The 71,282-nt window shown below is 33.1% G+C and overlaps 10 protein-coding genes and 1 pseudogene across 13 annotated transcripts in view; 5 read left to right on the top strand and 6 right to left on the bottom strand.

Moving 5' to 3' along the window:
• Positions 1-1,079, bottom strand: part of LOC133286391 (two-pore potassium channel 1-like) — a 2,869-nt gene extending 1,790 nt beyond the window's left edge. The window contains exon 1 of the mRNA XM_061483799.1: positions 1-1,079. This exon is cut by the window's left edge and continues 1,216 nt beyond it. The gene's annotated coding sequence lies outside the window, so the exon portion shown is untranslated.
• Positions 1,080-1,210: 131 nt separating this feature from the next.
• LOC133286392 (uncharacterized) lies at positions 1,211-1,988 on the bottom strand. Its single transcript, XM_061483800.1, has one exon. The coding sequence runs from the start codon at positions 1,915-1,917 to the stop codon at positions 1,342-1,344; it is 576 nt and encodes a 191-aa protein (XP_061339784.1). The 5' UTR covers positions 1,918-1,988; the 3' UTR covers positions 1,211-1,341.
• A 5,762-nt stretch (positions 1,989-7,750) lies between these two features.
• LOC133286410 (TPD1 protein homolog 1-like) lies at positions 7,751-8,737 on the top strand. Its single transcript, XM_061483825.1, has 3 exons — positions 7,751-7,823; positions 8,114-8,227; positions 8,403-8,737. The coding sequence occupies exons 1-3, from the start codon at positions 7,751-7,753 to the stop codon at positions 8,735-8,737; spliced, it is 522 nt and encodes a 173-aa protein (XP_061339809.1).
• A 3,466-nt stretch (positions 8,738-12,203) lies between these two features.
• On the top strand, positions 12,204-13,955 carry LOC133286409 (cytochrome P450 71D8-like). Its single transcript, XM_061483824.1, has 2 exons — positions 12,204-13,146; positions 13,323-13,955. The coding sequence occupies exons 1-2, from the start codon at positions 12,247-12,249 to the stop codon at positions 13,953-13,955; spliced, it is 1,533 nt and encodes a 510-aa protein (XP_061339808.1). The 5' UTR covers positions 12,204-12,246.
• Positions 13,956-18,950: 4,995 nt separating this feature from the next.
• On the top strand, positions 18,951-20,662 carry LOC133286408 (cytochrome P450 71D8-like). The gene is made up of 2 exons (XM_061483823.1): positions 18,951-19,853; positions 20,030-20,662. The coding sequence occupies exons 1-2, from the start codon at positions 18,951-18,953 to the stop codon at positions 20,660-20,662; spliced, it is 1,536 nt and encodes a 511-aa protein (XP_061339807.1).
• Positions 20,663-21,741: 1,079 nt separating this feature from the next.
• On the bottom strand, positions 21,742-27,857 carry LOC133286424 (protein NAR1). Of its 2 annotated transcripts, none has more exons than XM_061483841.1 (11): positions 27,564-27,857; positions 27,347-27,417; positions 26,211-26,364; positions 25,882-26,068; positions 24,197-24,323; positions 23,875-24,040; positions 23,728-23,777; positions 23,474-23,645; positions 22,936-23,062; positions 22,710-22,805; positions 21,742-22,292 (listed from the first exon to the last, which is right to left on the bottom strand). In XM_061483841.1, the coding sequence occupies exons 1-11, from the start codon at positions 27,675-27,677 to the stop codon at positions 22,150-22,152; spliced, it is 1,407 nt and encodes a 468-aa protein (XP_061339825.1). In that variant the 5' UTR covers positions 27,678-27,857; the 3' UTR covers positions 21,742-22,149. The 2 variants fall into 2 exon arrangements, with proteins under 2 accessions (XP_061339825.1, XP_061339824.1); XM_061483840.1 differs by having other exon boundaries at positions 21,742-22,302; positions 22,714-22,805.
• Positions 27,858-29,826: 1,969 nt separating this feature from the next.
• On the bottom strand, positions 29,827-31,358 carry LOC133286450 (CASP-like protein 2B1). The gene is made up of 3 exons (XM_061483871.1): positions 31,135-31,358; positions 30,911-31,043; positions 29,827-30,075 (listed from the first exon to the last, which is right to left on the bottom strand). The coding sequence occupies exons 1-3, from the start codon at positions 31,356-31,358 to the stop codon at positions 29,827-29,829; spliced, it is 606 nt and encodes a 201-aa protein (XP_061339855.1).
• Positions 31,359-33,110: 1,752 nt separating this feature from the next.
• Positions 33,111-33,928, bottom strand: LOC133286384 (PLASMODESMATA CALLOSE-BINDING PROTEIN 5-like). The gene is made up of 3 exons (XM_061483789.1): positions 33,862-33,928; positions 33,386-33,634; positions 33,111-33,145 (listed from the first exon to the last, which is right to left on the bottom strand). Exons 1-3 carry the CDS (start codon positions 33,926-33,928, stop codon positions 33,111-33,113), a joined length of 351 nt encoding a protein of 116 aa, XP_061339773.1.
• A 3,557-nt stretch (positions 33,929-37,485) lies between these two features.
• Positions 37,486-37,896, bottom strand: LOC133286407 (uncharacterized). Its single transcript, XM_061483821.1, has one exon. It carries the CDS (start codon positions 37,894-37,896, stop codon positions 37,486-37,488), a length of 411 nt encoding a protein of 136 aa, XP_061339805.1.
• A 1,079-nt stretch (positions 37,897-38,975) lies between these two features.
• LOC133286406 (pentatricopeptide repeat-containing protein At5g48910-like) lies at positions 38,976-45,840 on the top strand (annotated as a pseudogene).
• Positions 45,841-62,818: 16,978 nt separating this feature from the next.
• On the top strand, positions 62,819-66,616 carry LOC133286418 (scarecrow-like protein 13). Of its 3 annotated transcripts, none has more exons than XM_061483833.1 (2): positions 62,819-62,935; positions 64,389-66,616. In XM_061483833.1, the coding sequence occupies exon 2, from the start codon at positions 64,566-64,568 to the stop codon at positions 66,210-66,212; it is 1,647 nt and encodes a 548-aa protein (XP_061339817.1). In that variant the 5' UTR covers positions 62,819-62,935; positions 64,389-64,565; the 3' UTR covers positions 66,213-66,616. The 3 variants fall into 3 exon arrangements, with proteins under 3 accessions (XP_061339817.1, XP_061339816.1, XP_061339818.1); XM_061483832.1 differs by having other exon boundaries at positions 62,831-63,052; XM_061483834.1 differs by lacking the exon at positions 62,819-62,935 and adding an exon at positions 63,386-63,410.
• The last annotated feature ends 4,666 nt before the right edge of the window (positions 66,617-71,282 follow it).

Raw genomic sequence — 71,282 nt, 5'->3', positions numbered from 1 at the left:
CCATAGAACATAAGGAAATACTATGAAATGCTCAATTCTCTTGTGCTATAATTAGTAGATCAAATTCGCCTTTAGTTCATCATAGAAGCTAATGTATTGACAGACTAATCTAAAGAAAATTAAGGGCTGGAATGTTGTTCCTCTGCCTATAAACTATAGGCTATACTATATAAATCAATCTAAAGTCTGAAGAGAGGCTAACCAATACATTAATTTCGACTGAATGAGAAAACACAAAGGTAATTGTTCTTAAGACGTACTATACCTGGTAATGTTTCTTGGCCAGTATAAACTGTGGGGACAGTATCATTTCAGTTTTAAAATACACACAAAGAAATACTGTAACAACCAATTGGTACAAAACAAGAACAAAATAGATTTTTAGCTACCTGAGAAGGTTGTTTCTAGAAGGTCAACTTGTTCAGATAGGAAATTGATGATCACAATTCTTCAAATTCCGTTAAATTAACCAGAAAGAACAATTCTCTTTTTCTGTTTGAGGAAGTTCAGAGGATTCATGAAAAACAGCCAATAATGTCTCGGATGCTTCCAAATGGACATTTTAACACCTTAAAACGCCTAGTTTCTGTTTTAACCTTCCGATCCATTCACATGCCAAGTGCCACTATCTAGGCAGCGTTCAATAGTTTTTCATTTTTTTGGAACACTTATTCAATACTCTCATTTCACAATTGTGACAACAAATAATAGTATTGTAGCCCCCGAAAATTTATTTAAAATAAAATATTGATAGAACTTTCATTAATTTTATTTAAATTAAAAAATTGGAAAAAAAAATATGTTTGCAAATCATTATTATTATTTTTGTTAGAATTGAGATTAGGTTAACTGCATCCCTTATTAATCGGTGTAGTTAAGTTGACAACACACAAGTGTGACTAAACCCCGACTTGGAATTAGTCAAGTAGTCAGTTCAAAGAATTAAATACCCAAGGAAGGAACCGATTAGTCTCAAATAGATAATTAGATTCGGTATATAAATAAAAAATAAAAAAAATCAGGGGTTACTCTATTCATATTGGCTTCAAGCAATGAACAAATTATCTAAAACCCCTAATTTGTTGGGCTTCAGAGACTAACTGATAGGGCCAGTCAGGACACAATCCATGGCAATTTAGGAAATAGATTCTCACATATGATGTTTGAACATAATATAAATAATCTCAATCATTCATAAATCAACCGGAAATTAAAATAATAATTTCTACTTTCTCCATCATTAAAATTGTGGCTCACTATTGAACAATAACAAAAGGTGAAAAATACTAAAAATGTATAGAAAAACGATGAAGTGGGCTTTAGATATGGTTGGAGGTATATCTAGTATCCATAATCGTAAGCAAACTCAGAAACACCAACCATGGCAGAAAGCACTTGAGAAACAATGTAGATGCTGCCCCCTAAAATAGCAATTATGAGAAATGCAGAAATGGGATTCTTGAGCAGCTCAAATATAGGCTGGACGATGGTATAAATGGCACCTGTGCTGACAGTGAGAGCGTACAGTGCATATCTCCTAACATTGTCCCAAAACTCTTCCACAAGTGGACCTTCAGGACCCAAAGCAAAGGCCTTTTGGTCACTCAGAATCAGCAAAACTCCCACTGAAACAGCAGCTCCCATTATCACAATCCTCGAATACCCTTTTTGATCAGGAACTACATGTTTCACCAATGATCTCGGTGCATCATGTTCCACACCTGTTGTGTGTTTGAGGGTGATTGAACGAGTTGGAGTAGTATGTTGTCTCACATTTGAAGGTGAGTGTTTCAATGTTTTCCCACATGATATAACAAGTTTGATGGGTTTGAGAAATAATGGAGGATGTGAAGTGGAACAAGAGGGGTTGGATGGGCTTGGAATGTGGAGCTTTGATCCCAGGCTAAGATTTTTCATCTTCTTCCCCTTCTCACAGTCACAGCAATACCAATTGTGGATGGAAATGAAGGTATTTACAAACAATAACCTTATCTTCGTGTGTAATGTTTGATACCTTATCTTGTGTTGTGGGGTTATCTGCCAATGCCATGAAGCACACAGCCCACAGTGGGACCCTCCGCAAGACTCCCGGCTCCCACTTTAAATTTAGGTGGTGTTTGGTACGAGTATTTGGTATAGAATGATGGAAAAGTAGACTCAGTAATATTTATTTATCATGTTTGGTACGGGTATTGTGAACAAAATGCCAGCAAATTTTTCTACCCGATATTTTCCTTTTGAACTACATTAGAGCAAAAAAAATTTCCCACTTAACCTTTGGTATTTATTTTTTCCTTGATCTTGGATTTTCAAAAAGTAACATTTGATTCACTTTTTCCTTAAAAAAAACAACATTTTGATGATGACTCCCTTGGCATATTCAAAAAATTAAGGGTATTTTGATAATTTCTTTCATATTTTCATCAATATTATACCTTCAACTAAATATAGCATCAGTAAAATTAACCCAACTTTTCCAGCAAAATTTTGGCCAACCAAACACTTTTGTGTAACTTATCAACGATAAAAAAATTATTACCAAATTCCTACCAATCTTAAAAAAAAATTCTCTCGTGCCAGCAAATTAGTTTTATACCTTTAAACAGCAAATTAGTTTCTCTATTTATTTATTTAATTAATTTTTTGTAATAGTAATCTTTATATTTTTATTTATTGGTATGCTTTTTATAGATAAAGTATTGGTTATTATATTTTTTATTTAAATTTTAGTTTTATACCTTTTATATTAATGTATTGATTCTTATTTTTCAAAAACAAAAAAAAACTAGTTTTTAAAGTATTTTTTTTATTCAGAAAAATATTAGTCTTCCAGATATTAAAATCCTTTAAATTTGATTGAATACCAAATGACTTTTTTATAATCCTTTAAAATCTTAATTGCATATTAAAGTATTTTTTCCAAAAATAATCCCTTAAAATCTTTTAAATCTTATTCCAATACCTACGGTTATCAACTATATAAATCCATAAGAAAAACAATGGATAACAACATTGAATTTTAGGGTTAGAGTTTAATCAAAATTGAAATAAATGATAAAACACCCAAAATTATTTCAGTTGTAACAATACAATGTAGGGAATCATAATAAATTATTTTCTGCCGTGGCTTTACGTGTAACCCAATAGATATATATGAGTTCGATTTTTCTGCCTCCGCTTTACGTGCAGCAGTGACAGATTTTCCATATATATAGGTTAAAGCATTTAATGTAGGAAATCATAACCACTAATTGTCATTGCTGTACGTACAATAAATTTAAATATGATTTTATCTCTCTCTATATATATATAGGGTTATGTTTATCTCATTTTACATGAGATAAACAACTCTCTTACACACACAAAAAGGGATTGGGTTCTACCACTCTTTTTTCTTATGAGGTAGTTTTTTTCCTACAACATAAGAAAAATATATCTCATATATATAGGGCTTATCATTTCTCAAGTTGCCGGAGATAACTTTAACCCCGGCTACTAAATCATAACCATACAAAGATGGATCAATGGTGATAAGGAATAGAGAAAAAGAGAATCATAACCATTCAAAGGTGAATCAATTAATATAAGAAAATAAATAAACAAAACGACGTTATTTTTGGGTGGCCGGAGATAAACTTATCTCAAATTACCGGAGAAATATTTTTTCCATATATATATAGGGCTTATCGTTTCTCAAACTGGTTGAGATAATTTTATCTCCGGTTACTAAATCATAACCGTACAAAGATGGATCAATGGTAATAAAGAAAGAGAACAAAAAAAGAGAATCATAATCATTCAAAGGTGAATCAATTAATATAAAGAAATAAATAAATAAAACGACATAGTTTTGGAAAGGTCAGAGATAAACTTATCTCAAGATGTCGGAGAAATATTTTTCCGATATATATATAATCACGCGCATTAAAAGCAGGAATTGAATGTAATTTAAAAACCATTAAGGAAATCATATATATTCTGGTCAATTAGAAATCATATATATTCTGGTCAATTAGTGGTTTTTAAATTACATTCAATTCCTGCATTTAATGCGTGAGAGTATATATATATATATATATATATATATATATATCAGAATAATATTTCTGTAATTACTGCAGATAAGTTATCTATATTTATTCTCAAACGACGTCATTTTAGGATTAAAAAATTAAATAATTATAATTATAAAGACTATAATAACCTTGAAATAAATTAAAATTACAAAAACATCATGATTTTTGTCCCAAAATGACGTCGTATTAGGCTTACTGCATATAACTTATCTGCAATAGCTACAGAAAAAGGAAACCCTATATATATAAGTTCATTTTTCTGCAAAAAAATGTAGATAAATTATTTACATTGAACCCAAAAAGATGTTAAAATCAAAATATTTTTGTAATTATAATTTATTTCAGGGTTATAATAATATTTTTCATTATAATTTTTTAATCCTTCAACCGTAAACGACAATATTTTGGGTGTGAATGTAGATAATTTATCTACATTCACTGTAAAAATATTAAAGCTTATATATAAAGTCTATAAGTCTTACACTCAATCTTAACCATTGATCCACTTGTATCCAATGACTCATATTATTAGAAAATTAGAGCTATTAGATATAAGTGGGATCAATGGTCAAGATTGAGAATGTAATTTACACTGGTGTAAAATGATCCAGACTTATATATATATATATATATATATATATATATATATATATATATATATGAGTTTAACGGATGTGAAAACATTAAATATGGAGAATCATAACTATACAAAAGTGAAAATAAATATAAAATATTAAATATGGAGAATCATAATCATACAAAGGTAAAAATAAATATAATATTTTTGTTTTCTATAATTAATTTTGATCTCGAAATTCCTTTATTCCACTTAAAACGAAGTAGTTTTTAGATAATTGCATCAATGCTTATAGCAGTCATATTACAAATTATTTTGTCATATATATAGGGATAGGATCCTTTGACACTGTCAAATTTTAAAATTTGACAGCAAATCTCAACCTTTGATCTTCGCCAAACAACTGTTATCATTTATTGAAAATTAATATTAATTAATAAGTTTGATTCTCAATAAATGATAACCTTTGATTGACGAAAATCAAATGTTGGATTTGGTGTTAAATTTTAAAATTTGACACTGATGACAAGGATCCTGCCCATATATATATGTATATATATATATATGTATATATATATATGTGTGTGTGTGTATATGAGGCAGGATCCTTTGACACCAGTGTCAAACACCTCATCTGAGAGCCGTTAGATAAAAAAAGATCAACGACTCTGATTTGTAAGCATGTGATACCATTGATCTTTTTTGATATAATGACTCTCAGATAAGGTGCCAAATTTTAAATTTGACACCGGTGTCAAAGGATCCTACCTCTATATATATATAGGAAAAAATATTTGTCATTTTAAATGACATAACACTCTGTCCTTTTAAGAGAGAGACAAACACAGAAAAAAATTTATTTAAATTTTAAATTAAAAAAACCACTTAATTTCTCTCTCCTATGATTTCCTTTTTTCTGTGTCTATCTCTCTCATAAAATGACATAACTTATATCATTTAAAATGACAAACACCAAACCTATATATATATATATATATATAGGAAGGTTATACTTACAACATTTTTTTCTACAACATCTTACAACCATATCTTAACACCGTTGATTTCCGTCAATCAACGGTTATGATTTTCGCAAATTAAACTCATTAATTAATTATTAATTCACATTAAATGATAACCGTTGATTGACGGAAGTCAACGGTGTTAAGATATGATTGTAAGATGTTGTAAAAAAAAAATTATAAGTATAACATTTCTCATATATATATATATATATATATATATATATATATATATATATATAGGGAAAAATGTTTCTGCAGATAAGTTATCTGCATTTATTCTCAAAACGACGTCGTTTTGATATTGAAATCTTAAAAAATTATAAATATAAAGACTATTATAACCCTGAAATAAATTAAAATTACAAATACACCGTGATTTCTGCCCTAAAACGACGTCGTATTGGGCTTACTGCAGATAACTTATCTGCAGTAGCTACAGAAAAAGCGAACCCATATATATATATATATATATATATATATATATATATATATATATATATTCTTCACGTACAAATATACTTGATATGAGTAAATCAAGAAAGATAAATGTAATGCAGCAATGAAATAAGAGATATATCGACACGGAAACTATGGGTGAGAGAAAAATAAAAATAAACAAAGAATTATATTCTTTCGACCAATACCCAAGAATTCGTATTCCTAGAAATCAACGTTTAAGTAATTCTTAGGCCTCATTCAGAGAATTAGATTCAAAAGGTTTTTTAAGGTCGATTCACAATGAAGACAAAATAGAAAAAATAAAGAGATGAAACAATAATTCAAAAACCATACTTCTATAAACATAAAGATTGTATTTTATATGAAAGTTCTGATATTAAATGTTAAAATATAAGATTTTCATCTATATAAAAATATAATATCAAAAATTTCATAAATTCATACAAAATAATAAATATAATAATTTACAGATTTGAAGCACAAATATATTGATGTGAAAATGTTAAAAAAATATATTTTAATCTACTTCAAACCTTGTGCTAGAAATTTTAGGGCGTTATATATATTTTTTAATGTAACATAATATCTAAGATGATTGTTGAAACCCGATAGGCGATAACAAAATAATTATGTACGAAAGCAGGAAATAGTTATTTATTTCAATAAACGACTAATAAATTTTCATCAAATTCAACGGACAGTTTTTGGTATTTCGATGAGTGAACTTTTAGTCCATAAATAAACAATATAGACCAAATACCAAGTGAATTATTTAGACTCATCCATAGAACAAAAATAACTAACATAGTTCATGCACATGCAATTCTTTACAAGTAGGAATATCCCCATCCCCCGTTTCTCCTATTTATTTCTTTGACCATCGAGTTCGTTTGCCTCTCCGTTTAATTAGACTTAGGCACAGTTAAACGAATAGACAGCTACAAATTTAACTAATGAAACAGGGGAATACAATATTGATAGTGTTTTATGACTCTTATGAGCATTTATCATAGGCACATATTCTAGAAGAAGAAAAGGCAATAGAAAAAGAAAATTAAAAAAAATAGAGAAAGGATTTTTTAAATAATATTAATCATAGTAAGACAACAATGAACCTAACATTGGGGCCCAGAAAAGTTAAAAATGTCCAAAATTTCATTATAAACTTTATAAATAAGAGATAAAACAAGTATGACATTTCCTCTATGACTTGTATATATTGTCACTGAGTATATACATCATCCCTTTAATTAAGCTATTATTCCGTGTACTTTGATCTAATACTTCAAAGGTATCTCTTCGTAAATACTCGAAAGAACCTATCAGATAGTAATGAGCAATTAAAATTTCCATTTCTCCATGAATCTGCTTCAATTGTCCACCATTTTCAAAATCATCATAATTACCGGCATTAGCAATTGCTAACAATTATTTGTCAATAAATTTTACAAGACTTAAATGTTCTCATATGCATATATTAAAATAAACATGAGAGGATGCTATGCATATATTATTCTGTCTTCTTTATTACGACTATTTAAACCCTCATCTCACTAAACTTTCCATATTCAGTTTTCTTCTCTGGTCTTACTCTTCTCTCCCTCTATATTAACATGCATTCCATTTATGCTCTACCTTGCTTCTCTGCAACTCAAATGACATTGCTTAATTTCTTCGGCTTTGCAGGTTACTTGATAGCAGATTGAAAGCATTTCAGTATGAGGGTTGCGTTGAAAAGCATGATCTCGGTGGCCTGGCTCCTGGCCTTTGTCTTAACTACTGTGCTCTTAGGTAACACCTTTGTGACACATTTTACACTAGCCTCTGTACAATTGTGATTTGAAACGTTGCACACATGCACATGCATACTAACCGGGTAATAGACTCGTAAAATAAAATAAGATCTAGATCTATCCTTTGAGGTTTCACATAATAAGATTACGTACGTTTATAGTTTATAGTTTATTGCAATGCAGTGAGCGATTTACCAATTCACAAGGAAGGTGAAAGAGGCGCTGATATTGAAGAGATGGTTTTTTCCACCGAAAACAGGACAGAGATAACCTCTCGGAAACTACTGCAGTTTGCTGGTATGATCAGAACCGTTACATATTTTCAGTGATGTATATATTATGAGTAGAAAAGTTTCCCATTATAAAAATATTGTCTTGTCTTTGAACTTTTTGACTCATATGTAACAATATTGCCACTTTAATAAAATTAAAATTGTTGTCCTAACTATAGTGTATGTAATGTATGTTGTAGATTATGGGAACATTAGCCGTATAGGCAGAGCTTGTTCAAAGAATTATATAAGGATATATCAAAGCCCAATGCCTCCTCTTCCTAGTGGAATTCCTGCGTACAATGTTGAAATCACGAACATGTGCCCAAGTGATTGCAGCATAGCAAATATTCATCTTCACTGTGGATGGTTCAGTTCAGCACGTTTGATAAACCCGAGAGTGTTTAAGAGACTTGGATACGATGATTGCCTTGTCAATAATGGACAGGCCCTTGGCGCCGGAAGAATCATCTCCTTTCAGTATGCCACCACATTCTCCTACCCTCTCTCTGTTTCATCTGTTGTTTGCCTCTGATAAGCTACTTTAATTGTAGTTGGAATTTTGAACCCAAAAAATAAGACTTTGTCTACAACATTACAAGAATATTTATTGTAGCCTTGTGGGTGTGCTATCTCAACTGGTACTGTTGACGTGATGTGTTTTTTTTTTTTTTGCAAGAACGAAATCTATATGCATTGCAAACGTTTGCATACAGCTAGAGGAAGCACTAACTAATTATTTAAAAAACAAATCGGAAATTGAATTGAATATAAAAGCATTATTAATTAGTTTGACTATTTGAATCGAATAATATATATATATGGGATAGGTTTGACACCAAATCCTAACTTTTTATTTTTATCAATAAAAGTTTATCATTTTCGTCAATCAAACTTACTAATTAATTATTAATTCTTAGTAAATGATAACTGCTGATTGGTGAAAATTAACGGTTAGGGTTTAATGTCAAATTTTAAAATTTGACACTGGTGTCAGAATCTGCACACACCGGTGTCTAATTTAACTCATCTAAGAGCCGTTAGATCAAAAAAGATCAATGGTGTCACATGCTTACAAATTACAGTCGTTGATCTTTTTTGATCTAAAAGCTATCAGATGAGGTGTCAAACTTTAAGTTTAAGATCGATGTCAAAGGATTATCATTTTTACAGTTGTACACGTACAACAATTAAATTTAAACAGTTGATTGATTATGATTCCCCACATTTAACGCAATTATCCATCTTTGTATGATTATGATTTTTTAAATTTAATCATTTTGAGAAATATTTTTCTCATATATAATAATAGGGCATGATCAATTTATACCGGTGTAAGAATAATAAATCTTACATCAAATTTCAACCGTTAATATTCATGCATCTAACAATTATAATTTATTTAAAATTAATAATTAATAAATATGACCAAATAAATTACAACCATTAAATGCACTGAAATCAACTGTTAAAATTTGCTATAATACTTATTAGTCTTATACTGGTGTAAGTTGATCATATATATATATATATAGAGAGAGAGAGTATCTCGTATATAAAGTCTTAAATGTAAAGATGTAAGAAGTTTAGAAGAAACTCATAAATGATTATTACTCGTTATTCTTATAGAGTGGCTAATTGTAGATTATAACTATTTCGGTTATTAACTCTTTTGCCTTTGTTTTTTTTTTTAAATTATAACTTTATTATTTTTTTAAAGTATATATCAATCTGTTATTATTTAACCATGTTAATTGCTAGTTACTCTTGAGGTGGGCTACTTAAATTTGGATCTATAAATATTTTTTATACAAATCAAGTTTTAATGTCTTGTACATTTATAAATGAATTTGGGATGTGTATTTCTCGATCCAAAGCAGAGGTCAATCTTCATCCGAGCTCTTTATACCTTGAAATTTTTGGGTAAACTTTGAAAAAACATAACTTTTGACTCAGTTGTTCGAATCAGTTTTATATATATATATATATATATATATATATATATATATATAAAATTTTTGGAGATCTACGTGATAACAAATACTCAATAGAGATTTGGTAAAAGAAATTTCCAACAAAAAAAAAATGTTTCCTTCATGGATTTTGGGAATGACAAAGTAAAGAGGCATAAATCTTTAAAAGCAATACTACATAAACATAAATACGTACATAAAATTTAGATTAGTAAATTCAGTTTGGGGTATAAAGAGCTTAGATGGAAATTGTCCGCAATTATTTTGAACCCTCAAACCCATATATAAAGTCCTAATATGTGTGTGCATGATATAATAAGCATATTTAAACCCAGTTTTACAGGTCATATTAAAAATGAACCAAAAAAATCATGTTTTAACACCTTGAATTGAATAGAGACAGTTGTCAATTGTAAAAGACCCACAAATAGTCATCTCACATCTTTTTTTTGATAACTGATCCAATACTCATCTCACATCTATTTATACATGTAAGTTACTTGAGTAATTGGACCAGATAAAAATAAATAGTTTTAAAAGGGGGACAAGTATGTAAATATTTTTAAATACAGGGACACAACAATAGTCAATCACTCAAAATATTTTTTTATGGAGTAAAATTTAATGGTCCTCTCATTGAATAAAATTTGGATGGTTATTTTAAATAATTTGAACATTTTATATTCAATTAAGAGTTTGGTAATAGGACTAATAAATTTGATATTTAATTAACAGGAAAATTATTTGTCCTTTTAAATGATATAAGCTTATGTCCTTTCACTCCTTATAACTATTTACTCCTCCAAAGAGTACATAGTTATAATATGAAGAAAAAAAAAGTTCTCTCTCTTTAGAATCAGGACTTGTCGGCTGACGTAGAGAGAAAAAAAAAATAATAACTTTCATATTATAACTATGTACTACTTCCCCGAGTACATAATAAAGGGTAAAAAGACATAAACTTTATATTTTTTGAAAGCACACACACTAAACCCTTAATTACTAGATATAATATATAAGGTGACGTGTGTAGAAGAACATGCGTACTTATTCTTGATGAAATTGCAACTCTGTTTTGTTCACAAATGAATCAATCAATTTTCATGGGAATTTAAATTTTTCATGTTGCATGATAATTGAATTATTATATTGTGACTCAATTAATAGTGAGTCTTACATTTATTAAGAAAAGAAAAAGAAGAGAAAAAAAAAATTACACATAAATCAAAAGCTAACAATATAAGAATTGAATTTCATGCGACATGAAAAATGTTTTTCCATTTTCATTATGCTGAATGAATGCAGTTTCATCCTTCTCGAACTAAGCCTATCATTGGCCATTGGCCTATCAAGAGTGATAGAGAATATTTTTATTGTTTTCAACAGTAAAAAAAAAAAGAAAAAAGCCTGAAATAGTAGTACAGTTATTCTTTTTGAGTGTATTTTTTATCGTTTGATGTTAATGTTGATGTTTCACCTGTCGCCAGTAAAAAAAAATATAAACTCCAATTGTAGCCGGCGAGGTTCCGTCCCTAGCCAGCTATTGTTTCTGTATGGCTGAATGTAACTCGCTAGTCGCTAACGAATAGAACAAAAAAAAAAAAACAGGAACGAATAGGGAACCATGTTTAAGGTATATAGTTATTGAATTTGTCTTCATAGCCGAGATTCCTAGCATAACCTACCCCCAACACTTGCTTATCTCAGGCCTTAAGTTGACTTATTTGTCGCATTCAATGATTTACGTTGTTCGACGCCACGAATTAAAAATTATGTAATTAACTTGTGTCGTTTACACATATATTTTATCGATTTTATAACTCTCGTTTCTCATGAGAATTAAAATTTTCTATACATCTTTCGATTTTTGTATTAATATTTGTTTTATATATAATTTTTTATAACACAAGAGTCTCACATGTTTTTTATCTCTACAACATAAAATTTCAATTATCGTTCAAACGATAATTATAAAACCCATGTTTTATATAAAGAGATCAACCTCAAAGACATGTTTCTCTAAGTTATTGAAAAATATCCTTCACAAACAATTGGATCCACCCTTCATGCCATGGAAGTCCAATCTTCCTTCCTAGTTATTACCTTCCTCCTCTCACTCTTAATGCTTTGGCTTGCAAAGAACTTCAAGGCAAAGAATCTGCATAAACTTCCACCAGGGCCATGGAAGTTACCTCTCATAGGGAACCTGCATCAACTAGCAGCAGCAAGCTCACTTCCTCATCGTGCTCTCCATGAACTAGCCCAAAGATATGGACCGCTGATGCACCTACAACTAGGTGAGATTTCTGCAGTGATTATATCATCCCCAAACATGGCCAAGGAAATAATGAAAACACATGATCTTGCCTTTGCTCAGAGGCCAGCATTTCTTTCTTCTGATATTTTAGGCTATGGATCACAAGACATAGCATTTGCTCCATACGGTGATTATTGGAGACAAATGAGGAAAATATGTACGTTGGAGCTTCTAAGTGCCAAGAGGGTCCAGTCTTTCTCCCATATTAGAGAAGATGAGGTAGCTATACTCATAGAAACAATTCAATCATCTGCAGGTGCACCAGTCAATCTTACTAGCATGATTAACTCTTTCATAAGTAACTTTGTTTCTAGAGCAGCATTTGGTAACATATCTGAAGACCATGAAGAATTTTTATTGATGGTAAAAGAAGCAATAGAATTGGCAGATGGCTTTGATCTTGCTGATCTGTTTCCTTCTTTGAAACCTATGCATCTCATAACTGGGATGAAAGCCAAATTGGAGAATATCCATAAGAAGCTCGACAACATCTTAGAGAAGATTGTAAAGGAGAATCAAGTTAAGCAGATGAGAGCAAACAAAGGCACGAGAGAAGAAAAGAACGAAAATCTTGTTGAGGTTCTTTTAAGAGTCCTGCAGAGTGGAAGCCTTGAGACCCCAATTACAATCAACAATGTCAAAGCTGTGATTTGGGTTAGTATGTCTGCCATAACGTGTCATCAAATTTTTGAATTCTATATGAGATCATGCACATATATAATTCCCTTTTGCTATGCGTTTGCAAACAAGTATGTTAATAAATTAATGGCATCACTAATTTGTTCTTGTTATGAATGAAAATCTGAGACAATATACAATATTATCCACAGGATATATTTGCTGCTGGAACGGATACTTCAACAACAGTACTGGGGTGGACTATGTCAGAAATGATGAGAAACACAAGAGTAAGAGAGAGGGCACAAGCTGAGATTAGACAAACTTTGAGAGGAAAAGAAACAATCCATGAGACAGACATAGGGGAACTTAGTTACTTAAAGGCAGTAATAAGAGAAACCTTGAGGTTACACCCACCACTTCCTTTGTTGCTTCCAAGAGAATCCAGGGAAGCATGCAGGATCGGTGGATATGAATTACCCACTAAGACTAAAGTGATGGTAAACGCGTGGGCACTTGGAAGAGATCCTGAGTACTGGTATGATCCTGAGAGCTTTAAACCAGAAAGGTTTAATGATAATTGTATTGATTTCAAAGGGACAAACTTCGAGTATATCCCTTTTGGGGCAGGAAGAAGAATATGTCCTGGCATTTCATTCGGATTAGCCAATGTTGAGTTTGCTCTAGCCAAATTACTCTACCACTTCAACTGGGAACTCCCACAAGGAATGAAACCAGAGGACTTGGATATGGATGAAGGATTTGGAGCTGTGGTTGGAAGGAAAAACAACCTTTGCTTGATTCCCACTCCTTACAATCCTTCAATTCTTGATAATGCCAAATGAGGCACCTTCCTTTGCACCGGCGAGTCTTGCTGCCTCTTCACCTTCCTTTGCACCGGCGAGTCTTGCTGCCTCTTCTTTTTCTTTTTCCTTTTTTAAAAAATAAATAAATCATTGTAAATAAAATATGAAGCAGATGCAACTTGCACTTACAAAGTCAACACCTTTCTTTTCATGTGTGCCTTGTTTATTATTTCTTCATATGCCATGTTTTTATTTTAGTTGAACTTTGCTACAAAACGTGTAACATTAATTCCAGATTTGCAATTTGATTATGATTGACGCAATGGTTTTGTCATTCAGAAATCACGGGTTGAAATCTGAATATGTAATGGCTCCACCAAGCAAAGAGATTGGAATCCTGAAAATCGGAAAAGCACCAGTTTTAAAATCCTGAAAATCCTGAATAAGACAAAGTACGCTGGCACTGACAAGGTTCATTTCAAATCGAGTAAATACTTATCAATTTTCACTGCTTTAGTCTCAGCAAATAAAAAGGTCTATTGTGTTTTTTAATAAATTCAAAATGGATCCATTTTAATTTTTTAGAACTAATTTAGGTCTTTTTTGAATTTGTGAGGGAGCACGATCTCAACTAAATAGCTTCATTTTAATTTTTTAGAAAAGCCTTTTTATTTGCTAGGGACTAAAATGAACGTTTGCTGAGGATCAAAAATAATATTTACTGTTTAAAATATTTGTTGGGTTCCGGAAATTGAGGGAGCATAAGCTCTTATTATTTGATAAATATTTTGGCACCCCTTTCTTAAGATGTACTAAACTGAAAGCAACGCAACAATTTAATTTTCCACAAATTAACGCTATCGGTAAAGGAATCTTGACAAAATAATAATTTTATCAACTTCATTAGTCAAGGATGGAAACAATAAAATTAAGGGTTTGTATTGAATTGGAATTTTAAAGGATTATTTTTGGAAAAAAACTCCATTGATATTCAATTAGAATTTTATGAAGTGTTTGGTAGAGGAGAAATTTTTTTTGTCCGAGAATCATTATTTTCGGAAATATAACTAAAAATAAATTTTTTCAGAAATATTATTAAAAAGTTGTTTGGTAGAGCAAAATTTTTCTGGGATTATTTGATTAAATTTACTATGTGTTTGATTAATTGTGAAATATTAATGGAAATATATGATTATTCTTCACTTTTTTATTGAAACATGATAACATTGTTCTTAGTCAGAGAAAAAATGGATCTGGCTTTTCAAAGGAAAAAAAACGTTGCTCTTGAGTCTCACTGGGAAATTTTTAAGGTACTACCGTGGTACTATTTATTCAAGGAATACCAATCACAAAAAGAAAGAAGATGAAAGTGAGATAAAAAAAGAAAAATAAAAAAATAAATACAAGTAGTACTATTTATTCAAGGAATACCAATCACAAAAAGAAAGAAGATGAAAGTGAGATAAAAAAAGAAAAATAAAAAAATAAATACAAGTGGCAAATTTTGAAAGGAAGTGATATATGCGACGGTGACCCCAAAAGTTTGCTCCATTTTCTGAAAGAAAAAAATTTCTACATAGTTTGTTCAGAGCTCTGTCATCAGAGCTGGAATGTTTGAAATTTCTACCAAGGCAGCGTTTTGTGTCAGAACCATTAGTAAGCGTTTGTGTCAGAACCATTAATAGCTATATGGCTACAATAGTGAAGTTACGCCAGAAAAATCAGCTGTTTTGTGTCAGAACCTTAATAAGCGTTGCTGAACCAGCTTTCTTGTCTGGTTTCTTGACAAACCTCACTGGGCAACGTCATTTTAGGGTTATTTTCGTCTAATTCTTCATGGTTTTTTCTGATTATCCGGGAAAGGAAGAATACTAACAAATGTGTGGTATTTTTTGGTTGATAAACATTGTCACTTTTACACAGCAGGTCAAAATCCAGGCAAAATATTTTTCCCGATAAAATCTTCATGTTTTGGTTACCAAACATTGCATTCCAATTTACCAAATCTGACTTTCTCAGATTTTTTAAAATAAACTTGGTACCAAACACCACCTTATAGAATTGAAAAAAAGTCACGTGATATTCGATTAAGATTTTCAAAGATTATTTTCGACTCTATTCAAATCCGTTGGTATTCAATCAGGATTTTAAACAAAGGAAAAACAATATTGTGGTATTCAAAAAATCTGACGCTTTTAATGGATTTTCTATTGGTGTGAATTTCGTGAGACTTTTTAGTAAGAAATATAAATAGGATGCCTCTCTCACAAGCTCACCATAACCTTAAGATTTTTTGAGATTTTTCTATTGCAGCGTCTCTTCTTCCTTTGCCGGGTCGATCCGCTCGAAACCGGGTTCCGCACGGAGCTTCGTCAAAGCTCAAAAATAACATATTTTTGAGCGATTTTTATCACAAACCAACTCAGAAAAAAGAACCCAACAAGATTTTAATTTAATCCATCTCAAAAACAGCAGATTTTGGAGCAATTTTTTAGAATTTTTGAAATTTAAAAAATGATTTTTCAAACTGTTGGTCATGATTTTTCTTAATATAAAAATGTGTGATTTTTATATTAAAAACAACATAAAACAGTGGGAAAATAATAAGGGAACAAAAACTCCCCAAACCAATTTTCATTTTACGTCAATAAAATAAGATCGATTTACAGAAAAATTGAAACTCTTGGAATATGAACGCTATGTTTCATAACAATACATTCATGAACAAAATTTCTTCGCTATAGAAAATGATTTCAAACAATTTTTGTGTCAATAGATCACTAAAAACTTATTTTTCGAAAACCCCAAACAATTTAAGGTTTCAATCTATCGATTAAAAATAATTTGAGAAATTTTCGTGTAACAAAACCTAGAAATTCATATTCAAAGTTTTATTGGAATACTCAATGGAAACGTGCATATGATATATGTTAGAAAATTCTCATCACGTAGAACAAAAATCCCAAGGTTTACAAGATCAATTGCAAAAAATTTCAAACAAAAATTTATCATGAATTTTTCTAATTGAGAAAATTATATTATGTTTTACTTTTTTTTTATTATATCATTGCATTTCTTTGTTAACTTTTTTTATTGACTCTTGTAATTTTGAATGTTTGTTAAAAATTCATATGATTTTTTAAAATTTTATAAATCTATATTGTCCTTTCAAATCTTATAAATTATATTGAAATCCTTAAAAATCTAATCTTATGAAATCCTGATTGTAAAAAAAGTCTTTAAAGTCCCTCCATTTCTGAAAGTCTTTTAAAATATATAAGATTTTTTATTGAAAAAAAAATCTTTTAAAATTCTAATCCAATAAACCCCCTAAAAGAACTCACATAAAAAAAAATTACTAAATCTTCTTCAATGGTTGATTGGTGAGTTTGTAATTTCCAAGTATATCATGGCTAATTATTCTCACTAAATAGACTTATACTTTTAAGTAAATTTCTAAATATAAAAGTATAACCGGCAAAGTTGAGCATCCATGGTTGCTTTGGTCAAGGTTTGAACATTTGCAAAAGCAATTTTTGAAATTCTTTGGGGTCAGAGGAAAAAGATCCTCTTCGATAGGGAATTAGATTCATCATTTCTCTAGTGACGGAGGTTCAATGCACCCTTTATTTCAATGAGGAGCTAGCATTAGGGGCCATACTCCAAGAACAAGGTGGCTGAAGAAGATTGAAAGGAGATACCTCCTTGTTTTCTACCAAAAAAGAAAATAATGCATGAATAATTACTATTTTATTATTGAGAAGTTAATTATTCCTATATATAGAGAGTAACTACAAGTTGTAAATGAAGTTTTAAATGTAAAGATAGAAGTAGTTTAGAAGAAGTTCATAAATGATTATTACTTGTTATTCTTATAGAGTGACTAATTGTACATTAAAAATATTTTTGTCTCAAGTAAAATTTAATGGTCCTCTGTTTAAATAAAATTAGGATGATTATCTAAAATAATTTGAACTTCTTATATCTCTTAAAATTAAATATGTATTGTTAGCTCCTTAAGATGAATTTTTCCTAGAAATATCAGTTGCAACTTTCAAACACCCACTTTTTTATACTTCATGCAATGAAATTACAATCTTCCTTCTTGGTCATCACGTGTGCCCTCTTCTTTGATGATTTTGCTTGCAAAGAATCACAAACATAAAATCAAAGCAAAGATTGTAGTCCATAACTTGTCCCCATAAGCCCCAAAAAAGTAAAAAGGCCGTGGATGGATTGATCCAAGAGCAACAGTAGGAACGGACACTTTCACACGCACTTTACATCACTTCTTATTAAATATCAAACTTGATTAATTTTTTATTTATGATTAACTAATGTGTTTGTGGAAAGATTTTTTTTATTAAGTCAAAGTAATTAAGTGTTTGATAATAGGTAAATTTATTAGTTAAATAAATTTGATATTTAAATGATAGATATAACGTAATGTGACGTGTGTAGACGAATAAGCGCGTACTTATTCTTGATGAAATTGCAGGTCTGTTCTGTTCACAAATGAATCAATCAATTTTCAATTATGCTGAATGCAGTTTCATCCTTCTCCAAGTAAGCCTATTAATGGCCATTGGCCTATCATGAGTGACAGAGAATTATTTTTATTGTTTTCAACTGCCAATAAATCAAAACTGTAAACTTTAATTCGGCGAGGTTCCGTCCCCAGCCAGCTATTGTTCTATATGGCTGAATGTAACTCTCAAATGCATGGAACAAAACAAAAAGAAGAACGAATAGGGAACCATGTTAAGTTAGTAAAAAATGAATTTGTCTTCATAGCCGAGATTCCTTGCATAAACTACCGCCAACAATTGCTTGTGTCAGGCCTTCAGTTGACTTATTTTTCGCATGCAATGATTTCCGTTATTTGATGTGACGAATTAAAAATTACGTAATTAACTAGTGTCGGTTACACACATATATATATTTTATATAAAGAGAGCAACCTCAAAGACATGTTTCTCTAAGTTATTGAAAAAAAATCCTTCACAAACAATTGGATCTACTACCCTTCATGCCATGGAAGTCCAATCTTCCTTCCTAGTTATTATTACCTTCCTCCTCTCACTCTTAATGCTTTGGCTTGCAAAGAACTTCAAGGCAAAGAGTCTGCATAAACTTCCACCAGGGCCATGGAAGTTACCTCTCGTAGGGAACCTGCATCAGCTAGCAGCAGCAAGCTCACTTCCTCACCGTGCTCTCCATGAACTAGCCCAAAAATATGGACCGCTGATGCACCTACAACTAGGTGAGATTTCTGCAGTGATTGTATCATCCCCAAACATGGCCAAGGAAATAATGAAAACACATGATCTTGCCTTTGCTCAGAGGCCAGCATTTCTTAATGCTGATATTTTAGCCTATGGATCACAAGATATAGCATTTGCTCCATACGGTGATTATTGGAGACAAATGAGAAAAATATGTACGTTGGAGCTTCTAAGTGCTAAGAGGGTTCAGTCATTCTCCAATATTAGAGAAGATGAGGTAGCTAAACTCATAGAAACAATTCAGTCATCTGCAGGTGCGCCAGTCAATCTCACTAGCATGATTAACTCTTTCGTAAGTACCTTTGTTTCTAGAACAGCTTTTGGTAACATATCTGAAGACCATGAAGAATTTTTATTGATGGTAAAGGAAGCAATAGAATTGGCAGATGGCTTTGATCTTGCTGATCTGTTTCCTTCTTTGAAACCATTGCATCTAATAACTGGGATGAAAGCCAAATTGGAGAAGATTCATAAGAAGCTCGACAACATCTTGGAAAAGATTGTAAAGGAAAATCAAGTAAAGCAAATGAGAGCAAACAAAGGCACGGGAGAAGAAAAGAACGAAAATCTTGTTGAGGTTCTTTTAAGAGTCATGCAGAGTGGAAGCCTTGAGACCCCAATTACAATCAACAATATCAAAGCTGTGATTTGGGTTAGTATGTCTGCCATAACGTGTCATCAAATTTTTGAATTCTACATGAGATCATTCACATATATAATTCCCTTTTGCTATGCGTATGCAAACAAGTATGTTAATAAATTAATGGCATCACTAATTTGTTCTTGTTATGAATGAAAATCTGAGACAATATACAATATTATCCACAGGATATATTTGCTGCTGGAACGGATACTTCAACAACAGTACTGGGGTGGACTATGTCAGAAATGATGAGAAACACAAGAGTAAGAGAGAGGGCACAAGCTGAGATTAGACAAACTTTGAGAGGAAAAGAAACAATCCATGAGACAGACATAGGGGAACTTAGTTACTTAAAGGCAGTAATAAGAGAAACCTTGAGGTTACACCCACCTCTTCCTTTGTTGCTTCCAAGAGAATGCAGGGAAGCATGCAGGATCGGTGGATATGAATTACCCACTAAGACTAAAGTGATGGTAAACGCGTGGGCACTTGGAAGAGATCCTGAGTACTGGTATGATGCTGAGAGCTTTAAACCAGAAAGGTTTAGTGATAATTGTATTGATTTCAAAGGGACAAACTTCGAGTATATCCCTTTTGGGGCAGGAAGAAGAATATGTCCTGGCATTTCATTCGGATTAGCCAATGTTGAGTTTGCTCTAGCCAAATTACTCTACCACTTCAACTGGGAACTCCCGCAAGGAATGAAACCAGAGGACTTGGATATGGATGAAGGATTTGGAGCTGTGGTTGGAAGGAAAAACAACCTTTACTTGATTCCCACACCTTACAATCCTTCAATTCTTGATAATGCCAAATGAGGCACCTTCCTTTGCACCGGCCAGTCATGCTGCCTCTTCTTTTTCTTTTTCTTTAGAAAAATAAATCATTGTAAATAAAATATGAAGCAATTGCAACTTGCACTTGCAAACACCTTTCTTTTCATGTGTGCCTTGTTCATTATGCCATGTTTTGGTTGAACTTTGCTGCTAAACGTTTGTAACATTACTGCCAGATTTACAATTTTATTATGATTGACGCAATGGTTTTGACTTTCAGAAATCACTGGTTGAAATCTGAATTTGGAAAACATCTTTGGTACTACTGTCATACTAAGCGGTGGACATTACGACTTTCGTTCAAAATGAAATAGACATAATATTAAAGTTATTTTTTTCACTCTCTTTAAGAAATATGTCAGCAAAAATATTATACTTCTATTGGTGGGATGTAGACACTACTTAAGTCTGGCTTCACCAAGCGAAGAGACTGGATCCCTGAAAATCGGAATAGCACCAGTTTGACCATCCCCTCTATAAGACAAAGTATGCTGGCACTGACAAGGTTCATTTAAAATACTTGTTGGGTTCCGGGAATTGAGGGAGCATAAGCTCTTATTAGCTGACAAATATTTTCGCACCCCTTTCTTAAGATGTAATAAATTTAAAGCAAGGCAACAATTTAATTTTTCACAAATTAACGCTATCAGTAAGGGAATCTTGCTAAATTAATAATTTTATCAACTTCATTAATCAAGGATGGAAAGAATAAAAGAACTCACAAGAAAAAATTACTAAATCTTCATCAATGGTTGATTGGTGAGTTTGTAATTTCCAAGTATATCCTGAGTAAATAAGTTCGTTATCCAGAAATTTTGACTGTTACCGGAACGGAATGGAACAGCAGCAAACGAAGCGTGACAAACAAACCACCACGAAGTTCTCATGAAATCAGCCTATGGAGGAAAATTGAACCAAAAGGACGAGTATAATTTGGTAAAATGAAGAAGATGTTGATTTATGGGAATAGCGAGGTTTTCAGAATACATTACATCAATATATGAAAGAAAAAATATCAAAGCAATAACCGCAAAAAAGGAAATCATAAAAAATTTTGTTGCTTCATTTGAATTTAAGAGTTATTAAATGTAAAGCGTACAATTTGTGCTCCAACGAGCGGCACTGTTACTATCATCCTATCACTTGATCACTCACACCAACACATATTAATGAAGGAATATTTTATTGAGAATCTATATCCTAGAAATAATAGAGGACCCGCAGGAACAACTAAGCCAAGGTCCAGATGGTCAACTACAAATGTTTGCTTGATTCTTTCTTCTATCTAAATGGATGCTGATCAAGGGTATATATACATAAAAAAAATCTATTTACTACCAAAATTGGATTACTCCACATTTGCCAACATATCCACAAGGAGTCAGAGCACGGGGATTAAAGTACTCTTCCGCCTGATACCACAAAATTACCTTGAGAAGAAACAATTTGAAAAGTTCAGTTTCAAGACCTCACCAATTATGCAATTGAGAAGTAATGCTTTTCTCAATAGGATGATATTGAGTGTGCATGTATCTCCTGGCTTTATCAGAACCAGGCTGCCCAAGCCACTTGTCATATAAGCCTTTAATAATGGGATTATCGAATGGTGCTGCTACCCAAACCTAGCATATAAATAAACATAATCATTATCTGCTTAAAATTCTGAACAGCTCAAAGGAAAAAAAACAGAGCAACAAACTCCAGTAAGATTATTCACAAACTAACCAGTTTGAAGCAAGAATCAATTTATTAATTTTATAGTTAACCATTTCAATATCCAAAGGTTTGTACCACATTAACGAATAATGGGGTCAAAATCAAAATCAACAAATATCGGTGCAGAGGGATAGGGAAGCAAATGTGGTAAGAGCATTATATAGTACTGCTTGTCCTACAAGAATCTGAGCAATGTTTAGACTTTCGATGTTCCCATTAACACAAATACAGACAAACGTATGCATCTTTATGCAAGTCAAACTTGTAAGGAAAGAGAGCGCAACTAAAAATACTAGCTAGTCTGAGATAGTACTCACATTTTCCATGTAAACCGATTCCACTAACTGACTCAGTTCTCTAGGAGATTGCCCTGGATTTGGTTTAATTTGACCTCCCCCATTTAAGCAACCTGCTTTCAATGAGCATTCTTTTTCAGTTCAATACCTACTCAATTTCTGGGCCTCGCGAAGAAACCAACATTGAAAACAAACAAAAATCAGCAGATGAACAAAATTTCAGATCAAGGAAAAACACAGTACCTGAAGGGCATGCCATGATTTCAAGGAAATGATAATCACATTTCCCAGTTTTAAGTTTTCGTACAACATTTTGTAGGTTCCGGAAACCATAACAGAGAGCAAATTTCAACACAGTTTTTCCCTCCACCTGCATAGACAATATGGCATGGCATTATATAAATATAAACAATATATACCCAGAGAAAATAACTCTAGCTATACAGGGCATAGCAAGCCCCTAAATATATCTTCCAGTTATACCACACACTTCATCACAGTAAGCATAGATCGAGGCTGGAAGGAATAATCATGCACTCGTATTCATGTAAAAATGATGACTTTCAAGAATAAAAGAGAAAAATTTAACAAAACATCATGCCTGGAAACTGCTACAAATTTATGTCATTAAGAAATGGTTCTTAAAAATCTACTTATTCCAATTTGTTATCATGCATAAATACTCAGCACTTCTATAGGTAGATATTCGCAGGTCCAAGGTTCTGATAACAGCCTTCCTCTCAAGCATAAAAATAATATTAACAACTTCATAAGAACTTGCCTCAAGTGTAACTTCCTGAAAATCTGAATTCTTAATGTTTTTAAAGTTCAAAGGGTCATCAATCTGTCTTCCAAAAAGTGTTTTAGCAGCATATCGGAATATTGTTTCTGCATAACCTCCAGAGCTTCCGTGGACCCCATAGAGGTATCCTTCTTCATTAATATTTGTTAGCCTGCAAGCACCAATCTATATCTGAACACCATTGTTTGACAACAAACGAAATAAAACAATGGATGTGATTATTAGTTTCTTACAGTTTGTCCAGAGGAGGCTCTTCTAAGCTTTTAAAATCAACTTCTTTTGACTGTAAGATTGAACCCGAAAAGGTATTAATATACATATCATTCATTAAATGTGAAAGGATTCACAAAAAAATGAGGGTATGCATGGAAACTTCTAACCTGAATCAATTCCAAAACCTCTCCAGTTGTCAACACTGAATCTACCTCCGAAATCATATTAACTTCACTCTCATGCCCTTCCAATTCGAAAACAAAGTCATCCCTAGCAGCCTCAAGCTTTTTGTCATAACAAGGCATCACGGTGACATGGTAAACTTCTTCTGGCCTGTTAAAACAATTACTCAAGCATTTCACTATGCATATAACTCTGGAAATTGCAGCATGCCAAAATCATCATCAAAAGATTAGGGGATCCCCCACAACTTCACACTATATGTATGTATTTTTCCAGCTCAAATTATAATTTGGATTAATATGCAACCTGAGTCCCATATCTTGGCATACATAGTTCTTTATGATGGCTCCAATTGCTTGCTGGGGACTCTTTACTGTTGAAATGTAAGGTAGAACAAAGGATCCAAGTTGCTTTTCTGCATAGCATATCCAACCTGCACATAGATGTTCACATCACATCAATAACCAACTGGTCAGTATTTTTTCCCCTTATCTACTCCTTACTAACAAAAATCTATTTTTCAAATTTAAAAGTAATTTTGCTCCCCCAACCCATATTTCTAACTCGAAAAATGAAATATCATGAAGCAATCACAATAGAAACAAGGAGCCATGTCTGTGACAAAGACAGATCATAGTCAATACAATATCCCGAAATAACAGCTTAATTTCCTATATCCAAAGTCAGAAAAAATAAGTTGAATCATCCAACATTTTTTCGAGACCTTCTACACAAGTTTAGACACATATCAAATTTAACCCCTACAAATGTATCTGTTGATAACTTAATATGTTATGTAGTTTTTAATACATTACAGTGTTGTGTTTATATATTTTGGATTTCCCATAGTCAAGTGTACATACTTCACAGACCATAGTTTTAAATAGCGGGTAGCGGCTGACCCCAAAAACGCTATAGCAGTATAGCGGGTAGCGGTAAAGCCGCTACTGTGAAGTCCGTATAAATATTTATAATAAATTATACCACATATATAAATGCTATATAAATGTTATAAGATAAGAAATCACCCAAAATAGGAGAAAATGGGGAATGGAAAGTATAATACTACACATTCAAAACAAGGATTCAAGGAACACAAAGGAAGCAAAGCAACATACTAGTTCATTGAAAGTAGTAAATAGGATATACACTAAGCTGAATTTGATAAAAAGAAAATTATGTATATAAAAAAAAAAAAATTTAATAATTGAGCAATTGAATTCGTCTATACATAGTTTTTTTTTTAATAAATAAATTAAAGTGAACATATTCATAAATATTTTATTTTTATAATAAAATAAATGTTTCCTCTTTAAAATATATCTATTTTGTTTAATAATTGAGTATAGCTAATCATTCGAATTAATTCATATTTTTTTAAATTCATTGAACAGATTTATAAATATTTTCACTTTGCAATTGAAAAACTTAAAAAAAAAATTCGTTTAATAATTGATTATAATTAATCAGTTTAATTAATTTATGTGTACTGTATTTTTAACTTTCATTGAACAAACTTATAAATATTTCCACTTTACAATAAAATGAGTGTTGTAAAAATTAAAAATAGGGTTAGCAGTCTTCAAAAATTATGTTCCTGATAAGCAACCGCATGTGACACCCAACAGACAAGTAAGCCGTGTGATTTATTTATTTTCACACTCAACTCAACAGACAAATAAATATCTAATTTACCCTGCCTTTTCCCATTATACCCTTAAATGATAGTCAAATTTACAAAACACTGCCACCCCTTTTGACATTTCGTTTTCTCCCAGTAACTCTTTTTCCTTTCCCTGAAGAGCTGCCATCCGCCACCGCCGCAACCGGCCGCTACCAGCTGCTACTGGAAACCGTCGTGTTTTGGTGCGGAAATAGCGGCTGGGTGCCGCAACCCTCAACTGAAGCGCGATAGCACACTAAAGTGGCGCTATTTTAATCATAGTCACAGACACAATTTGCAAAAACTATGATAACTTGAACTTTTATACCTGGGCATGCTGATGCAATCATAGGTAGGGTTGATTTACTCCTCTCATCATCAACCAATTGATTCTGTTGATACCTTGTGATGAATTCCACACAAGATTCTACAAGGGTCAAGTCTCTGCTGCAACTTGTATCAAAAATTGCCTTCACTCCCAAGGATTTAAAAAATCTTGTGAGCTTTTTGAAAGCCTGAAATAGCAAGAGTTTTACTCTCAAACCAGGAGGAACACGAAAAAGTTTGGAATTTTCCCCCCAAATTTACTTCAAATGAGAACCGTATGAAAAAAATTAAGAGAGAAATTATGAGTGAAAGCAATATCCAAAGTGGCACCTGAAGTGGAGAAATGCCAAAATAAGCTGCAATTGAAGCCCTTGACTGGGGCGAAAGAGACACAATCACAGTCTTTCCTGCATTAATATTGGACAGAAACTCATCCAAACTTTGCTTCTCCAGCATAACTGTCTCCGCTGATGTGACACATCCACTGCATTACCAGACAAATAAATTATGATTCCACATACAACTAATACTTTGACATTATCAACTACATCACAAATTTAAGGAGCACAATCAACTTATGAACCATACAAAACTTAGCACTCTCATCATATGTTTTCGACTTGTAAAGAAGCAATTTGAGCACTTCATATTCTTACATACCAAACCAATACAGGCCATACATACTTAAAAGTTATCAATAATAATGCTACAGAACCAGAACTTACGGGTTTGAATTCATTCGCCAAATAATGTGATTTTCATTGATTTTCAAGGGAAAGTTCTCTGGATTGTCCCAGGTGGTAATAGCAGAAAGGTGTGAATAGTTATGCTATTCAGGACTATATGATGCTAACTACAGAAAACAAGTGATCACAGGTCACAGCCGTTTAGGTTAAGACCATGTAAATACGTTGCTCATATTTGAGTTGGTCACACAACGTAGTGGAAACTCTAATTGAAAAGAAACACAGAACTTACAAAACTTCTGAAACAAAAAACCTACAAGGATGAAGTCTTACATGGTGACTTAATTGCTATGGGTGACTATTTAATTTTCTTTTCTTCTCAGACAGTTATTACATTTGTTTTTCGTCGTTTCCAATTATAGTGCCGATCAGATATGATGCATCAGTGATGAAATTTACTGAAACCTTCTCTTTATTTTCTCTATTCTCTCTCACGTTGCTTTTGATCACCGGAAGTATATTCCTCTCCAACATTTCTTTGATTGATAACCTTAATTACCCTCGGATTCACAAAAATTCCTGACTAATTTTCTTTTATCTAAATCCCTGCAACATGAAGCCGCAAAGTATTTTTCACTATGCAACAATCTTTACTTATTTACCAAATACAAAATACGCAGACAATTACACTAAGAAAACATATCCGTTAAATAGTAAATTCCCTCACACACCCCTAATGGTGCGTATATAAAGCGGAGAAATAGAGAGAGACAGACTAACCTGCATGCCAAACAATCCTTGAGCGAAATTTTAACAGGTTCTGACTTCACTTGCTTGTTAGCAATTGAAACCTACAGTGAGAAAAAAAAAAAGTTTCCTTAGGATTCACAACTAATGAGTAAAGTAATATGATTATATTACGCATCACAAGCAAAAAAACATAAATTTATTCCAAATAGGAGAAGAAGTGAATATGAAGATGAAGAGAGTGTGATACCTCGGGTTTATCGGCCTTTTTTAATCCCTTGAGGGAGACTATGCATGCCTGTGACGGCGCTATGAAATCGTTGAGATCTCCAATCCGAAGCGCCGCAGAGAATTTCTCCGACATCTCTGACAAGTGGTCAACGATTTCTTTCTTCAGATAATTTAACAGTACCCAGTAAGTTAATGAATAAAGGGTGTCCAAAAAGAATCCAAAGTTAGGGTTTTGATTAGAAAGGGGCGGAGTTCGGGCACAACCACAAATACAGTATTTGGTTTCCTCGTTAGGTCAAATGAAGAGAAAGAGATGAAAAAAAGAGGAAGAAATAAGAGAAGAGATGCTATTCTGTGAAGCGTGAGTTTGTGTTTAGGGTATTTCGGCCAATGAAAATTCAAGAAAAATGAAAATACCAACATCGTTTGGGAGGCACGTGTCATCCACGTTCCACGTTCCACGTCACGATTAGATTAGACTGCACCACAATTTCAACTTGGTCGGTTGGTCTCTCTCACTTCATCACACATCTTGCTAAACTTGATTAGGCATCAATTACGTGGTTAACCATCATACTCATACTTCGTTAAATAGCATTATGTGTTGGAATCAAACACAACATATTAACATAATGAGTTATATTTATCTCATTTAATATAATATATATTAATTTTTATACACACATAATAAAAGTGGATCACGTCTCTATTTTTTTTCTCTTTTAATTGTTTGTAGGTTCCTCCTATAATTTTGTTTCACTAACATAAGATAACTTATTTACAACAACATAAAAAAATATTTCTCTATCTTAATATACCAATTTTATTTTATATTTTATTTAAATTTAAAATAAATCTGAACATTAAAGTAAAAACAATTATATTTTAATTTCACTAAAACAATTAAAAGCAAAAAGATTGTAACAAGAATATAACTTTTTCATTTTACTTGGTTGATTCTTCCATATTTTAACATAATAATAATTTTTTAGTAAATAAATATTTCTCATATTATATAAGAAATCTCTTTTTCTACCAGCCTCATTTCGATATATATGCCATTCATTTTTTTATTTTTTTTAAGATAAGCTCTTTTTTTTTTCTCTTCGTACAAAAAGTTTAACTACAACATGAGAAATTGCAAGCACGTTATAAGTGCATTCACTGAAAAAATCAATGGTGATATTACACATAGGCAAACATATGTATTAAACTTAATAAGTATTAAAATGATGTACTTTCAAAAGTATATATTTATAATCCCAATATCGCACTAAGTTTTTGATGCTACAGTCGTAGCAAAATTGCTCTCAGTGCATTCACCAATAAATTTTGAATTCTTGCCCTCCCTTTTCTATTATAATTTCTAAAGATTGATCACGTAGCATATCATGATGAAGTCATCTCTAAAACATTCTTACGCAACCGCGCTATATTTCTATACCAACATAAAAAAGGTTGGACGAAAGTTGTGAATAATAATAATAATAATAATTGAATATCCTACCTCTTTAATTTTAACACATTAGGTTCGTGACAATCTTTAATTTTAACACATTTGCTCCGGGGAGTATTTGATAGAGGGAAACAAATTTTTATCAAACAATTATAATTATTGGGAATATGATGAAAAAGTGAATTTTTTAGAAAAATTAAAAAAAAAATTATTTGATAGGCCGATATATTACCAAAAAAATTAGTTTAAGTTTCTTGAGTCTATGCTTAGTTGAAAGTAAAATATTGCTAGAAAAATGAGGTAAAATTACGAAAATAACTCTTGACCAAATAATATTACACGATACACGAATAAGATTAGAAGATGCATTTTGCCGATAATCCCAAAATACCACCTTCGAGGTGGTATGTGTTTTCAATCACAATTTTCAACTAAATTACAAATTGACAAATCATTTTACTGGATGAATTTTTTTAAAACTTGTACTAAACATGCATAACTTGAAATATTATTCTCACTTGCATGCACATTTGAACAAAAAACTCTTATCCCCGGGTTAATTTTGCCTTTAAGAGGAGAATCAATAATATCCTCAAGATCAGTGACAAAAATGTTAGCAGGACAAAATATCATGCCAAAGTTTGCTTTGATCATTGAGCGCTACCCGGAAATCTCATGTTGCCATCATCATTCACCACCACTTTGTTTCATAAATAGCAAAGAGCCTTGTAAATTAGAAAACTAACATATTGACCATGACCAAGAAAGAGAGTGGTGAAAGGGGTAAGTTGTTATTTTGATGAAAGCATGGTAGATAGATCCTAACCTACCAACTTGCATTTTTGTTATTTTTAGCGCCATACAAACGGAAGAGACTAAAAGCAGAAATATAAGACAGGACCACCATACTAAGGCTAACCAAAAAAGCACTAGTTATCCCTTGTCCAGCTTGGTTGCAGAATTTCCCATACATGTTGCATATCTTCATCCATTGAAGTTCTGGTTGACCCATGTTTGCAAACACCGCGGATTGCCCTGCAGCCGCCACTGCAGCCACTGTCACATATGCCATTACCTGAATAAATAGGAAAGTTCAATTTGTCCTGGTGAATTATGTTATTGTTGTGTAATGTATAGTACCTATTTAACCTATTGAGTTTTATTCCCTTAAAACTAAAATGAATATAAAAACATTTCTTCAAGAAGGGACTATACTGTATACAAGTTGTTATTGCTGAAATATAAATGCTTGGGTCACTCCCAGCCAAAAATTTATATTCTCAACAACCAGCAGGAATTTGTGATCCCAAATATGGGATTAATTAAGTCTGCCATACGGTGAGAATGAGAAACTCTCCTCTTCTAGTAGTATCATCATGTACGGTTTCCTTGAGGTCCCACAGCACCAGTTACCCGTGCTTGACAAGGCAAATTTGATGTCATTATTATGGATTGCTATATACAAATCTGAGCCTTGACTTCAGAACATAACCACAAACCCGACCCTACTATGAGATTCTTACACAGGAAGGCATGCAAAGAGCATATAGTTACCACGGACAGAATCAAATGTTTGAATTGAAAGTCGATCACATAAACTAATCAATAGCCACTCCCTCCTCCTACAGTGGTTTTGTCTAATTAGTTTCATATGGATTCACTGTTCCATTTTAATGATCAATTTGATGCATTAGTTAATAAACGGTTGGGAACTTGGTGTGACAAACTCCTAGACAAATTAAAACTACCACCTGGTCTAGATTTTGGGCAATTGCCATATTTAGCTACCCAGATGTTAATAAATAAAAAATGCAGTGGGGGAACCCATAATATTGATACTTGGATTTTGGCCATAGTGCTGAGGATATATTTATTCTATGGCAGCGAGAAGAGTAGAAATATGTATGTACCTGGTCACCAGAGAAAATGATCCAAGCTAAGGGCTTGTTGAAGAGTACACTTCCTCTAACCATATTCACAACACAGCGCAATCCTTGGATTAAGGAGTAGCCAGCAGATAGCCCGTTGGCTACTACCAAAAACCTGCAGAATTTTGGCAATAAATATTAGCACAGAAGAAAATCAGGACATATATACCATTTTCAGACTGAAAGAGAAAAAATGAAGAGCTTACACTAAAGCCTTCATGTCTGTAAATTTAGCTCTCTTCTGAAAGGAGAAAAATTCTTTGACCTGGGTGTCAGTGCACACAAGAACAGTTGCAAGAACCCCTAGACCAAGGGTCACAAACCTTAACACCAACTCTGCTATCCTTACCCTCCTATCCAATACTTTGAGGTTTGAACTGTGGTACACTGGCACAGTCCCAGGGCTAACACCCACACTCAAATAACTCATTTTCCCTTTTAAAATCAGCACTTCAAAACAAGAAAGATAAAACAATATAGAAGAATATCTCGAACCAGCCCAGATGGTTAACCACTGAGCACTACGAATGAACGACCCTGAGAATTCCACTACTTTATATATATACACAGTTGTGTCCTATAAATTTCAAAATAGTGATAATGGAGCCTGGCTGCAATGCAACACAGCGTGCCAAGTGGTCAAAGCCTAAGGCTGAGAAGACAGAGAACACATTTAGACAAAGGCAACTCAGCATACAAATATGGGGTCATAATAGGAGCTGCTTCCACCTGTGGTTCTGTATTTAAGGGCTGCTAAATGAAAAGAAAATTGTGGTTTCTAAAGCTCCTTTTATCATTTCTAGAAAGGAGTAACAATTTATTGTCCCTAGAAAGGGTCTGACAAGGTAAGGAGTGCCTTAATTCTGATCATTTAAGGACGGTATGGTTCAGTTTTGTGATGTCAATTTCTTTTGCCTAGGCCATACAAACACATGGTATGTGAATACATGGCTCCTATTTTGTGCCATTTCTTTTGGAGTTTGGCAAATGATTTTAGAGTAAATACCAGTTTTCGTCCCTGACAAATTCCACGAAGCCCTTTTTGGTCCCCAGGAATTAAAAAGGGACCAAGTCGTCCCTGAAATTGTAAAAAACAAGCCACGTTAGTCCTTCTGTGAGTGAGACTCTAACGTCGTTACTAACGTTTCTTATGTGTATCGTTAAGTTGCTGAGGCACCATGGAAAAAGTCACCTGGACAAAAAAACGACGTCGTTTGATACCTTTTGACTTTTTTTCCTTTCATGGGAAATTGTCTGGACAAGCGGGAAAATGGTGAGATTCTTTTGTTTAGTTGAAAATTTAAGCAAAAGCATAAGAGGGACAAAGCTAATGAAGCAATTATTAAAGTTGTCTAGATGATTGATTTTTTTGCATCTTTTGGTGGGCCATTTGTTAGTAGGTTTGTGTTTGAGGCTGTGTTACATGGCCTCATCTTACCAAATTTTGTATATTATGTGACAAACTGAGAGTCCACATGCACAGTGCAAACCCTGCTGAGTATATAAAGCAAGGATGACCCACTATGTAACAACTACTTCATTTCATTCCACTAAGCACGACACTTTGTCAATTTAACTTTGAAACGTGATAGGTTTGCCCTCATATGTGTGAAAGGGAGTTATTTCCAATTCAAATTGCATAATTCTTCATCCTATGCTTCTTCTTATGTCAGTCAGTCTATCAGCAGTGAGAGGCAATCTTTCTTTCTACCCAGATTGGCATACTCCTCTCAATTCATATGCACGTAACTATACAAAATATAATTGGCTTATACCCTATCTAGTTTCTAGTTTACTTCATACATAACTTTTCCATTTCCACTACAAAACATGGCAGGTGCGATATGCCCAAAAAGATAAAAGTGAGTGCAGTTAAAAAATTTACATGGATCCAGTTACACTCAATAAAGATTTTAAAAATGTGAGAGAATCCAAATAACAAATGGCATTGCTCTTTCACACACAGTTAAAAAGTATTATTTCTCGACCATTGAAATTGCAGAAAAGTAGAAAAATTCAAGTCATTTCCCACGGTACTGCTACACATCAAGTGATGAAACAACAGGAATTTAGATACGCTCATAGAAAGAAGCACTGACTTCATTGCTCCTTCCAAAGTTCAACTGAAAAATATGATCTTTACTGTCTTCATTGTAAGAAAAGAAATTACTTCAAACTTTATTCAAGGGAGAAACTCAAACTTGCATGAGCCATGGCCTGCCATTGAACAAATAGAAGAGATATCATTTGCAATGATACTATTATAAATCAGATTAAATAAAATCAATTGATAATGTCTTATAATTAAATTCAAGGGTTATGTGCCCCATTTGGTATTCAGTGGCTTACTAATTGTTACTATGAATGAAAGGATAAAGCATTGAAACAACTTTTAATATTAACAAATCTAACATTATATCTATAGATGAGCTACGAGATATTATTTAGAGATCTTACTTGGGTCAAGATCAGTGGTAATTGCAGCAGAATTGAAATAGCAAGAGGCTCCCTTGTGCTTGAACCTCTGATAGTAACTGTTGAAGGCATAAGAGGCATGGTCCCTCATGGTATTTGGAAGGTAACAGGGATGGTTCACTTGTATTTTGCTGCAATCTGCTCCACCCTTTCCACAAGCCCAATCCAAGGCCTTCTTCAGCTCCTCATCTTGGGTTTGCTCATCAGCAATGCACCATTCCATAAACTGTCCTGAATTTTTCCAATTACTCAGCATCAAATAAGATATTACCGGAACCTTTGGCTTCTAACATATTAGAATAAATTCATGGTTTTTCACTCAAAAAACAGTGGCCACCTATTAAGCACAATTATATCTATTCTTTTAGTATAACTCCCTTTAAAACAATATTATGTAAAATATCTAGCAGGAATTGATAAACTTAGCTGAACACAAATAGATGTAATGCTGATTTTACCAGATGCTTGAAAAGATAGGGTCAAAAGGAGCAGAGCTATCAAAATTTTGAGTATTGGAGAACTCATTGTTCTTCAGGAGCTTCTCGGTATCTAACCTTGTACTATGTTTCATGTAATGCCAGACAAATATTTTTATAAGCGGTGCTCTCTTTATGTTGTTTCGTCACTCTCTTTTTTCAGATGCTGAGACACCAAGCTATGGTCCTACTTCCGTTCTTTCCGTGTATCGATAACTTGAAACTTTTTTTTTCTTTCTCTTGAATGTCTCTATCCCCATGATTTTGTCATACTAAATTTTTCGCTTTTCTTATACCCGGGTGTACGATATGGAGATCCTAATATGGTATCTCAAATTTTATTTTATTTTTTAATCTTCTGATAACTTGCCTAAAAAGAGTGGATAATTTCACATGCTCCACAAAGTAAATTAAGAGAACCTCCACAGTAGTACTTATAGGGATAAGTAATTCTGTGGCGTGGATCAAATAAATTATCTTATGTAATTCTTGTTTTGTTTAAGATTCTGATTTCAGTGTTCATTGTATAAGATATCAAGAATAAACAGTCCAGTAGGTCCATTCTAGACATATTTTGTTTTGCAATGAGGAATCTAGATGACCAATTTTCCAAGCAAGCTATAAGACTAAAAAGCAGAAGTCAGGATCCCTACAGGAACTGCAAATAGAGAAGTGATTCATTTTAATTGTTTATACCTTTTACATAAAAAATTCCATGTATTATGTTTTCTTTTCTAGGAGGGAAAAAAAAAAGAAAGCTACATCTTCTGATGAGTTGGATTAGGTGTATGCATGTATCATAAAAGCTTGAAAAAAGGCTTATGCTGTTGGGAGGATAATATACGAACCCAAAATTTGAAAAGCATACCAAACCAAGCTTTGTATGCTTTCCAAGAAGAAGCGTAAACAAACACTGGAATCCGCTTGTTGTCACTCTATTTTTGGGTTTAAATTTCTTTTCACTTTTTCTAGACCAGACTCTGCATTTTTTGCATTAAATCCCGGCATAATTATTGTAATCCTCACTAAAATATATATGTTTAACCAAAAAAAAAAAGACCTTCTAGCTCAGGACGCAAATGATAATATTACAAGTGAGGTTGGTTGGACTGTGTGAGTTTATCTCATACCCAAACAAACATAAGAAAAGACAATTTGGATTCATTGAGCTTTGAAGTCATCTTCGGTTGTCATATTTTGGTAAACCTTGTTGCATGAAAACCGTTTACTTGTTCAAAGGGACCTGTTCTTGTATGTATTCATGTAGCCAACACTATCTACCTTCTAGTTCCTTCAGTATTTACCTGAGGAATCACATCAGCGATCAAGTTATCTCATATGGGCCATATATCCATGATCATTTAACTCTAGTACAAAGATTGCGAGTTTGCCACTTTCCAATAATGTTGCAGTTATTGTGTATTCGTTGGAGATAACTTGATTTCCTGACGAAGCAAGAAACAAAATATAGTTGCTAGATCAAGTATTGAAGCATAATATCGTTCCATGGCCACAGCACAACATCACTCATTTGTGATAATCAAGTTGCTTTGCATATTGTTTCAACATCACTCATTTGTATTTTATGAAAGGACTAAACATATTGAGATAAACTGTCATTTTGTTAGAGAAAAAGTTCTTTTAAGAGATATAGTCACTAGTTTTGTCAACTCAAATGATCAATTAGCTGATGTATTCACTAATTCTTTGAGAGAAATTAGGATAGATCATATAAGTAACAAGCTTGGTGCATATGATTTATATGCTCTAGCTTAAGGAGGAGTGTTGTTATAAATAGTGTTGTAGAGGTCTCACATTATATACATGTCTTTGTATCTCTCATTTAGTTTGATATCTAAAGGATGTTGGAATTTATGAACAATAATTCATTGGTTATGAATAAGAAGTGGGTTAAGAAAGGAAAGAGAAAAGGGAAGATGAAGAGGTATGTGGATATCAACAAGTCCCACATTGGACAACTAGTAGGAAATGGGAGAGTTTATAAGCTCTCACCTCACTCTCTTATATTGACTCTTGGGTCACTACACATTTTGTGGAGGGGGAGGAGCTAGGTGTTTTTTGGTCCACCACACATGCGCGCGCTGCCGCCGTCCGTCCGGCTCGGCTTGGCTCATGTGTGTAATTTCGAACCCAAACGTTTATACCCGCCGATTTTTTGAGCAATTTTGAACCGAACTGGTTCTTCCCTTTCGCGAATCGGTCACCGGTTGTGCCTGCTCGCCGAACCAGTCACCGGTTGTACCCGTCCATTGAAACGGTCACCGGTCGCACCCGTTCCCCGCCGGCAGCGGTTCATCGTGACCGGTCAGTGTCTATCAGTGTTTATAAATAGACACTGACACCTTCAAAAAATGGATCCAATTTTTTCCTGCACTGAAACTCTGTCGGAATTTTTCTCCTTCCGGTTTGCATATTCCTGTTCATACTCCGGTGTAGTTTCCTCTGGCATTTTGTTGTGTTTGTTTGGGCTGTTGACTGATAGTGCCGCCACTCTTCAGACGAAATCCGTTCTATCCTGGGACACAAGTGTCCATTAACCTTAGGCATTAGTGAGAGGCAAATTGTCTTAAGGAGACACGTTCTGTGGGCTCGAATTTAATTTCTCTACTGCATACATTCATCTGTCTGATTCTTTATACTGACTACAAGTATGTTTGTTCTGATTTGTTTTAATTACACTGTATCTGATAATTCTGATTATCTACTTCCTTCTGTTCTTTACATGGGTTTAAACCTCTAGTGATTTAATATCATCCATTGTCTTCAATAACAAAGGAACCATCCTTTGTGTAGTTGACACAAGGATTACAATACACTAATACTTCTTGGTTATTGATATTTAACAGGTACAATTCCGTTATATTAAACATTTACATAATCTCTTTTAAGAAAAGGGTAATACTTTTCTTAAGTTGCATAAGAAAAGTATTATCTCCTACACTCACATTTTTTAAATGGGTCCTACAAGAATTTTTGTCTCTCATCTCTAACTCTTTTTTCTCTTCTATTTATTGTTTGAGTAGGAAATAGTACTTTTCTTATGCAACATAAGAAAAATATTACCTTAAAGAAAAAAAAAACAAGAAAGAAAGAAAAGAAAAGATTACTGACTATTGATGACAAGATATAAAGGACAGATGCTATAACTAAAAAAAGTACACTAAACAAGATTTTAGACCGAATCAAAGAAACCTATAACCGACCCGGAAAACGAGACAGATGGTTCATTGATATTCTGCCACTCACCAAAATTTTTGTAAAGTGGAAAGAAATGGTATTTGATTCGATCCGTATTATTTTAAATATTTTAAAATTAACCTGTCTTGTATTTCGGATTAGTTTCATAGACAGCTTAAAGAATCGAAGTTTATGGAAATAAGGAGAGCCAACTCGCTCAAAGAAATAATTAAAATTGGGTTAATTCAAAAAAAAAAAAAAACATTTCTAAACAGCTTTCCAGTTCATGTTATTTCAAACCTAATTTAATCTAGTACTGCCTAGCCATCATCACATATGCTGATTAATAGTTTAGTGCCAGGAAAAGAGGTATTATATATGAAGTCACAAATTAGACAAATTTGCATGTCACAGGTGAAGAGATGTATCGACACCAGAGTCAGAGCCAGAATCCCAATCATAAGCGTTCTTCCATAAAGCTTGTGTATGTGGACAATCTGTGAAGTTCAAGTTCATTGAGACTGGGGTCTCAACAGTTCTTCTGTTGTTCTCCTGTATGCCCTGCGATGCTGGCCATAGAGAAAGAGAAATATGGGGTGGTGACCTTGATGGGATGACCGATTCAGAGTGAAAAAACAACCTTGTTGGTTCATAAGTCTTAGTGGGGTTGGAATTCAAATGTTTAGGTTCAGTGCTGAGCATTTGCAGCAGCTCTCTCTCCTCCCTCATTTCTTTCACTCTTTGTAACTGTCTAAACCTCTCTTGTAGCAGAGCAATGGAAGAGTGAATGACTGTGGAGTCATGAATTTCCCTACCCATTATCTTGTAGTTGTGACTTCAAAAAGCAGGATGGTAGCTAGCAAGGAATGAGATCTAAGGTGCCATGAATTGCTTTACGTGTGTATTTATAGAGTGGTGACATGGTTAAGATTTTCTTTTTCTTTTTTTTTTCTTTTGTATAACAAGGAATGGTTAAGATTTTCTAATACTATAAATTATTCATTTTTAGTCCCTCCATAAAATTCATAATGATTAATAAAGGAATGAGAATCGGCAGCTAAGCTGCAAAGTCCAAAAAGAAGGTGTTGATTATTTCATAGCCTGTGTGTGTATAGTGGAGGAATTGCATCAGCATATCTCTCCTTTGTTTCAGTACAAAGGGGCAAAAGCATTGGTAAAGCAGAAAAGGACTGGCAGAATAGTCCAAGGCAATCTCGGAACTAGCAGATGGAAGGGTGTGATTGGAGGAATAATAAGATGAGTGATGCTACATGTCCTAAAACCCTCTTATTCAGCTTTGGGTTGGTGGTGTCTTTCTGGTTGGCCGTGTTTGGATGTCATATGATTTAAGGGAAAAATATATTTCATTTTAAAAGATATAAAATTATGTAATTTTAAGTGAGAGAAAGACATAAAATATAAGTGACAAAGATTGAAAAATAATAAAATAAAGGTTGCATTTCACCTCTTTGTGAAAGTAAAATAACATAATTTGTATCATTAAAAAGCACAAATATTTTTCCTATAATTTAATAAAATGTTAGTTTGTTAATGGATGAAATCTAATATTAGCCTCACAAATAGAGAATGCCTCAGATTATTTGGTGGAATTATCAAATAGCATGTTAGAGAAAAGTGTGTATCATATTTTAAAGAATGTAAAGTTGTGTCATTTTAATATTTTAAATAAGAGAAAGAGATAGATAAAGAAGAAAGAGAGTGGACAAAAAAATATAAAAATGTGGATTCCACTTCTTTGTGAGAATGAAAGGATATAAGTTGTATCATAAAAGGACAAACACTTTTTCCATGCATTATTTTATAATTTATTTTCCATTTAGATTTTTTTTTTTTTTGTACCCATTAGCCTTCTAACTTTTTCCTTTTGTTGGGAGAAGATGAATGGTGGCAGTTTAAGAGCAAAAAGACGAGGGTCATTGGAAGGAGGAATAATCTCGGCAGGTCATAATGCTTTGATCGAACAATTATGTATGACAAGAACGAACATACCAACATTCTTCTCTCTCTCCTCAACTCTATGCAATTTTTTTGTTTCCAAGTGTTTGGATGCGAATGGTATGCACAAATGGAAGTTTGCAAATACCACAAATTCTAGGATGGGAAATGCTAGCGACGCATTATTATTGACACTCTCTTTTTAATACATTCTTTATTGGGCTTATTTTTCTGCAACACAAAAGTAATGTCTACCTAATACAAAAAAAAAAAGTAATGTCTACCTCACATACAAAAAAATGAGATTCATTAAAAAAAATTTAAAAGAAATTATCAAGATCTGACGTGATATTCTAATAATTTTGTCTTTGTGCTAGATAAAGTATTTCTTCCACAATTCCAGAAATATTTTTGCCTTCTTTATTATTACATATGCAATTTCCCAAATTAGTTTCAATAATAGAGAGTAGGTATGGGTTATTTAGTGAGGCTAACATGAGGTTTTATTTGAATTAGTTTAATTAATTATGGTTATGAAAAGAAAATAGGTAAAGATTAAAAAAGTGTCTTGAAATGAGTGGAAGTACCACTGCTAAAAAAATAATATATTCAAAATAATTATTGATTTACCTTCAAAATATATATATATATATATATATATATGGGTTATATGAGTGTCAAGTCATTAGATATAAATTTTTGTCCAATCACTAAATCATAATCGTACAAAGATGAATTAATGATAATAAAGGAAGAGAAAAAAAAGAATCATAATCATACAAAGGTAAATAAAATAATATAAGGAATTAAATAAACAAAACAACATAGTTTAATCATGCCTTGACCATCCAGGGGTGTAAATGGGTTAGGTCGGTCTACGGCCTAGCCTATATTAGGTCAGACTACAAATAGTAAAACAGAACAGGCCTAGGCTTTTAAAAAAATCTATTTATAAAACAGGCCAAAGGCTTTTTTTATACATATCGGGTCTATAAGCCTACAGGTAGGCCTATATCATATTATTTATTTTAAATAAGATAAATAAAATTATTATTTTAATAATTTTGAATAATAAAATAATATTATTTTAATTATTCTTTTAATTGTTGAATGTTTAATAGGTTTAAACAGGCTAATAGGCCTAGGTAAAGGCTTTTATTTTTTAAATATAGGTCAGACCAGACTTGTAATTTAGGGCCTATACAGGCTAGCAGGCCAGAACAGACCAGACCTAATATTTTTTACACGGGTCTAACCTAACCTATTTACATCCTAATATCTCGTGACATAATAAACAGTAATTCCTATATATATATATATACAAAAGTTCAAAGTTCCAACACTTTTCTAGTTTATACTTTTCATTTTACATAGAAGAACAAAAGTTCCTGCACACACAAGAAATAATGGACTTGAAACGAGCTGTCGAACTCGCGCAAATTAAAAATTATTTTTTTAATTAGGGTTCAGAAAATTTGCAGTAAAGTGGAAACCCTAAGTCGTTTCTCAAGGAAATTGTTTTGGTTAAAATCGCTTATGAGAACAGAAAATTAAAAGGGGGTTTTAGATTTTGATTCAATAATTAAAGAGGCAGAATATAAATTTGGAATAAAAATTCGTAAATAAAAATAACCAACCTAAGGTTTGGGTTCCATGGACGTCTTTCCTCGGATAAGAAGATATCAGAATCGTGATTGATTTGTCAATCGGATCAGAATCCTTATTTCCAATTGACAACCCTCTCTAAGCGATCGCTTAGCATTTGATCAAAGACGATGCTTCTACTCATACAATCGCAGAGTATCAGCCCGCTTGATTTAAGGTCATAGGGTCAATCAACCTAATCATCAAATCTGATGATTAATCCCTTTCCATAATCGCAATCGCGAACCTCAGATTGAATATCCACGATCGCACGATATCAATCTGAGTTGGGAAGGGAAACAAAACTGATTTGAAATAAACGCAGATCCTCAAGACCAATCCATGGAATCCATTACCCTTAGGTTGATTAAAAGGTTCTTAGCCTCGCATGGCTAAGGTAAACATAATTGAAATAAAAAGAAGAAGAAGAAGAAAAAAGATGAAGAACGCAATTGAATAAAAACTCAGAGAGAACTTCTCTGTTGTAAAAACTGACTGCCAAGGGTTTCCTAGAGTCCCCTTTAAATAGCCGTCACGCAGGACGGCTAGGGTTTCATCGCTTCAGCCCAAACATAAAATAAAAAACCGAATAAAATAAAATGAAACAATAACACTTGGCTTTGGGCCACTTAAGTAATTGGGTTTTAATTTAAATTACAAGCCCAATAGTCAAACAAAACTTCAGCAAAACGCGTCCAACTTGGTGTCCGAAATCGACCAGCTTCTAGTCCGAATTGAGCTTAGAGATCTGCATAAGAATTGTAGCTCTCTGTGTTATCTGAAAAACCCAATAAGAACGGAGTCAATCCGACAACTATGGACCGAGATATGGCCAAAATACAAAAGTAACGTAAAGCTGAAAAATTCTGACGAAAATAAATTAAACCCAATTAAAAACTAAAAACCTAAATTAACTCTAACAATCATTATTTTATTCAAATAAATCCTAAAAATACTAATCAAGAGTAACAAATAAGTGTAACAAAATATGTGTTATCAGGACTTCACTTCAATTTTTTTTTCTCCCACCTTTTCTTTTTCTCTCTCCTAAATATTGTCTCTGCTATAAAAGAGAGAACTTCTCCAGCAACATGAGAAGTGTTTTCTGGAGTACTCTCTAGAGTCTTTATCAATAATGAAGTGTGCAACATTTATTGAAGTGGTTGTGCAAGACATTTAGTCATGCATCCATAAACATGATGCATGCTTAGCCACCAAATATTAAACGGAGGAGTACCTCTAACATATGCGACCATACTTAGTTTTGACCCATTGAAGAACCCAAATGTTCCTCTGCCACCAGATTCATGCCACCATACAATGGCTGATGTTACGAAGATAAGGCTGACAAGAAGATTTTAATTTTTAATCCAGTGGTAATCTTTTTTTCTAACCGTGGATAGCCAAAGAAAATTTTATAATGAATGAACCTTTGGCAAGTGGAGATATTTTCAAAACCCCATTTCAAATAGATATCCAATACCCAGATTGCCACACGTTGAACTAGCTTAATTAACTTCCGACAATTGAAGGTGTGAATTGTTTTAGGAAAAAGTGTTTCTTTTTTTAAATGACAAAATTTGTGTCATTTCACTCTCACAAAAGAATTTTTTTAATAAGCTCCCAGCCCATATTTCATTCGGTGCTCCATTTCCAACAATGGAAAAGTTTTCTTTCATTTATATCCTTATCTTCTTCTTAAATTACTTCTCAATCCTTTTTTCTTTCTTTTTTTTGGTTAGAGCTCACAAACTCTAGGCCCACTATAAATAAGCTCTTCACAAAGAGGTGGGATTCACACCTTTATTTTTTTTGTCCAATCTATCTCATCCATAATTTATTTATTTTTCTCACTTAAAATGACACAAATTTACATCATTTAAAATGATACACACTTTTTCCATTGTTTTAACAGTTCTAATGGAGGAATCAAGGAATTGGGATTCATAAAGATCGATCCAGAAAAGAATTGCACCATTTAGTTATTATGAGATGGTTAAAACTTTTTAAGCATGTTTATTTTTTAACTTTTATTAAAAATTATATATGCGTAGAAATTTCGGGTATGCCCTTATCAGGACTCTACCATTACTAGAATTATTTTTAATTTAAAATATAGCATTAATGTTTCTTATGTTATAAAATTGATAAAATTATCTCTCACACACACACATTTAAAAGTGTATGGGGTCAATGTGGGATGTTATGATCACGACAAGTATACTGGTCGTACAAGTAATAAAGTGATAAGTAGACACTGTAGAGTTATCATTCCCACGAGAATTGATCTATCAAGCAATTAGTTCACTACACAACCAAAGTTGAATCGACCGTTAAAGTTGTTGGGAATATGATTTAAATATAAGAGTAAAGCCCTTTATGGGTTCTTAATAAAAATCACGGTCTCCACTTTCGTCCTTTACAAAAAAAAAAGTCAACTTTTGGTCCCTTTGCAATTCCAGTTCTTTGAAAATGTGATCCCTCAGAAATTCAATGAAGACTCAATTTAGTCCCTAAAAAATGATTAATATGAGTATTTTTTTTGTAAGGAACGAAAGTAGAACCGTATTTTTTGTTAAGGACCCAAAAGGGGGCTTTACTCTAAATATAAAGCTAACAAACTAAATATAAAGAACGGAATCAAGAACACTAAACAGAAAATCGGAACAGACACTAATAATTCAAAATGTAGTTACGGAGTGGATTTCCCCAATTTCATCCAAATGAATCTACCTTTTTCCTGCAATTGACATTCAATTTCATGTTATTGATCAGTGTTTTAAAACACGGACCGATCATCGACTCGGTCGAGATACTGGGTCATTGGTTCAACCGGCTTCAATGGGATTTACTATTCATATATTAAAAAAATATAAACATATTACGTATATTAAAAATTCACATAAGAAAACTATCAATGAGCTTCAAAAAATAAATTGGTTCTCAATTATAACAAATATTATATACTTCTAACCTTCTAGCTCTAGATGATATCCTAACATTGGATTAAAATTGCAATGTAAGCTAAATACATATTTTGTGACTTGACATAACACATATAAGCTAAATCATAACAACAAATAATAGGCATGAAATATACACTAAGGAAAAAGTGTTCATCGTTGAGATAAGACCATCAGTATTTATCTCAACTTAACTTCTTGAGATCGTTATAATATGCAACTAAATTACATAATTGAACTGCATTAATCTAAAATAACTTCTTATTTTCATCTTACCTTTTAATCATATTTATCATAAAATTTGAGCATGATTTAATTCAAAAAGTTCTGAGCAATTATCTTGAGTGTGGGAATGTGGGTGCCCTTGGAATGGGCAAGATGATTCATGAGTACTCTGAGAGAAATGGACATGAAGCTGGGGACTTGTCTTATCTTTACTTGGAGTGTCATGATAATTGGTCTAGCAAATCATGGATTTGGTGAGCAGGCTTTAGAATATTTCTCCAAGACGATAACCGAAGGAATTAAACCTAATGATGTTACCTTTATAGGTGTGTTGATTGCCTGCAGCCATATTGGATTGGTTGACATGAGGGATGGGATTGATTCAAATCAATGAGTAGTGTTTATGGAGTTACTCCAAAGATGAACACTATGGGTGTATGGTTGACATATTGGGAAGAGCGGGGCACCTTCAGGACGCTAGGGAACTAACTAGGACTATGCCCTTTGCAACAGATGCCATTTCGTGAAGGGCCTTTCTTGGAGCTTGTAAAATCCATAAAAATGTGGAAATGGCAGAAGAAGCTATGGTAAATCTTCTTGAATTGGAGTCTCATGTAGATGGGAATTATGCTCTCTTGTCAAATATATATTCCCAAGCAAATACATTGGACATGGTTCTGAAACTAAGGAGGAATACGTATTCAAAAATTCAGGAAGTCCCAAGAAGTAGCTCAATTGAAGTTGATTATGCAGTTTATGAATTTGTTTCTGAAGATGAATCTCATCCAAAATCCTTTGAGATATATGAAATGTCAGATGAAATAATTGATAGAATTCAATATGTGGGATATGAGCCATTAACAACTTTAACCTTTCCGGATTTTGATGAACAAGAAAAAACAGAATACATTAGCTACTTAGGTAGTGTTTGGTTCCGGACTTCTAAAAATTATCCCAGCTAAGTGTAAGTGGGTTTCCTATTTCTCCATGTTTGGTTGAGGATAACGTTCTCCTTAGCCATCATTCCTCGTTGCCCACCTATTCACAGATGAATGTAAAAATGGAAGAAATTCACGGTTGAACTTGCCCTCTCCCACCATGGTATTGTTGTGAAATCCGGATAAATGGAAAAAGGGGATGAAAAATAAGACAAGTTTACCCCTCCGTTAAAGCTGATATTTGTCATGAAAGGTAGCCGAGAGGAAAATGGGGGATCACAAAAGAAATTGAGTGTAAAATGGGCCCCTGATATGTATGACCCAATACCTACATTATTATCGCACACTGTCAAAAACAAGAAACCGCATAAACCCAGGAAGAAAAAGACTGAAAAGAAGAATGGAAAGAAGGGTCAAAAGGGAAATTCATCCCGATGGGGCAGTGACAAAGATAACACAAACTGGATGGGAACTCTGATTTGTGCTATAAGTCGCTGGATTCTCATGATAAAGCCATCGAAGCTTCTACTGAATTAGATACTCTTGATGTTCGTTGTCAAGATTCCTACTGTGGAACTAGTTTCTTGAAAAAATCAGTCAGAGGTGTTTTTAGAAGGATAGTTTTGTAATTTCATTAAATTTTTCCATCAATATTTTATCTTCAACCAAACACACATTCAGAAATTTAATTTAATTTTCCTGATAAAATTTTGTCCAACCAAACAACTTTTTTAAAATTTTCCTTTCTAACTCACTTTCCCTGCATATCCCTAGTATTTACATTTTCCTGGTATTATAGTGAGAAGCTAGCAATTGCTTTTGGACTTCTCACCACTGCTGCTACGACTCCCATCCAGATTTTTAAGAACCTTCAAATTTGTGAGGATTGTATGAACAGTAAATTTATTTCCAAGGTCAACCGCAGGAAAATTATTGTAAGGGACAGAAATCGTTTCCATCATTTTGCTGGGCTTATGCTCTTGAAAGGACTACTGGTGAATATTGATCTTGGGTCCCTAGTTAATTGGAAATGGTAAACGTGGATTTTGGTCCTGCTATTGTCTGCCTTTGGCCACACGACCCACGAGAACATTCCAAGAAATTGGAGAGCAAGGCCCACCAGACAAATGGGAACAACACAAAACACCATCGGTGGCACAAGGCTGTTTTGAAGATTCAAACTATGAAGTCAAATCAGCATAAAAGAGATTATTTGAAAATAGTGAATGTCAAAAACAAAATAATAGAAAAGTGAGTGAAAGATATATAAACATACATATTGATGTAGTTAGTAGATTTATTCTCTTCCGTTCTTTCCCACTACAACATCTTGATACTTTTCAGTTTTCATTGTAGTTTCGTTAGCTCACCACCTAAATTGCTAAGTTCAATTAGTTAGTCGTTGTACTCCAGAATAATTAAGTTGTAGGATAAAGTGAGATGTTTGTGTTACATTTTTGGAGTATACAACTTGAATCTCGTATTCCACCTAAAGAATACGTCATTATTTGTAAAGATAAAAGCACTTCATGATTGTTCGAATACGGTGGCGCTAGCACCAAAAAGAGATCAGCTTTTGGAAGTTGCTTAAAAAGAGTTTTAGAGTTGAGGATTTAGGCTAGTTCAGCTCTAGCATTATCGAGGAGCCGGTGCTAGTAACGACATTTGATTATTAGATACTCTACCTGCATATGCTATAATAAAAACCTATGTATTGGAGTAATATGCCATAATTAATGTCTTTTTTGTATTTTGCCGTGACCTATAAAATTGTACCTTCAGTAGAGTTCACTTCACTTTTTATTTTATTTTTGAATATATTGATGAAAATTAAACATATAACTTAATACAAACTACTCAACTTCATACAAGCTAGCTTGTTTCACTTTTTATCTGGCAATGGCATTTGAAGACTACTTCCATTTTCCGGAAGAAGACTTTGTAACATTCCCGTCTCGAGCCGGTTCAATTAACATACACATGATATAAACAGAAACAGCGGAAGACTTAACTTACGAAAATATGAGCTAACTTTTTCTTTTTCTAACTTAGTTCTTACTCGGCGTAAAAGAAAATCGGGCAGAGTTTCCTCTATAAATCGGACAACTGGGGATTTTTCAATCCCACTCAGAAGCGTTTCCTGATAAACAGTTTATACAGCATATTAATCCAGAAGTACCAATCATGCAAATATAATCAGATACCCATCCATGGGCGCATGCAAAATATGGCTTCGTGCCACTATCCTAATCAGCATGCAATCCAATAAGAAATCATAAACTGAATAATACATCATCATATAACGTGCCTGAATACCCAAATGCACATGCATCAAAGCGACAGACATGTACAAAACATATACAGGCCATATATAAAATAAAGGATCAATATCATGATCCATCAAATGCGAAAATACTAAAAGACATCAAACACTCCAAAAAGGTAGTAGCCTACAGCCACTCAAAATCCGATCTGTCAACTGCCTCAGCCACGTGTCGTGTCCCTGCCTAGTGAGGACTCACCGGGAATCTGGGCACCTGAAAATATGTCCCCAAAGAGGGGTGAGATTACAAATCTCAATAAGCTCCAGGTTTATAGAGAATTCTCCATACCCCTGGCTCACTCCTGCATGAAAGTCAGATACAAAGTATACGAATACAACATATAACAGATATCATAACAGAACAGAGCATATATCCATATCATATCAGAGATGTGCGCCGTCATTCCCAAGGGAGGACCCCAAGCGGAAATCAACGCACGTGTTCCCGAGGGAGGACCCCAAAGCAGAACCAGACATATCAGAGGCGTACACCATCAGTCCCGAGGGAGGACCCCAAAGCGGACGTCCGGGTACTATACAATCAATGGCCAGAGATTGTTACCGAAATCATATTACAGAAGTCATATCAGAGCAAAATATATCATGTTATCAAATAACTCTATATGAATGCATCTATACAAAGCATCTAAATAACAGTCATACAGTCCAACCATAGTTCACTAACCATGGTGGAGCACTCAAGCCGGAAAAGACTCCTTAAACATAGAGCTTACCTCTTGAAGCTTTACCAATACGCTTACTTGTTGCACAAGTTACTTATATGTCTTCAAGAGATTCCGATCCTTTTTAGTCCCTAGGTACACCTAGATCAAGAATCCACAAATCCAAAATCAATAAAATGTCATCATGCCTAGCTTTCACAGAAGGCATACATTTTATCGCTTATATTCATTTCTTTATATTTTTGCCAATCCTATGCCAATACACAAGTCTAGACCACCTTATACTACCCTCTAGGTCGAACACTATAAGGAAAAGGCAAGGGCTCTTTTCTTATTAATTACATGTAACTTACACATACAAATGTATGTTTCCATATTGTCCTAACTTAATGTTTGAACATCAAGTCCCTCACCACTCTCCATAGCCGAAACATAGAGAATCAAGACACAAAGGATTTTTCCCACTTTGGCCTTTACACTAATTTACCAAATTCATACTCACTCCAACACATTGGACACTCTAAATATATCAAATAAAATTTTGCACAATACACCCTATGTGACCCATCATGGCCGAAGCATAGAGGAGGGCATAGGATTTTTTTCTAATTTTTTTACATACATATTAACACTTATTTTCATTTCCTAAATCCAAAACATCAAGGATTCATCATCAATCAAAGTTTAACACACAATACTTTACCACCAAAGCATATTCATAATTTTATAACTTAAATAATCAAGACACTACCATGAAAATAGAGGTTTGTTACCTCTAATCAACTACCAAAGCCTAGAAGACACATCTCCAAGCAAGGCTCCTTCAAAAATGCACCTTTTCTTCCTTGATGAATAGTGTCACGAAAATGAGATGACCAGTATCTCTCTCCACACACGAAATCAGCTCAAACGGAGGGGTGGAATAGCTTCCTTGGACGATTTCCTATGAGATTGGTATATTGGGTGAAAGATTTGGTGGCTTAACCATGGAGAAATCAAAGAAAGAAGAAGACAACCCCAAACCCTTCCCCCATGGCTGCAGCTCGGTTTTGAGAGTGAGGAGAGGAGAGAGAAACTGATTTGGAAATGAGACTTAAGTGACTTAAGAAGGTGAGCACATGTGGCCTTTTACCCGGGTATTTTTCTTTCGCGTATTTTCACTTAAACTAATCCGGAACTAACTCAAAGCTACAAATATATTTTTATTTTTCTAAAGTCATTTACATTACTTTTATTTTCTAAGGAACACTATTCATAATTCGCAGTGTGGTTTCTGCACCGTTTTTGACGAAATGCACAGTGAACCACTAACTGTACTTCGTTTACTTCTGAACTTAAAACTTATTAACTTATCATTTCCTTGGGCCTATATTGACTTGTTTGGCATATATTGGACTTTCTTATTCTTATTTTATCAATTATTTATTGCTGGACTCTACCGGTTGCTTAAACAGCGGTACAAATACCCGGTAGAAACACTATTCACGAGATTTTCACGGAAAGTGCCAGACTATACAATTTTTCGTTCTCAACTCATATTTGTCGTCAGAATTATCAAATTATGTCTCTAAAATTGTTTTGCTCTTTTAAGCTCTACCGGTTAATTCACAAAACTGTAAATTCTCCGGCAGAACGCACTGTTCATAACATAGTCATGATTACAGTCAAAATACTCGGAATCACTCACTGAATCTACTATGACATTTAAATCCTTAAATTAAATCTCTAATTAAGATTTACCATTTAGGGTCATTATAGACTCCTTGCTATTTTTGTTAAAATTATAACAATATTAGTTCGTTCGCGGAGTGGTTATGTCTTAATTATCAATGCCCATGTTTTTAATGGGTAACTTGATCCTTCAAAGTAAGTGACAAATTTTTTAGTTTGTAACATTGTTTGGGCTTAATTTTTCCCCTTTAGGCATAGAAAACCTGTTAATTCAAAATTGTAGTATATTTTATAGGTTTATGTTCAACGTAAGACTGGCCTGTTTTGGAGTGGGGAGGGGAGAGTTTCATAGTCGTGTATGAAATCTCTTTATTAGGCATGGTTCTTTATTGGGTAAATGCCTAATTAATTAATAAACCATATTCAGTATCCGCCAGAGAGTTTGTACAACGTGGGATATTCTGCCTCGGTGACATTGGCAACACATAAATGAGGCAGAGAACATCGTCTCAAAATTGAAAGTGATTGAAATATGCTTACAAGTGTACATCGTTGGACGTTGGACCAAAATGATTCAGATCACAGACACTTGAATTAGACACCAATAGATGGGACTCAATCTAAAAATAAAATAAAATACGTTCTTTTCTCCCAACATATTTGGAAAATCCCACGTTCCATCTATCCAGATAGTCTCTAACCACACTTCCTTCTCTCTGGATGACTACAGAGTACAGAGTGCAGAAACCATCCTTCCCGTGGGAGATAGCTTGGATGTCCATGATTTCATCAGATTCATACCCTCTAATTACAATTTTGTTAAACAACCATCTCATTTAAAAGCTTAAGCTTGTAAATGATGGTCTTCAATAGTTTTATATTACATCTAGCATGTTCCACGTAAGGTTAATTAATTTTGGGTAGTTTATTGCACAATTAAGCAGCAGTAGTTTCTCCCTTATCAATTAGAGTACCCAGTTACTTTTTCTAAACTATATTTACACACTATGCTTTGTGATCAGAATATTACCGTTTAATTTTGATTGTTATTTTTTTTTCCTCCTGGAAGATTTAAATTATTCACGTGCCATTGATTGTTACCCTTCATTAGATGAGGTGAAAATCATAACTACAAAAAAAAAGAAAAAGGAATTGGTCATGATGTGATCATCCTTTGCATATTACATAAATAGAAGCAACATCACTTTTATTATGCCAATCTTAGCATTTTTGGATGGGCGGCGACTAGAGGGATAAAAAAATAATAACCAAATAAAAATATCCTTCTTTCTCTACTGTCATTGTGACTCCTACTTTTAATTTTTTTTCTCAAAAGGCAAAAACTTGCCGGTGATAAGAGATAGTTATAAGTTTCGTACAAATAGGAAAGGACAAAGAAATGAGAATAACGATAGCTATGGCATGGCAGCATGTCCGAGTAAGAAGCTTTTAGATTATGGTTTGTATTTCATTTGAAAGAAAAAGGTAAAGGTGATTCCACCACAAAGCACCGAGGTCCATGGAATGATCAAAGTCGGTGGTGAGACAATTGGAGTTGAAGTGAGAATAAGACAAATAAATTTCTTGTTAAGATAATGTGCCTAATAGAAAAGTCTCTTTTGTTTAGTTGGAAGGATAAGATCAACACAAATCTTTATGATCAATGTATTGTCCCACTCTGTCCCTAGTATTGCCGCCCTTCTTTTTTCATAATCTAATCTTTCATTGATAATTATCATTATTATTATAAGGGTAAAAAAATAATGATTTGGTCTCCCTCCTCCACGTGACGTCCTTAGGGTTGGCAAAATAGGTCAATTTGACTTGATCGGCCCAACCCGTCTGTAACCTTAAAAAAAGAGCCGGACTAGAGTTAGCTCGAAAAAAATGAGTCAGAAAATCAACTCAACCCGACCCGAGTCGGGGTGTGGTTCGTGGATTGGCTCAAAAAAATAGAATAAAAATAGCCTTTGTCACACTCATCCAGTACATTTGGTGGGGAAGCTAAGGTCATTTGATAAAAGATATTTACTACAAAGAAAAATACTTGATATAAGATATTTAGTTGTTGAGTATAATTAAATTAACAAGTTACAAGACTAAAACAACAACTCAAAATACATCACAAAAAATCCAATACTTCATTAAATTATTTGACCCGCGGGTTGGCTCGAGTCGGGCTGGCTCGAGTTGTCAGCTCATTTTTGTCAACTCAACCCGACTCATTTTATGTGGGTTACGAGGTAACCCGATAAGTTGGCTCATTTTTGTCATCCATGGACGTCCTACATGACATTTACCATACTGCTACGTTTTCTTTTTAAAAAAAATTACCCAAATAACATGGGACTGAAAACATTTGTCAAAATGTCATGGCTCCAAACTCGTTGACAGTTATAGCGAGTATGACACATTTCCTAAGGTCTCCAAAGTCGCTATCAGTGACAACAAGTTTAGTCTAACTCATTGTCATTGACAGAACTTTGGTAGTCTATCATTTCGTAACACATGACACAATTTTAAAAATCTTATCATTAAACTTTGAAAAGCCATAACTTTTATCTCACGTATCCAAATCAGGAGACTTTTGTTTTATTCCATGTAACTTTTAATTCCATAGGGGATTTGGTAAAAAAAATGTTCCCAAAAAATGCTTCCTTTTGTCCCTTTGACATATTTTATATTTGTGAACGAAGTTATTTAATTTCTATTTTTTTTTTACTTTTCAACACTAAAAAATAATTCTTGCAATGTGTAGATCTCAAAAAGTTATGTGAAATAAAAAAAAAAAAATTTGAACACTCGAGCCAGAAGTCATGCTTTCCGAAAATGAGTTGACTTGTTCTGCCATGTGGTAATCTATACTTGTTGCACTGAGTACGAGTTTGACTTGTTCTGTTACTTGTAGGGATGTAAATGGTTAGGTCAGCCTATAGGGGCCTACGGTCTAGCCTATATTAGGCCAGACTTAGCTTCTCACAAATAGTAAAATAGAACAGTCCTAGACTTTTAACAAACTATTTAGAAAACAAGTCATAGGTTTTTTGTACATGTTGGGGCCTATGAGCCTTCATATTATTTATTTTAAATAAAATTATTATTTTAATAATTGGGTTTAATAAGAGTTATGTTGTAGGAAAAGTGATTGTGTTATGTTATAGAGATTCGTTTTGCGTGCCAGAGTTTTTTTTTTTTTTTTTGGTTTCAAAAATTGTGGGTCCCACAAAATGTTGTGTGTGTAGGAAAGTTGTTGTGGTCATGTTAAATTATAGATACAAAACCCTTAATAATTTTGAATAATAAAATAATATTACTTTAATTATTCTTTTAATTATTAAATATTTAATAGATTTAAACAGGCTAACAGGCCTAAGTCAAGACTTTTATTTTTTTAAATATAAGTCAAATCAAATTTGTAATTTGGGGCCTACAACGACTAACAGACCAGGCCAAATTCAATATTTTTCACACAGACCTGACCTATTTAAGCCAAAGCCTAACTTATTTACATTACTAACTACTTGGCAATTGAAATTCACTACAACTACTAGTGAGTTTGAAGTCTAAAGTCGTGGCAATTTGAAAAAAAAAAATCAGTAACTAAGCAGTTTGAAAAAATAATTGTCACAATACGTATAATGACCCAGGAGCTCAATTTTAGTATTCGTGAAGGATGTGTTCCCTCCATTCACAATCAAACACTTGTGTTGAACACAGTGTTTTTGTTTCTAACATGTTAGTATAGCAGCATTAATTCTTGATTTTTATTGAAGAGATTCATAGAAAACTCGGTAGGACAGGATCATTGAAGAAATCTCCATGTCCCAAGTCCTACTCCTAGATGACGTTGTTTGGCCCGCCCCCACTTACGGGACGTACAGTCATTTTTTTCTTTTTCTTTTTCTGTCTCTTCTGCAGTTCATTTCGATTTGGTGGATGTATCGTGCAATAGAATCCCATTTTTACATCATAGGTCCCATGATACAGGACCTGAAATTCTAGTATCCTTCTTCTCCGTACGCTGTTTCTTCTGTTTGATGGTTGTGATAATTTGTATATGATGAAGGCCTTGACCAATTGAGAACTAGTAATCACTTTAATATAGGTTTGGATATTTTGAACTCTTATTGCTTCAGTGGTTGTTATGCTATGGCATGGTTATATCTGGATTTGGAGTCCCTTTAATTCCAGCTTGGGTTTGTAGAGTTATGACTAGATATTAGGAAGCCTTTTTATTATGGGGGAAAAATTGAAAGGAACGGATGATCGAGTGAGGTTCCTAACACAAGAACCAGTTATTGTTAGAATTAGAAATAATTTGTTTATTGCTTTTGATTGTATGAAAATCATGAAAGGTATTTAATTGGGTCACCTTTGGTATCTCAATCTGTTTTTTCACTTTTGACCGACTTTATCTCTTTTTTTATTCTAATTTTTTGTTTAAGAATCAAACTCAAGGGTGATGATGTATTTGTTTGATTTTTTTTTAAATAAAAAAAAAAGTGAACCATAACTAGCTCTTTCTTGGAAGCATGAAAGAAAGCATAAAGATTCTCTTTTCTTCCCACACATTCTTTTCATCAACATCATTATCAAGTTACAATATTCTGGTTATCTCTTAAAGTGGGCCATTTTTTATTGCTATAATTTGCAAATACTCTTCATGTAAGGGGAATGACAAACAGTTCTCTGAATTTATTAGTATTTTCAATGTTAAGATTAATTAGTCATTCTAACTTGTCCAGATACTAATTTACAGTTTATTAATTTAATTATTGTCAAATGGATAATAACTATATGTGTTCGTTTTTTCTATAGGTGACTGCAGATAAGTTATCTGCATTGAAATCAAAACAATGTCGTTTTGGGGCGGAAATCAATATATTTTTATAATTTTAATTTATTTCAAAGTTATAATAATCTTTATCATTATAATTTTTTAATCTTTCAACTCAAAATGACATCGTTTTGGGAGTGAATACAAATACTTATCTGCAATTACTGTAGAAATATTTCTATATATATATATATATATATATATATATATATAATCAGATAAAATAACAATTCAAATTTAGCAATAAATATAACATTTATAAATTTAAATTTAAACGACTTTATTTTACTCGTCAATTTAATTAATGAAGGATGGTTATGTTGAATTATAAGATTTTCTTTATAAGAACATGATACTTACAAATAACACATTCTTGTACATTATGTTTTGTGCGAGGTGTTCCAATCTTATATAGACGTTTATACTTTATGACAAAATACAAATCATAATATACAGACGTTTATAATTTAATATACTAAAGATTAATGGAAGATAACAAATTTGTGATTTTAATATATTTATTCATTCTAAGATTTTTTTAGGTATATATTTTTTATAAATTTTAATCTAAATACATGTAATAATTATTTTGTTCAATAAAGATAATTAAACCTATATTAAATTGTTACTTTTTATTTTGATATAAAAAAAAATATTTTAGTATATTGCAAAATCATGAGTTTTGCTCCATGATTGGTAGCTTAATTTGGCACCAGCTTGATCGATTGAGTTTATGTTGACGTCAGATGTCAGAAGTTCAATAATCTACTGTATTACATTTTTTTATTTTTTATTATTGTATTTAACTAATACATTTCATATATAAATGGGAATATATATATATATATATATATATATATATATATATATATATATATATAACGAGGGATAAGATTTTTATCAAAACTCTTACATTTAAATGGTAAAATTGGGTAGTTTTGAACTTGATGTCATTTTTATTTTGTTTTGTTAGGCCTTTACGCTCTTCTAATACCAAAAAAAAATGTAAAACCTTTTATCTAGATTTCTATTTTAGTCACGCAATATCTCAACCAAACGTAACGGTAGCAACTATTAAGTAATCTTTTATTTTGGATACATTTTAATACAAATTACATAAAAACAAAATACATTACTGATAATTACCAATAAAAATATTTTTATAAATCATGTACTCCTCGCTCCATATTATTTAATTCCAAACCAATGTTATTAAACTCAATCTGGTTATCAACTCGGTTAGGTATTTGTTTACTAAGTCATTGATTCAACCAATAAATCGCTCATTGAATCGGATAAATATATGCAAATTTAATTTTATATTCAAAGTTTTATAAAAATATTCAAATACTTAAATATACATATATGTATGTTGCAATTTAGGGATTTGTAGTACAAAAACACTACATTTAACAAAAAAAAAATTAAAAATTAAAAATGCATGATCTACCGATTCAACCAGTTTAAAGAAAACCAACTAGGTTATGGATTTTTGACTAAAATTGGCCAAGTCGGACAGATTCTCACTAACTCTATTGCAGTGCCTATCCGCTAACTTACTCAAAACAATTGTATTATCGGTTCATCAATTTTCGAATTAACCTGTCCAGTCCAAGCCGGGTTTTCTAATATTGTTTCAAACTATAAGGCAAGGCAACAGTCGCAGCGGATGAAATCCAAAATTGAGAAAACATGATCAACTCTAACTGAAGACTTGAATTTTCTATAACAGTCAACGCGAACAAAACTCTTGACAAAATCAGCATCATTTTTTTCCATTATTTTTAACCCTTTTTTTAGTTATTCTACCAAACTGCATCTAATAATTTTTATGCACGCTAATTAATTAACAACTTTTGAGTCTTCAAACTTGTCCTCCACGCGAAGTGAGGCCAACCCCCTTTTTTGTGAAATATCCTTAATTACATCATTTAAACGTAAAACTAATTTTCGTTATCAATTTTATTTTCTAATATGAGATTATTCACATGATCAATAGAAAGGCGACTTAGCTGTTATTAACCACAAAAGAAGAAATTACATGAAATAAAAATATTCAGAAAACTCAAAAGTTTAAGTAGCTAGTGAGTAGAAATTAGGAAAGAGAGAAAGAAGGGAAAACGGGGATTGTTGATGTGCGTGCCTTTTATCTCCCGGAATATATGGTTTGTTTAATTGTGTTGTGTTTTATTTGTCTTTCATAGAGGAAAAAAAAATTTACTCGATAATTACAATTTTTAAAAATATAGTAAAAAAATGAGTTTTTTAAAAAATTTTGTGGTATTCTCTGATAGTATTTTGATTTATATTTTATACACAAAATAAAATCATGGAAAAATCACATTTTCATAAAAAAATTTCAGAAATCTTCTACCAAACATGGATAAATTAAATTATCACTTTCATTTTTCCGGGAATCTGAAAATAAAACTTGTACTAAACTAGGAATTTTTTTATAGAATATTTAATAAAATAGGAATTTTTTATATTTTTTATTTTGAAAGTTAAAAGTCACAACACAAAATAAAAATAATTCAGATATATTCTTTAAATTAAATTTTAAAAATAAAAAATAATTATAAATTTTTTAAAAAAATTTATAAAACAAACTTTATCGAGCAGATTTTTTCAAAATAAAAAAATTATTTTTCGAAACATACTTCAGCCCTTAATCATTCCAAACAATAACAAAGGCTTCGGAAGCAGAATACGAGTGATGCCAAATTTGTTATTAGTTTATTTGACGATCAAAACAAAAATGGGGTTGATTGGTTAATAATGCTAGGTATCGCTGACTTTTAACAGAACGCGTGTAATGGTCTGTGATGTGACTCTGACTCAACCCAACCGCGTCACCCACTCCAAATCTCAATGCACATAAATGCCGCTTATTCTATTCTATTCCATCTCCCATTTTCGCACCAAGATTCTACTAATGTCATCAACTCATCACGGTAAATTTTTAAATGATTAATGTTTTTTATATTATAAAAAATAATTTTATTTTTTACACATACATAATATATGGGCTTCATATGTGTAGAGAATATAGAAAGGAAAAAAATGAATCTGGCGTTTTTTTTATGTGCATAGGAGATACCACACGAAAAATATTAATTTCATTTTTGAAACTTTTTTTCTTTCTTTTTTAATTTAACAATTGTATAAGATTAGTATGTGGTAGCTTTTTTATTTGTCAGCGATACTTACATGAAGTCACATCCTAATTTTCAGTTAGAGCTTAACTGAAAGGAATCATTTCTTTGTAATTGAACTTGTTCCTATATCAATTGGAATTAAGAGTGGGCCTAAAAAAGCTTCGTTTAATTCCTAAATGGAGCTTCGTTCACTTGTTTGATTTTAGCTTACGGCAGTATACCAATAGTTTGCGTTGGTGCAAAACAGTCTAGAAGGCTGGGATGCCTTTTGTTTGACTAATGGAACATAGTGATCCATGCCATGGCTTCAATCATTTCTCAACTCTCAAAAAACTTAATAAATCCTAAACAAACTCACTACATCGCTTCAATCACACATTAATCTATTTGGGAATTGTTTTCCAACTGCTGGAGCATCATATCAAGAACCGTATAAGCTTTAGATAAGAATAACGGCGAAAGCATATCACAAGAAGCCTCCGTTGTGGACGTATTTAATATAACTAACTAATGAGTATTCTGTGTTGGATATGGTGATATTTCAAGACTTTCACATAAGATTAGTGTGACTTCAATACTTGAAAAGAAGAGATTTTCATAGCAATTGCCTTTATAAGGAACATAATGTTAGGTATTACACTTGATGAGGGGATGTTAAATATATTCAAGTGTGAGTAGTGATTAAGTTCCGCATTTGGTAGACATAGATAGGGACTTTTGGCTCGTCTCGTGAAGGTCTTAGCTTATATGCCTAAAATTGGTTGTTGGAACCATACTTAGATTTGTATAAAAACTCGTTTAATAAAAAGGCATCAGGCTCCAATTCAAAAACTCGACCTTGGAGCCTCTCAGGCTGGCATGGTATATTAATTTTTATTTTATATACTACATGTAATAGCCTTTTCTCTCTCATCAATTCATTTCACCCCATTTTATTGGATAAAAAAACTTTTTGATTGATTTTGTTCTATACTATGATATTTGGATATACATTAAATTTATGAAAATTTATGGAATTACTAGTGCTGCTGATTTTATATTCTATTTGGATAAATTTTTGCTATCTTATTTTTTTTAAACATGCTATCAGGCTAAATCAGGCTTTTATTTTTTGTAAATAAGTCAGGCCACAGGCTGATAATTATATTCATAACAGGTAAAGACTTGGTCAGGTTGACACATTTAAACACAGACTTAGCCTTTTAAGACCAAAGTTCGGCTCGGCCCGGCCCGTTAACACCCTTAGACATAAACCAAATGAGTATCATATAAGTGCAAAAGGCCTACAATCTTAAAAGGGTGATGTGGTATCAGTCCACTTACTAAATATAATAAGGCATAAGGTCATGAGTCGAGCCTTAACAACTTAATGAAATATGCATCCAAATATAAAAACAAGGCAAGACTTGCAAAGAAAGTGACCATATTTAAAAGAAAAATATATGGGTACAAGCCCAACAATGTACATTACATCCTGAAAAGGGACTCAAGGCCCCCCAAAACGAAAAACAAGAAATTGAAAGTACAAATAAAGTTGGCATCCCGACCCTTGAAGTATGCTGGGCCAGGGTGGTGACCTCGTCCTGCACAGCGAGCTCAGCAAGGACACCCTCTAAATCCTCCTTCGTAGAATTGATAATTGATATTTATTACACTTATTTATTACTCTTGATAAATATATTATGATTGTTTAGTCTATAAATAATAGTCTTTTGGGCTGAATTGGGTGTTGGGCTTTTAATTGGCTTTAATTTGCTTTTATAATAGAATTCCAAATTTATGTTGTTCCAGTATTTTGATTATAACTTTTTTTCTACATGTCTGAGTAATTCCATTCTTGTCCTATTTTGCAGATAATTCAGAGAGCTACAAATGTTATGAAGACTTAAAAGCCAAATTTGTAATTAAGAGTCCAATGTACACGAGGCCCATAACCATTATTTCTATTTTGTTATCTTTTATTTTGAATTGGATTTGTAGAGCTCAAATCCCAGCTTGATTAGGGGTTACAAGGGCGATATTAGGGGGACCTTGTTGATCTATCTTTCGTTTAAGTTACATTTTACATTTTGAGATCGATACAATTTTCATATTTTTTTCTCTCCTCTATTCTTTAATCAACCTAAGGGTTGAGGATTCCATGGTTGAATCTTGATGGCACGCGCCTCACTTTGAATCAAAATCATTTTTCTTCCTTTATCTCGGATTCGAGATGTTTGATTGCATTCCAGGGAAGAGATTAAATATTAGATTTAACGTTTAGGTTGATTAACCTAATGACCTCGAGTAAAACGGGTTGCACGAGTAGACGCGCCATATTCGACTAAACGTTGGGCGATCGTCTAGAGAGAGTTCCTAAACAAATGCATGGATTCCGATTCGTTTAGGGGTCAACCGCAATTTGGTAATTGTTGTCCGATGATGGATGTCATAGGAATCCCAACTATGGGTTGGTTATTTTCAAATTGATAATTTCCTTTTTTTACATCTTGCTTTATTTCCCATTTTAAATTCTAATCGTATTAACCCCCCTATTTAGTTCCTTTTTCATTTAGTTTTCATTTTTATTTAGTTTCCCTTTTCATTTAGTTTTCATTTTCAATTAGTTCCCATTTTCATTTAGTTTTCGTTTTTCATTTAATTTCTATTTTTTTACATAATTGAGCGATTGAGTTCCTTGCAAACTCCTTGAGAGAGACGATTCAAGTTGACCACTTTATATTACAAATTTTATTCAACCTGATTATTTAATTTGCGAGAGTTCGACGACTCACGTCAGAGATCTATGACCTCAGGACCACCGACAACGATGAGCCTGTCCTTTACGAAAGAGGTCACACTTAAGCTATTCGTCTTCAATTCGGGGTTAAGAACCTTGGCTTGAGCAACGGCATTAGTAAAAAAATCTTCAACCACCTTTCGCAAAAGCATTGTAAAGCTCGTCGTAATCATTTTGAAGTTTCTGAAAGGCGACATCTTTATCCTTCAGGGCACTTGCTGCACTACTGCTGTCCCTTTGGCCTTCTGGGCTCTCTTTGTCCATGTCTTCATGTCGGCCTCTTCGGCAGTGAGTTTTTCTTCAATGCCTTCAAGGCAGCCGAAAGCTCCCGCTCATTCTTAGAAAGAGTCTCCACTCCTAAACCTAGGGCAACATTGTCCGTAGTCATCGATTCATAGCTCAGCCTAAGATTCATGAAAGATCGGACCAAAGAAGCTGCCTTCATAGTGTGGACTTTGATGCTCAAGCTCTTTGATATCAACATGTTTCAGAGTAGCCCTACATGTAAAGACCATGGGAGTCTTTACCACTGAGCGAAGACAGTCAGATAGCTCGGTCATCCAAAGCTCTCCTTTTAGGATCCCAACGGTGTTGCAATCATTCAGAACTGAGATAACTTGATGAGGCAGGAGAAGAACTGCCTCAGCCGCAAAATTGTTAGGGGCAGGCTGGGAGCTTTCTCCCTCAGGAGTAAGATTGGGAGAACTGACCACAATATATCGCTTTTGCTTTTGGAAGAGGTGGCGGTAGGCTCCTTGCCTTTGTTGGTCAATTCATTTCTCATGATGCTAAGATACTCAGGCTTGCCATATATGTTGCAAAACAAAAGGGAAAACAGGTCAAATATCGAATCAAGTGGAAATATGACTCGGACATAGTCGAGGTCACATACCAAATTCGTTATCAAGTTCGATCCCAAACTTATGAACAAGCCGACTAGCATCAAAGACAACATTATCTTTCACATATTTCATCAAGGAATTGAACGCGGCACACTCCACTTGTCTCATGTCGGACACATAAGTTTGATATCTTTTGGTCGAAGAATATGTCTAGTCAATATGAGACTTCACATACTACTCACACTTGAATATTTCTAACACTGTGGAAGCTCAAAGCCCTTTACAAGTGATTCTTTCACCAATGGACCAAAAGATAAACCACAATAAGTAAGTTGACACCACATCATTTTTAACACTGACCGATTTTTTTTAATTTAGAATAAATATATAATGTATAATTTAGAAAAATTTAAAATTACAATAAAATATGTACCATTATTTTAAGTAGAATTTAAAAATAATTTTTGTTTTTATTTACAAAATAAATTTGAAATTTCAAATACTTTTCAAATAAATATACTCTAATTTAATACAAAGAAATAGATAACTTTTCTTCCGGTAACTTATTCATGAATCACTCTTCTCAATTATATTATAAAATGCAGCACGAAGAATATCTTGATTGGTAGTTGAGTTAGATGTTCGGTCAACACAGGAAAACAAAAATATAACCCTAATTTTGTAACTGGAACTTACCTTTGAATAGTCAGCACCTTAGGCTTGGGATCATGAACAAATTCAATCACGTGCACCTGTTATACTCGAATAAACAAATTACTGAGAAAAAGTCTTGGTTAATTCATTGACAAATGTTTCCTATTTAAATAAGTCACTAATTATTATTTTTAAATCGTTTTAACCTATTAATATTGACATCATCTATTAAAATCGATAAATTGTAATTATAAAATCACATGCGTACGTGGAGACAGCAGTTATTAAATACAACAGTAACCTTTCTTCATTCATGTTCTACTTCCTCTTATGTTCACAGTATTTGGATGAGTAAACGCATACAAATAATATAGTAAGGATAGGTACAATGCTAGCCCGGGTTTTTGAACTAGCATAGACAATTTATACGGATTCAGTATAGAATAAAGTACCACACATGGATAGTATTAAGTAAGATTTTATGTTTATTATTTAGCATAATATAACTTCACTTTCCTACACACACATTAAAGAAGTGGGGTCCACATATTTTTCTTTCTCTTTCATCATTTCATTTTCTTTCTCCCTTCTGATGTGAGAGTTGAAAATAACACTTACATCATGTTACATGACACTAATAAAACCCATTAAGTAATTTTAAAATAAAAGTTATTAAATTAATTAAAAAAATATAAACTCATAAAAATAATATGGTAATAATTTTTTTAAAAAAAGAAAAAAACAATTGATTTGCAAAAGACAAGGTAAGCACGTTTGTCAGAAGGCACATGGGGCATAAAAGAAGTGTTTAAGTGGTGCAGAAGATTCTATATATATTCAATTTGTACCGTACACTACTACTCGGTGTTTGTAGCTGAGCTGACTTCCTAGTTGCTTCGAATGGTACCCTACAGGCCTACAGTCCTACACCAAACCGAGTGAAAGTGATTCTGCAAAATGTAATTTCGACTCATTTTAAGGGCAGTTCTTACCTTACCCACCTCACCTATCAATTAATTTTGTATATATATATATATATGTAATGTGGGTATTAAAATCAAAAGCTTAGTTATTACTAAACCATAGTTTTAGTTGAAGGCTCCGGGCGACTGGAGTCAGGTTTCTCTCTCCTCTCTGCTTCATCTGCCACACAACTCAACCTGAACCAACAACTCACAGACGAAGGTACTTTTTCACCGGCCACTTCCTAAATCATAAATAATCCTAGGTTTCAACTACTTCACTTGTGTTTCTGCCGTGCGGGGAATGCTTCATGCTATTTCTTTCTTGCCTTGCTTTTCGGTAACCAACACACTTTTCTTCTTTTACCCGTCTTGTGTGTTGAATTATTGAACTCGGACGCCAAGTTTGATTTCTTTGTTATGTACTAAAAAAATCCTCAGCAAAATGAAAAAATCGCTCTGTTTCAAAAATTCTAAATTTTTGGGTCTTATTTTCCGCCCCAACATGGGATTCCCGTTTGTCAACCAACCTCTTCACGGATCAATTTCGTGGAGTTTCCAGGACCACTTGGACAGGGTTCTATTGCTGTTTATTCTAAAATCTGGTTTTATGAACAGTATTTATCTGTGTTGTTTTTCCCCCTCACCCAAGACTTATTTCTCTTAACGGCTGAAACTCACTTCTGTTATGTTTTGAGGTAAACTAAATGTTTTTCCCTTTCCTGAAAGGTTGACGATTTGAGAGTTTGACAGCCAAGTTTTTTTCCCTCTCTCGAGTATCAACAATTAATGGTCTTTCTTTGTGGCATTTCTTCTTCTTCTTCTTCTTTCGTTATTTTCTTGATGAGTCAAATGCTTTCTATTTTTACAGAGCCCTTCCGTTCTGTATACTTTGTTGGTTGTGGGACTGTTTTCGTAAATTAATATACGCGTTATTGCTAGCCTATCTGATTAAAAGTTATTTCTCAGGAACATGAGTAATACACTTTTTTCCCCCCTTGTTTTATTCATTGATATTTTTCTTTTTCATTCTTTTTTTCTGTGGTTTTAGTTACCTTATCAATATATCCTTCTCTGATCTCTTATTACTTGATGAACTATTAGTTGGGAAATTTAAGAGGTTACTTGTGGATGATATTTTAAATCAGTATTGATGTAAATCTATGAGATCTTGGGGAATTGATTTTGGATCCTTAATTGGTCATTCATATTCTGAGAACAACACCTCCTTCTCCCCAGAATTTTTTTTTACTTCCATGTAAGATCGAAGTGCGCATATATGTATGTCCTTCCCTCTCTTAGCTCCTTCTATCCCCTCCCTTTCTTCCACCTTTCCTTTTTCTCTTTCCTGAATCTGACACACATTGAGTTTGCATCTCGTAACTCCTGGAGAAGCTGTATAGCCTCAGGATTAGTACCGGTGGATCACATCTTTTTAATTATGTATTTCTAACATAGATTCATTTGATGGGGAATCTCCTCAGTGGCCTGGAGTTTTCTCTCTCTCTCTCTCTCTCTCTCTCTATAGATTATCATCATTTTCCCAAGTTTGAAGTTACTTTTCTTCAGCATATCTTCATTATTTAGATCTTGATCTGTCAAGCTGATTTAATTTATTTATTTGCTTTGTTTAATCAACGTTAAAGCTTCCTTAATAATGATGTCTTATTATGCAGGTTGTGTTTCTTCAATACATTCGAGAACGGTTGTTGGCAATATTTTTTGCTGATAATTATTGCATCTAGCAGCTTATCAAAATGGTGACAGCTAATGAGGAGAACCTTCACAATCAGAAAGATTGACTAGTAGTTGTTCTGATTACTTTTTCTCGGCTGAGTAATAGTTTTTTCAAGATGCAAATGTCTCAGAAACACCCAAGTTCAGCTGGTATCCACTTCTATCACCAGCCTATGCAAGGCGTTTACCAAATATTACAAAACAATCTATGCCGTGATATCCATGATAGCAGCAGCAGCCAGGGCACTACTGTTTCTTTTGAAACCTGCAAGGAGCAATACTTTACCCTGGAATCATCCCCAGTAACCGCTGGTTTCATGGCTTGTGATTCCCCTTCCTATGCCAGCACATCATCAAATAGGAGTCCATTTTCTCCACAAGTTTCTCAGTCATGCTATTCAGATCACCACCAGTCATCTGACAACACCTATGGATCACCAGTAAGCGGGTTGTCTAGTGTTGATGATGGGGACGAATTAAAGAACATATTTAGAGAACTGGAGATTTCATTGTTGGGGTCTGAGGAATCAGATATTGTTGACAGTTATGACTGCTGCGTCAAGGGTGGCCTCCACAGAGCATCTCCTTTAGCTAAGCCTAAATATAATTGGGATCAGATTGCAGAAATGATTCCAAAGTTTGACTTGAAAGAAGTCCTCATGCTATGTGCACAGGCTGTGTCCGATGAGGACATTACGACAGCAAGAGGCTGGATGGATAATGTGTTGGGGAAGATGGTATCAGTTGCTGGAGATCCATACCAGAGGTTAGGTGCTTACTTGTTGGAGGGGCTTAGAGCAAGGTTGGAATCATCAGGGAGTCTGATCTACAAAACCTTGAAGTGTGAACAACCAACAAGCAAAGAACTAATGACTTACATGCACGTTTTGTATCAGATTTGCCCATATTGGCAGTTTGCATACGTAACTGCAAATGTTGTCATTGGAGAAGCAATGGCAAATGAATCCAGGATTCATATAATTGATTTCCAAATTGCGCAGGGCACACAGTGGCATTTACTTATCCAGGCTCTTGCACATAGGCCTGGTGGACCCCCTTTCATTCGCATAACTGGTGTTGATGATTCCCAATCATCTCATGCTCGGGGTGGAGGACTTCAGATTGTAGGAGACCGGCTTTCAGATTTTGCCAGATCTTGCGGGGTTCCATTTGAGTTCCACAGTGCTGCCATGTCAAGCTGTGAGGTTGAACGAGAAAATCTTGTAATTCGACCCGGGGAAGCTCTTGCTGTAAATTTTCCTTATGTTTTGCACCACATGCCAGATGAGAGTGTGAGCACAGGGAACCATAGAGACAGATTGTTGAGATTGGTTAAGAGCTTGTCTCCCAAGGTTGTGACCCTGGTTGAGCAAGAATCCAACACCAACACTTCTTCTTTCTTTCACAGGTTTGCTGAGACCCTCGATTATTATACTGCTATGTTCGAATCAATAGATGTGGCTCGCCCCAGAGATGATAAGAAGAGGATTAGTGCTGAGCAACACTGTGTGGCACGGGACATTGTCAACATGATAGCTTGCGAGGGGGTTGAGAGGGTGGAAAGGCATGAACTTTTAGGAAAGTGGAGATTGAGATTTTCTATGGCTGGATTTCAACAATGCCCATTGAGTTCTTCAGCGATGGATGCTGCCCGAAATCTGTTGATTGAATTCGATGAAAATTATAGGCTTGAACAGAGAGATGGTGCTCTATATCTTGGCTGGATGAAGAGAGCTTTGGTCACCTCTTCTGCTTGGAGGTGAAACTGAAACTGAAACTGACAATGTTTTGAGCTCTGGCCACCCTTTTGACCTTCTTTGCCTTTACCATGCTTAGTACACGGTATCTGCAGTTCTCCATAGCCATAGGACTTGAGATTTAGCTCTGTTCCAATATGTACCCTTGTGGGTTATAATGCAGTCCGCAGAATCTCAAAACATGCTGTAAATGTCAGTACTGAAATGAAAAAAAAAGAAACCTCTGTTATATAGCTTCGCTTATTTTCCTGCCCCCTGTCCCGGGCTTTAGTGTTATTTAACTGATAATATATGATGAGTAACTTTTATTTTGTTTCCTCGTTTAATTCCTTTCCCCTTGTAATCACAACCGAAATCTTCCCAATGCACGAGTACATAAGAGCTCAAGGTTCTGGTCTGATACACTATAACCCTACATGTATCAGTTTCCTAATTTATGAGTAAATTATAGATACATAATTCTACGCATATAAAAGTATACCTTTTCCTCAATTTATTTGTGTAGAAGCAACATATTCCTGAATTTACAAATTGTCTGTTTTCTGGACATAATCTTGTTCTTATAAAAAAAATTCAAAATGGTGGCAAGTTAAGTTTGACCTCATGGTGTACCTAATTAATGGATAATATTCGACCCACAAAAAATAATTGAAGTATGAGCACGCAAAAATTGATCCAAAGACCAAGCAAGTTCGACCATGTGACAAAGTACTTGGGAGAAGGTCAGATTTTATATTCTATACGACGGACCAGGACGTATATTTTTTTAACTGATTATGAAAGCGGAAGAGGAAGGTGGGGTGCAAATATTGGATAGTTGTTTTTTAAAAGTGATCAAGCAGTGTATCGGACAACACTAATGTAAGCACAGAATGTTAGGGTTTAATACATTGAATGAACGACGTTGAATTGACCTATATGAAGCAGTTGAAATAAGGCCAAACATAATAACAATTAAGAACCAAGCCCACATCTTAGTTCCCAAATAAAAAATTCGTGAATGATTGATCAATATATCATTGTTATGTTTAAGAGTTTTTGAGGTGAAGAGAAGGAAATAAGGAGATGAAAGGGGTTGCTTTCTCTTCTTTGATGTTTCAACTTTTATGGATAATATAAACTCTGCTCCTTCTATGTTGGAGTTCAAATTAAATGAAGAAAAGAGCATATTTACCAGTCTTTAAACTGTAATCTTATGCATATATGTGATTTATATTATTATAAAGGAATTTTCACTTTGTTATTTTTTGTTTTAATATAACTACCATTATTACCTATTCAGTACTCAAGATTTTTTCGATTTTTTACAATGAGAGTTTAGTATTTTTTTATTTTTTAAATATAAAATATAAAATTTGTTTTATAGTAATCCATATATCTGTATTCATTTAAATTTTGGATTATATTGTTATAGTATCAGTAATTATAGTTTTACTCATTCAAATTTTAATCTTTATAATTTATACTCAAATTAATATTCTTCATTAGTTTTAATAAGAGATTAGTGTCCGCAACTTATATTTATTGAAAGCTGAATTCTGAATAACAAAAACTTCAACGAATAAAATTATTAATGTGTGGGTGTGTGTATATATATATATATATATATATATATATATATATATATATTAAGTTTGAGAAATAATTATCTCATGCACTAGATAAAAATTAGATGTAGAATCCACTTTAAACTTTCTCTCTCTTCTTTACTTTCTCTCCTCTCTCTTCCATATATGTGTGTAAGAGATTGTTTTTCTCTCATATTAAATGAGAAAAACAATCCGCATTAAGTTTATTTGTCCGATTCATTTTTTATAATCATTGGCCCATCCACTTAAACTGTTAAACAGTAAATTTTCAATCATAAAAGTGTAATACACACGTCAAAAAGGAAATTTATTAAGCCAAATAAAAAATAATTATTATTATTTATTTACATATCATGATTAATTTATGGTAGTTAATGTATAATTTGCTAGAGCAAAACATTTATTACTATTTATTTAGGGAAAATATTTTTTTATCACTCTTCATTAAAAAAAAAGCACACAATTCAAGAAAAATAGATAAGAGCTTAAAAAAAAGTTCCTCCTAGGAGCTTTTAGTTTTCAGCTTTTTTTTTCTTTATAAAAAAAAGAGTTTTTCGTTATAAGAGTTTTTCTCAAAACTTGTTTGGCCTAGCTTATACTTATAAGTAGCTTCTAGCTTAAAAAAGAAGAAGATCCAAACAGGCACTTAGTATGGTGAGCAGGTTTCTTGATAATCTAGGTAGAGATCATTAGAAAGTTGTAAAGTGGATCTTAAGATATTTGAGAGGAAGCTCCAAGTTGTGCTTATGTTTTGGAGGTGTGAACCCAATCTTGGAAGGGTACACAAATTCTGATATGGTAAGTGACCTTGATTATAGAAAGTCTATCTCCTGGTACTTGTTTACTTTTGCAGGGGGAGCTGTCTTGGCAGTCCAAACTGTATAAATATGTTGCATTTTCTACGATTGAGGCTGAGTACATCGTCGTTACAGAAGTTGGAAAAGAAATGCTATAGTTGAAAAGATTTATCCAAGACTTGGGATTCAAGCACGATGAATATGCTATCTACTATGATCGTCAGAGTGCTATTGACTTGAGCAAAAATTCAACTTATCATTCTCGCACAAATCATATTGATGTGAGATACCACCGGCTACATGATGTATTAGAGGATAAGTTATTGAAGATTAAGAAGATCCACACTGATAAGAATGCTCTGGACATGTTGACTAAAGTTGTTACTCAAGAGAAGTTTGAATTCTGCATTCAAAAAAAGAAGAAGGAAGAAGTGCAGCAACAGTGAAGAAGAAGAAAGGAAAAACAGGGCAGCAACAACTACACAAGAAGAAAGAAAGAAGATTGCCACTGCTTTTGCTGGTCAAAAAGAAAGAAAGGGAGTAGTGCTACCACTGGAGAAGAGAAAAAAGAGGAGCATATTGGTTTACCCCTCTTTTGAAGCTTTTTTGGTGACTTTTCTCCTTATTTTATCTATTGATTTCCATTTATTTGATGATGTTGTTGGATTTCTTTATTGTTATATAGAGAGAAAATATTTTGTATATGTACCCATTATTGATTGTTGATATTTGAGATTTGGATGGACTTTGATGAAAGTCTCGGGATTTTTCTTTCCACATCATTTTTCACGTAGAAAATTCTTGTGTGCCATTATTGTGTTGTTGTTACCAATATTGTCATACTCGAGTTTCTACGTAGAAACGGAAAGGGGTGGTAGAAACGTAAAACGTAGAAACGACACGAAACGTTAAGTTTTTACTTTCTAACTCTTACACCAGTGTAAGAATATCCTGCCCCTATATATATATGCATGTAAAAAAATATCACATAATGAACATGTGTATTGAGCCACTTATCTATCTAAAAAAGAAAAAAAAAATTGATAATCAAGTTCAAAATTATAAACAGTGATAACTAACAAGTAACAAGTAATGGATAATCAATCTGCTCTAACTGCTTCATATACTCTGCAGATTTTGGATCATCACTCATCAGGATATAATTTCACTTCTTTCAATGCACACAATGATCCAAAAATACAAAACGATTCTCATAGCATAACTTATAATAGAAATATAATTTTATAAGACATAATTATAAAAGACATATATCCAAACAAAAAGATATCAAGATATCTTGCATATGATTTGGGGAAAACGAAAATTCGGTTTTTTTAATTTCTTTTTTTGTAAATCTTTTTAAAAAAAAAAAAAATCGTTTTAAGTAAAATCGGTCAAAACGGTAAAAACGTAACGTTTTTACATGGCGTTTTTATTAGTTTTTACCAAGGACAATTTTTACTTGCGTTTTAACACTCATCACTCTAGTAAAAATGTAAAAACGTAAATTTTTACGTTTTTACACTAATTTTTTACAACAATGGTTGTTACTGCTATTATTGCTGTGGTTGTTTTTCTATGTTATAAACTTGCTTCAGTTTGTTCTTGGTTATTGTGTTTGGCCCCAACACTTAAGGTTCAATATATTTTTGTATCCTTCCAATACAAGAATAAAAATAGTGGTCACTATTAGAATGAATGGGAAAATTTGTATTTTCCAACATATTAAATAAGACGGTGGTCTAAATATTTCATGTAAGCAATCAAATTGGCAAATAACGTTATTGTTATTGTGTGTATTTAATGTTGCAAATTAGCAAACCATTAGTATTGATCTAGTGATAAGAGATTTTTTATAATTTGTATCAGATTATGTGTTCAATTTTCACCATTGTATATAAATAAATTGCAAATTAGCGTTTTTATTACATTTTACGAGCACCCACTAACAATAAAATTAACTTAATATGAACTTATTACTTTCGGGATCAATTTTTATTGACAGCACCTAAAAAAAAAACACAATTTGCGGACCAAATTATATATTAATTTCTTTATTTTATTTTATCTTATTTTAATTGGACAATGCTACATTTCATGTTTTTAATACCCTCTTACGGACATACACGCGTAAGTTGCTTCTCTTTCGCTCTTCAGTAATCGATTCTGCAGTGGCAGGTAAAATGTCTTCTACCCCAATCTTCAATTCATTGCCCATTTATACTTAGCCATTTCAGCTATTGAAATTTTATATTATTAGCCTCTAACCGTGTCTTTTCTTTACTTTCTTTTGACGAAATTTTAATGTTTAAATTTATTGAATGATCCTCTTTAATGATTTTGTCCCATGGCATGTGAAAGTTGTAATCTGTGAGTGATATTAACCTAAAAACCTTAGAGAAACTGACAGAAAATCACTTCTAGCTCAATTTTCATAATTGCCGTTTGGCATGTGCTGGATTGCGATCCACTCCGCCAGATTCTCCGCATTTCTTCCTAGACATATATCCTCATATTTGATTCAAAATTTTGTTTTTTTTTGTCTCATTGGTGATTAGGAAGACAGATTATAGGTGTGTGTTTTTTAACAAGAAAGATCTGAACATGTTGAGGATCAATAATTTTATTAAGAAAAAAATTTGATTGAGTATATTTTATTTAGAAGAGAGCATAAATGAATTTTTTTTTTT

The sequence above is a fragment of the Gastrolobium bilobum genome, unplaced genomic scaffold (assembly GCF_033153095.1).
Source record: "Gastrolobium bilobum isolate Gb01-03AN ecotype WA unplaced genomic scaffold, APGP_CSIRO_Gbil_v1 utg16135, whole genome shotgun sequence".
Taxonomy (NCBI): domain Eukaryota; kingdom Viridiplantae; phylum Streptophyta; class Magnoliopsida; order Fabales; family Fabaceae; genus Gastrolobium; species Gastrolobium bilobum.
Note: the sequence above shows the minus strand (reverse complement) of the source record. Positions and strands in the feature narration are given on the sequence as shown.

Coding starts and splice junctions, on each gene's coding strand:
- LOC133286392 (XM_061483800.1), bottom strand. CDS start 1,917: ATGAAAAATCTTAGCCTGGGATCAAAGCTCCACATTCCAAGCCCATCC.
- LOC133286410 (XM_061483825.1), top strand. CDS start 7,751: ATGCATTCCATTTATGCTCTACCTTGCTTCTCTGCAACTCAAATGACA. Junction 7,824..8,113: donor TAATTTCTTCGGCTTTGCAG/GTTACTTGATAG, acceptor ATTGCAATGCAG/TGAGCGATTTACCAATTCAC. Junction 8,228..8,402: donor GAAACTACTGCAGTTTGCTG/GTATGATCAGAA, acceptor TGTATGTTGTAG/ATTATGGGAACATTAGCCGT.
- LOC133286409 (XM_061483824.1), top strand. CDS start 12,247: ATGGAAGTCCAATCTTCCTTCCTAGTTATTACCTTCCTCCTCTCACTC. Junction 13,147..13,322: donor ATGTCAAAGCTGTGATTTGG/GTTAGTATGTCT, acceptor TATTATCCACAG/GATATATTTGCTGCTGGAAC.
- LOC133286408 (XM_061483823.1), top strand. CDS start 18,951: ATGGAAGTCCAATCTTCCTTCCTAGTTATTATTACCTTCCTCCTCTCA. Junction 19,854..20,029: donor ATATCAAAGCTGTGATTTGG/GTTAGTATGTCT, acceptor TATTATCCACAG/GATATATTTGCTGCTGGAAC.
- LOC133286424 (XM_061483840.1), bottom strand. CDS start 27,677: ATGTCGGAGAAATTCTCTGCGGCGCTTCGGATTGGAGATCTCAACGAT. Junction 26,365..27,346: donor AAGGATTGTTTGGCATGCAG/GTTAGTCTGTCT, acceptor CTGGTAATGCAG/TGGATGTGTCACATCAGCGG. Junction 22,303..22,713: donor AATCGGTTTACATGGAAAAT/GTGAGTACTATC, acceptor TTTATATGCTAG/GTTTGGGTAGCAGCACCATT.
- LOC133286450 (XM_061483871.1), bottom strand. CDS start 31,358: ATGAGTTATTTGAGTGTGGGTGTTAGCCCTGGGACTGTGCCAGTGTAC. Junction 31,044..31,134: donor ACAGACATGAAGGCTTTAGT/GTAAGCTCTTCA, acceptor AAAATTCTGCAG/GTTTTTGGTAGTAGCCAACG. Junction 30,076..30,910: donor TCATTTTCTCTGGTGACCAG/GTACATACATAT, acceptor CTATTTATTCAG/GTAATGGCATATGTGACAGT.
- LOC133286384 (XM_061483789.1), bottom strand. CDS start 33,928: ATGAGTTCTCCAATACTCAAAATTTTGATAGCTCTGCTCCTTTTGACC. Junction 33,635..33,861: donor CCTATCTTTTCAAGCATCTG/GTAAAATCAGCA, acceptor GGAAAAATTCAG/GACAGTTTATGGAATGGTGC. Junction 33,146..33,385: donor TACCACTGATCTTGACCCAA/GTAAGATCTCTA, acceptor GTTCAATGGCAG/GCCATGGCTCATGCAAGTTT.
- LOC133286407 (XM_061483821.1), bottom strand. CDS start 37,896: ATGGGTAGGGAAATTCATGACTCCACAGTCATTCACTCTTCCATTGCT.
- LOC133286418 (XM_061483833.1), top strand. CDS start 64,566: ATGCAAATGTCTCAGAAACACCCAAGTTCAGCTGGTATCCACTTCTAT.